This window comes from Camellia sinensis, chromosome 5, assembly GCF_055761805.1.
Source record: "Camellia sinensis isolate YWXY chromosome 5, ASM5576180v1, whole genome shotgun sequence".
NCBI classification, from domain to species: domain Eukaryota; kingdom Viridiplantae; phylum Streptophyta; class Magnoliopsida; order Ericales; family Theaceae; genus Camellia; species Camellia sinensis.
In genome coordinates, this window is record NC_138965.1 from 195,011,308 (window position 1) to 195,083,396 (window position 72,089).

The 72,089-nt window shown below is 37.1% G+C and overlaps 1 protein-coding gene, 1 long non-coding RNA gene and 1 pseudogene across 3 annotated transcripts; all 3 read right to left on the reverse strand.

Annotated features, from left to right (window-relative positions):
* Positions 1-32,333: 32,333 nt before the first annotated feature.
* On the reverse strand, positions 32,334-43,402 carry LOC145790387 (uncharacterized; annotated as a pseudogene).
* On the reverse strand, positions 33,208-36,558 carry LOC145791105 (uncharacterized). Of its 2 annotated transcripts, none has more exons than XR_014330762.1 (3): positions 36,114-36,558; positions 35,241-35,351; positions 33,208-33,644 (listed from the first exon to the last, which is right to left on the reverse strand). It is a non-coding gene; the product is annotated as an uncharacterized LOC145791105 (long non-coding RNA). The 2 variants fall into 2 exon arrangements; XR_014330763.1 differs by lacking the exon at positions 33,208-33,644 and adding an exon at positions 34,249-34,618 and having other exon boundaries at positions 34,780-35,351.
* Positions 36,663-38,887, reverse strand: LOC145791104 (uncharacterized). Its single transcript, XM_082870995.1, has 4 exons — positions 38,450-38,887; positions 38,112-38,246; positions 37,043-37,098; positions 36,663-36,866 (listed from the first exon to the last, which is right to left on the reverse strand). Exons 2-4 carry the CDS (start codon positions 38,196-38,198, stop codon positions 36,668-36,670), a joined length of 342 nt encoding a protein of 113 aa, XP_082727121.1. The 5' UTR covers positions 38,199-38,246; positions 38,450-38,887; the 3' UTR covers positions 36,663-36,667.
* Positions 43,403-72,089: the final 28,687 nt, after the last annotated feature.

The following is a 72,089-nucleotide window of genomic DNA, read 5'->3' on the forward strand; positions in this document are numbered from 1 at the left end:
AGCCTTGCAAGTTCATGCTTCATGCTCACCATGCTAGCTTATTTTGGCTTCCTTCCATGCATGTTTTAGTCTCATTTTGACATGTTTTAGAACTGTTTTGGGTTGTCTTGGCCATATGCTTCGTGTTTTGTATAGCTATAGTGCAAGTACCTATGCTAGCTTCAAGATTTGAGCCTTTTAGTATGCCATGCTTATGTTGTTAGGATGATTTGGCATCACTTAACATGACATTTCAGAGTATATAGGACTGCCATGTTCCCACTTCTTTCACTCTTTGAATGCCTCTAAGGGTTGTGCATTGTTGCCTAGCTTATGGACTAATATGTGTGCATGCATGTCTTGCCTTTTGGTGCCGTAGTTTTGGTGTTATGGCCACTGTTTTGGGCATGGCTGAGGTTTGTCTATATCTGGTTTAAGTCCATCTTTCATGCTTATAGCATTGCATGCTTATTGTTTGCATTGTTGTTTGCATACTTAGGTTGCATTCAATAGAGCTTGCATGCCATTAGCTTTGACAAATTGCTCATGTTGTGTTGCATGTTGCTTGCATTGCATTGTATTTGGCATACTTGCATTGCATCGTATTTGGCATACTTGTGTTGCATTGTGTTTGGATAGGGTGTTAGTCTAAACACGGGAAACGAGGGACGTTTCATACTTGAAGTGATGAAACATGCCTCATTCCTCGGTCGCCGACCCTCTTGATCATGCAAGATAGAGGTCAAGGCATTTTTGTGTTTTTGTGCATTCATTTGCCATTGATTTGTGCAACTTGGCCTCTTTGACCATCATGCATTGAGATGCGTGATTGATGACTCAAGAGTAGAGCACTACACTCCTTTGAGCTTTAAACATGATAAGGAGTGTGGTTGCACACACGTTTTCTTGCAACTACACTGCCATGCCTCTGTTAGTGCTCTGTTGCAACAAAAGAGAGAGTTTGCAGGAAGCAGTGGCCGATCGACCAATTTGTCTGCCGATCGGCTATCAAAGTTGGCCGATGGCCATTAGCCCTGGCCGATGGCCACTCTTCTTGGCCGATGACCTTTCAGCATATCCATGAGGTGGATCAGAAGTTCTTTGGAGGTTGGAACAGTTTTTAGAGGTCTAAAACAGTGCAAACAGAGGCATCATGAGGCACGGTAGTGGATTTTCGGGAGGACGTGACCGAGCATGCATCATTCATCATTTCGAGGCAGAGCTGTGGCAGCCTACTTAATTTCTTACTTAGTTGGTTTTGTAACTTAATTAATTTGTTTACTTAGTTAAGAGTTTTGTAATAATTAATTAGCTATAATAGTTAGTTAATTAGCTGGTTTGTATTATTTATTCGGATCCTCCGTCGAGAGGGCGAATTGTTGTAATAAGCGTGCATGTGTGTGATGCATGTCTTCCAACCCCAATTTCTTTCTCCCTTTTACTTAACCGCTTTCGATGGTTAGTTTAGGGTCATTTTCAATTAGCATCCTTATGCTTGCATGTTTGCATTCATTCATTTGTCGTGCATGCACCGGGCTTGGCGTATCATATACAAGTTGCATTGTATTTCAATACATTTACTTGAATACGTGTTCAACAGCATGTTATCGAGTTGCATTTCATATACCATCTTAGAATAGCCGAGCCTATTTTAGTTGTATTTTTGCATGTGTTGCATTAGCCATCATAACATGAACTAGGATCATGCATGATTTCTAACTAGTTCTCTATTTTGGCTTGGAGTACTCGGTGAGTGTTTACGCTTTAGCATCCTTGCATGCGTGTGAGTGTTTCCATGATAGCATGCTTTCCATGAGGCTAACTACTTAAGTGTTTAACTGTTTGAATGCCTGTGGATGAAGGTTGGATTACTTGAATTGGAACAATTCATCAAAATGCGAGTTTTAAGCCCACTTGGAGTGGAAAAATCATGTTTTCTTAAGCCCACTTGCGGGTGGCAAAACCCACGACTTAGCCTACTTGCGAGTAGCAAACTTCAAACCGTTTTCAAACAAACGAACATGAAATGTTTTATTCCAACTTAGGCGATCTAGTCTATACTTGTATGCTGTGCATATCACATAGTAAAGCTAGCTAATAAACCGGAATAAGAGCACATGTGTTTTCAAAAACAACATATCATGTTAGTAAAGGCCGATCTTTGATCGGGCGAGCGGGGGTGCTCATTGCATGACCTTCCCCTCTCGTACCCAAGTTCCCGAGCCGAGGCAACTTTGGTGATGACGGACACGTGGCCTTAGGCACGAGTCAGGGTTTTCTAAATTTTTCAAAATAAAATATTTAGGTGGCGACTCTGTATCTGGCAAAGCAGTCCATGTTTGGCACTTCTTTATTAAAATCGATTTTCCAAAACGATTTGCCGGATTTAGACTCTTTGGTGATTTATCAGTCTTGCATTGCAATTTGCGAGATTAGATTCAGAACCGTGACACGAGTCTGAACTGTAGTAGCTAAGAACAAAGCGATTCGTACCCTCGTGCACAGAGAACAGAGTTCTCAGGGCGGTCTACAGGTTCATTTCAGCCTCTGTGTCATTTCTCTGCCGCTATATACATATATACGTATATATAATTGTTTTAATATTAGGTTATTTGCTTCAATGGGTATTTCAGCCTCTGTTTCATTTCAATCTCTTGTGTTTGTTTTTGATGAAATGGGTATTGTTGAAATAGGTTTGATGATATGATATATATGATTAGTTGCTGATATGTTCAAAAGTATTACGTTTCAAACTTTCCATATTTACATTTTTTATGGTTATAGTTGCTAATATGCTCAACGGCTATAGTTGTTGATATGGTTTTTCTGTATGTCATTCAAATTTAAAAAGATATTTGTAAATATTCCTAACTATACATATTCCAAGGCCTACATTGTAAATCTTATAACTTAAATGCTTAACATATGTACTGTAAGCTTTATACTTCAAAAAGAAACACTTACTTAAGAGAGATTGTGGGTGGATTGAGAAATATTCCTAACTGTAAGCTTTATTTTTTGTTCTTGCCTATTTTTTATATAATGAAACTCAATGAATTACGATTATAATGATAAAAGTCAAACACAACATTTATACTAATTAATGCAAAGAAACTCTCAAAGAAAAGCTCCAATACATACACACAAGGTGTAAGAGTTTTGATCAATCAAAATAGTCCCATTGGTTGAATTAAGATGGTTAAAGAAGCCTTCTTTTTAGTGTTAACTCAATTATTAAAAAGAATACAATATTTGTCACCGGATAAATTTCATTGAAGTCATACATGAATCCACAGTGAAATTCAAAACATCCCTCTTAATCAAATGTTTTATAAAAATTATATAAATGAGAGAACACATTAAAAGATCCAAGTAATAAATGAGAGAATACATTAAAAGATATTGTTAAATGTTGATAATTTAGATAATTGGATGCATAGAGGTAAATGTTGATAATTGGATGCACAGAGGTACTTTATTAAATTAGAAACACATAGGTAGAAAATTAAACACTGTCATACCTGTCCAAAAAAATCTAAGTAATAAATCCAAGTAATATAAATTGTTTCATTGCACCTATATATTGAATTGCAGGTAATGAAAGAAAATAATGTTGTTGATGAGTTGGCCAATTGTGGTTGGAAGCCGAAATTGGGCATGTCATTTGACTCTAAACAAGCTACGTATGACTTTTACAATACCTACGGCGGAAATGTGGGCTTTAGTATTAGGAAGGCATATGCACATAAGAACAAACAGACTAAGGAAATAACTTCACGGACTTTTTTATGTTACAAAGAGGGAACCCGGGGTATTGACAAATGAGATTCACTAGTAAAATTTCTGAGAAAAGATGTGAGATGTGGTTGTGGTCCCCGATTTAGTATCAAGTTAGATAGAAATTTAGGAAAATATGTTGCATTGATTTTGTTGAACATCATAATCATGAGCTTGTGCCTCAAGAGTGCATTCATATGTTGCCATCCCAAAGAAAAATATCTATCACCCATGCAATTGAAGTAGAATTGGCTTCAGAATCTAAAATTCCTCTTAGGTCTGCTTATGAGCTATTTTGTAGGGAATCTGGTGGAAGAGCATCACTTGGCTTCACCAAATTAGATCAAAAAAATTACTTGAGATCGAAGAGACAAAAAGATTTGGAATATGGAGAAGCGGGTAGTGTGTTGCAGTACTTTCGTAAGAAAACTTTGGAAAATCCATCATTTTATTATGAAATCCAATTAGATTGTGGAGAGCAAATAAGTAATATATTTTGGGCTGATGCTCAAATGATAATGGACTATGCTCAATTTGGTGGTGTAGTGACCTTTAACACTGCTTAAAAATTAAATAATGAGCATAGACCTTTTGGAACCTTTGTTGGATTTAATCAACATCGAGAAACAGTTATATTCGGTGCAGCGTTGATGTATGATAAGACTGCCGAATCATTCACATGGTTGTTTCAGATTTTTTGGAGGCAATGTCAAACAAAGCTTCAAAAACTATTTTCACAAATCAAGATGTTGCGATGGCTAAGGCCATTCCAATTGTTATACCTAATACAAACCACCGACTTTGTAGATGACATTTGATGCAAAATGCTGTGAAGCATGTAAGTTGTTTTTTTGAAGATGTAGGGGTGAAAGGTGTGTTTTCAAAATTTATGCATCAAATTGATGATGAAGAAGAATTCAGAATACAATGGGACCAAATGCTTTATAGGTATGATGCACAGAACAATCATTGGTTGGAGCAAACTTTTGGTGTGAAGGAGAAATGGGGATGGCCATATATTATAAATTCTTGGGCAGCTGGAATGAATACTACTCAACTAAGTGAATTATTTAATGCAATTTTGAAGGATTATCTCAATTGTGATCATAACTTGATCGAATTTTTCATGTATTTTGAGATGGTGCTTTATGACAAGAGGTATAAAGAAGGTATAAAGAATTGGAAGCCGAGTATAATTTGTCACAAAAATTTCCAGGGGTTTCAATTCCAACTTTGATGTTAAAGCAAATGGTAGATATTTACACCAAAACAAATTTTGAGGAATTCCAAAATGAGTACGTGTAATCCATTGAAGTGTCCATTATAGGCACTATTAATGATGGTGAGAGCACCATATTCACAATTCGAACGGTGGTAGATGGAAAAAAAAGATAAGAATGTGACAATAGATAGAGATGGTTCTTTGAGTTGTAGTTGCAAGAAGTTTGAAGTGAAGGGCATAGTGTGTCGACATTGTCTAAAGGTACTTAGAGATATATTCAATGCAACGGGCCTTCCTACACAATACATACTGAAACGATGGACTAAAAAAGCAAGGGCTGAAAGTGTGAAAGATAGCCGTGGGTATGACGTCAAGGTTGATGTGAAACTACATCAAAGGGACTGATATAGGTCATTGATGAATATTTTAGAGCAATAGCAAGTAGAGCCGCTGAAAGTGAAGAAACTTATCATTTGTCACTTGCAAAATGTGGAGAATTGAGTGTAATGGTTAAAGACAAATTAAGTGTGTACACTTGTGGTCAAGTGGAGGTCACTGAATTGAGAAATTCCTCAACTAACACATGCCCACAGAGTGATGAAATAGATTGTCCAATCCAAGTTAAGGGATTTAAGAAAAGACAAGCAACTAGTGAGGGAAGAAGGAGGATCAAGGGTGGGATACAAAAATCTATTGCAAAGAAGAAAAGAATGCAATCTAAGTTGGTAATTACACAAAATTGTTGCATATGATTAGATGATATTTTGTTATGTGTTATGTGATATGTGTTACCAGTTTTGTGTTATGTGTGTTGGAAAAGTAATGAATTAAAGAAATTAGTCGTTTGTAGGGTCATACTTTTTGTACTCTCGAAGGTCAATCTGAGCCTCTTGCCGCCATGGGTAATAATTATATTCAAGTAATATTTACTATTGTGTGCAACCTTGTATTAATCTTGTTGGATTGTGTCACGACCCAAACTCGCCCCTAAGGGTTTAGTATCGTAACCAACCAGTAACCCGTGACTACCAAAGGCCTGCTTAACAATATTTAACAATATTGACAATAATACAGTATAAAGGGGGCTGACGGAAGCTAATCAATAATAAGATGATGTCCAATGAGCTGTGGGGACCTGAATGGAAATAAGCTTTCATACGCACAGCCGTATTCACAACCATTTATACCAAAAATACATATGTAAGCCATTATGCAAGTTAGGGACATAATCCCATCATCAAAAACTATACAAACAGGAATCTTAAACATTCTTTACATTAGCAAAGACAAAAGGGCGAATTTGAGTCACCCAAAAAGCCTTGACTCGTGCAAGTTTGAAACCTCGTTATGAGGTACAACGGCTGGTTTGACAAAACGTGAGCTCGGGTCAACACCTCTAGCTTTGATCCAGTACCTGGCCACCTATATACATATACAATAACTGTGAGCTAAAGCCCAGTGAATAATGAATGTGTAAAGGGGTTAAGAATGAATGTCCTTTCAATATTTAAAACAGTCAATTGCATCTGTAGATCAGTTATTCAATCAATGTCTCATATTTCATGTCACATCATTCATTTAGAAATCATAGCAGTCATATGTGGTACAGCCAATAGCAGAATAGTACAATAGGTCTTAATAAACCAAACAGTCAGTTGATGGCCATCAATACAGTAGCAATAGTTCCAAGAATAGGAACTGATAGAGATCTTTGTAACAGTAACAGTATAATAACAGTAACAGTAGCAGTAGCAGTAACAGTAACAGTAACAGTAACAGCCAGTTGCGATGGATGCCACAAGTACAGTTCATAAAATAGGACAAATATTCATTCGGTAAACAATGTTATTTAAGAAAACAATACAGTCAATCATTCAGAAAATAATTATAATTGAACATAGCTTTACAATATTGTTACTTACAGATAACAAGGCTGCAAGCAGACTATTCAGCTTCCTTGAGGTGCGTAACCTACACAGTTATTGTCACGACCCAAACCCGGCCCTATGGGTTTAGCACCGTAACCGGCCAGTAATCCGAGATTACCGAAGGCCTGCAGAACAGTAGTATAGTAAAACAGAGTACAGGGCCTGGCGGAAGCCAATACAGTAAATGAATAATGTCCATTGAGCTGTGTCAGTCTGTATGCCAAAAAGATTTTTCATGCATTCACATATACAAACAGTACAGTCTATACAAAATTTACAGTCACACAGTACAGGGACCTAATCCCTTGATAACAGTACAGTAAACATTCAGTCTATACAGAACAGTAGACGGTACAGAAGGGGGAATTGTAAAACACCCCTAAGCCTTAACACGATAGGCTCGGAACCTCGCAGTGAGGCACATAGGCTGGCTTGACAAAACTGGAGTCTAACCCACGCTCCTAGCTCCGATCTGGTGGCTGAGCACCTACATATATATATATAAACAGTGAGCTAAAGCCCAGTGAATAACATAATGCGTAAAGGGGTTATGAATGAAATGTCCTTACAGTAATGAAAATAGTCCATTAAATCAGTATTTCAGTTAGAACAGTTATTCAATCATATGTGGTACATCCATTAGCATAGCAGTAAACAGTAGGTCTTAAAGACCGAACAGTATTGATGGCCATCAATCAGTAAACAGTAGTGGTTCCACGAGGGAACCGACAGAGATCTCTGTAACAGTAACAGTCAGTAACAGTAGTTGCTAAGGATACCACAATACAGTTCAGAATAGAGGACATACATTCATTCAATTAACAGTAACAGTTCAGAAAGCAGTACAGTTCAATTGTTCAGAAAATAATCATTTTGAACATATCTTTACACAGTTGTTACTCACAGAGTTTGGGCTACAGTATGCTAGAGCGTGTCTCCCCAGTCGCCAGCCCTACACAGTTCACAGGTTGAACACACACTAAGCTACACAGCTGGGAAAGATCATAATTTAATCCCTAATGCCTCGGTGTGCTCTACATCTATATCCTCAACAAGATGCCTTAAACTAGGTCTAAGAATGCCTAGAATGGGATGAGGATGCCAAGATGTGATCAGAAAATAGTCTCGGAGTTTTCAGAAAAACAGAGTCCTGCTCGAGCGCATGTTTCCCCGCTCGAGCGGACATGCAACAAAGGTACACGCTCGAGCGTAAACTTTCCCGCTCGAGCGTACTGTAAAAGTACTGGATGGGTGGAATCTCCGCTCGACGCCCGCTCGAGCTTGAGACATGACTCCGCTCGAGCGCCCAATCCTCCGCTCGAGCGGACTGTAAAACAGTGCAGAGATACTGGATGCTCGGATTCCACGCTCGAGCGGCGATTCCCCCGCTCGAGCGGAAATGCAAAATCTGGAAATTCCAGATTGCACCTCCAAGCCAAAAACCAAGTTCAAAAGCATCAAAACCGATCCTCTTGGGCCCATTTTCTGGAAAACATTTATAAACACATAGAATAACATGTTTCAAAGCTCAATTTTAAGAAATCAAAGCCCAAGGGTGTTTAATTCAAACTCAATTTAAACCATTTTTCAAGAACAAGATGAACATGCAAACATGCATGAATTCAAACCATTTTGAAGCTCCAATTTGATGCTCTAAGGAGCCAATTGATCCAAGAAAAAGTTGAAAACATGGACCATTACAAAATTATGGACATGCATGCACCATTTTGCCATGAACTCAACTCCAAATTCAACCAAGAACACATGCAAGCATGAATTATGCTCTATATCAACATGTATGAACTAAAACATGACTTAGCTCTACAATTTAACATGGACCATGCAAGAATTAGTTCAAACACAAGAATGAGAAGGTGAAATTCATACCTAAGGTCCTTGAATGCAAGTCTAGGGGTTCAATCTAGCAATCCACCCTTCAATTAGCAAGCAATACACCAAGCAATTCAAGCCAATTCAACAAAATGAACTCAATTCTCTCCTCTAGTCTCTCTCTAGTCGGCAAGGCAAGGAAGAAGGCTGAGGTAAACGTTTTTGGCTCAAGTATAATGAACTCAAAAGTGTATAGGTAGTGGCCCACTCAAGGGCAAGGTTGTAATTAAGGCCAACTCTGTATTTTATCAATATTTAATCTAATTTAATCATACCTAATCAGTTTTCAAATAATTGTACCATAAAATCACATTAATTATGACGATCATAAAACATTAATCAATTCCGGATTCGGCTGCCGATAAGGCCTTCAATTAGCAGTTTAAACACTAAAATACGAACAGATCAAATAAACAATCGACAGATAGAATGCAATTCAAACGTACATACTCAGTCAATTCAGTTCCAGTTTTCAGTCAGTCAGTTCAGTATTTTTAATCAGTTCAATTATCAGTCATAATCAATTCAGTTTAACGGTAATCGATGGTTATCGGTAATCAATCAGTCATTAATCGGTAAACAGTATGAGGGTTGTTATAGTTATAGAACGAACGTATACTAAATTACACACCCGGAATTGATAACTTAGTGCTTTCTACTTGTTTTGGTGTGGTTCTACTTCATTATTCTCATTATGATGTCTTAATCATTGCCTAGGAATGCCTAGGATGGAAAGAGGATGCAAAAATATACTTGGAAATGTTTTTCAAAACTTGCTGAAAATAAAGGTCTCGCTCGAGCGTAGCTTTCTTCACTCGAGTGGACATACCGCATGTGAGTGGTCGCCCGAGCGCACACTCCCTTACTCGAGCGGTCTGCAAAATGTGAAAAAGTTTTGGTTGCGTGCAATTTCCGCTCGACGCTCGCTCGAGCGTGAGGCACAGGATCTCGCTCGAGTGCAAGTATTGTCGCTCGAGCGTGCTTCCAAATATGCAAACTTCTGAGAGCATGCAATTTACGCTCGAGCCAACCTTTTGTCGCTTGAGCGGAAGTGTGAAAATAAAGGTGGTCGCTTGAGCGTGGAATCCTTCGCTCGAGCGTGGAAGCAAAATTCTGGGTTTTCCAGATTTGCTTCCAAAGTTCAAAACATGAATTCAACATTCCGAAACTCATCCTTTTGGGCCAAAATTCTAGAAAACACATGGAAACTCACAACACATCATGATTTAAAGATCATTTCATAAAATCAAAGCCCAAAAGCATGCAAATTGTACACAAATTCAACTTAAACTTTATGAATGTTTAAAGAATATAACATGCATGAATTCTCTTGAACTCCACCACTTCAAAACATGATCAAACTTGGCAAATTGATAGAAAACATGATGATTTCCTACAATTAAGCTCAATCTATGACATGCATGAGAGAATTCTTAGCAAACATGGTCCAAATGTAATGAAATGAACATGCATGCATGGATTAATCTTCCTTCTTCTTTCTTAAGCTTAATTCTTACATCTCATAGCTCATTTCACTTGAATTCATAGATGAATCAACTCAATTCCAAGACTAGAGACTTGGCTTCTTACCTTAGATGTTCAATGGGGCCTTGGGTGCTAAATTCTTGAGCTAGATGATCAAATCTCCAAAGTTTCTTCTTCTCTCCTAGCAATTCCTCTTGTTTGAGTTCAATTCTCAAGCCTAGGACCCAAATCTTCCTACTCTCTCCCTCTCTCACGTTTGAGCATCTTTTAAGGAGAATAGAGGTATAGAGTTGAACTAGTAGGGTCAATAAAATGGCTCACTAGGTGGTAGATAAACAAAGTTAATCAAATGGTATTAAATTAATCTAATTTAATCATTCCGAACCGAATTTTAATTAAACCTACCATAAAATTCTATAAATCCTAATTAACATATAAATCAAGTCAATTTCTGAATCGGTTGCCGATAAGGCTTTCAACTCGCAAATCGAAATCAAAACATGAACAGATCTTTCTACAATAAACAGATAAAAAAAATGCATTAAAAGAAACACACTCATGTAATTAATTTAGGATTTCGTCTTAATCATTTACTTAGCATGTTTAATCGTGAATTAGCGTTAATCATGAGTTGGGGTTGTCACAGATTGGTTATTCTTGTAATCTAGTACGGTGATATTTATTATTTTGGTTTTTTTTTTTTTATGCATGTAGGATGGTTCTTTTTGTGCTTCACAAGGTCAATCTCAACCTTCGGGAAATTGAACCTCATATGGAACCATTGTTTTACTTTATTAATGTTGTTGGATAACTAAGATTCCTACATATCTTCATTGGTTGTTCTTGCAATGTAGTCATGTGAATTTTTTTTTCCTGCATTGGTTGTATAGGGTGTTGCTATTTATACTCCCCAAGGTCAATCTCAACCTCTTTTCGTCATGGGTAGTAATTATGTTGAGGTAATAATTCATATTGTGTGTTTTTTTTTAAAAATGAAAATGCATTATTATTATTTTTTCATTTCATATATTATTTGCTTTATGTTGGTTTACTGTAGGGTCATGGTCATGGTGTCTATATTTTTCAATCTCAACCTGTATCTCAATCTCAACCTCCCTTTGCCATGGGTCGTACAAGTGTTCATCATATCATGTATCCCACATATGATGTAAGTTATAATTGCTTACATACTTTACATTCAAATGGTAGTATACATGGTATCAATGTTTTAATAAATTTAGCACTATTGCAAGGAAGTGACACGCCTCAGTCAATGCCTTTAGTTTATCCCACTCAGACATCATTTTAGGAGTTGCTTCGAGGTAATAGTGTTCAACACTTTGCAGTCCAAATGTTCCAAGCCTCACATAGTCTTGCTGACAATCATATAGATGGACATCCCTAAAACGATGATGTTATTATATTTTCAAATTTGGGTGTATTTTTTTATATTGTTCGGATTTGGGTCAATTTTTATGTTATTTTTTGCAATGGGAACAATGTTTGGAAAGGATTTACAGTTTACTTGAAATCAGAGTCAGGTTCTTTAGGTAAAGATTTAATTGGTTGTGAGAATCCGTGACATTTTTCTTTTTGCCTATTTTTTTCAATGTTTTGTTTCATGCTATGTAGACCTACAAGTGAGATTGTTCACTGCCAGATTTTTGAATGAGCAATGAGGCTTAATAGCATCTATTTCTAAGAAGTTAATTTGTGAAGCATTTTCATTTTCCCCCTGACTTTCTGTATGTTAGAAATTCTCTCAATTTGCACGCTTGTTCTACTAAGAACATTCTTTACTGATTGATAATGCAACGACTGTAATTTGGTTTTATCTAGTCTGGTTTCTGTTAAATAATGCCAAAAAAATGTTTTCAGCTTTTTGCTATCTGGGAGCTTAAGGTGATGTTCCTCTTGTTTTCTTGAGTGCATTTAGGAAGATGAGAATAGGTGAATTTTGTAGAGGATAAATGCTAACAATTTTTAAATTCAAATAAATGGGGGAATAACTAATAGGTACATTTATACTTTGTCAAATGATAACAATGAACACATTTTTTTGTGTTTTCACTATAAGAGGGGAACACTGCAAGAAAAGGGGGTAAAAAACACGGAAGCATTAGCGACGACAATTTTCCCGTCGCAAAAAATGGTTTTTTGCGACGGCAGCTTAAACCGTCGCAAATGCGGGCTTTAGCGACGGCGTTGTCCCCGTCGGTAATAAAAAATGCACGGATAGGAAGTAAATGCATCAGTATTAGCGACGGATGTTTTTACTGTCGCCAAAAGCAATGTTTTGAGACGGCGTACGATTGCTGTCGCAAATATTTTACATATTGCGACGGCAATTGTCCGTCGCAAATAAGTCTAAGTTAAACGGCGTCATTTTATGAATAAAGTACTTGACATTTGCGACGGTGTAAAACCTACCGTCGCAAAAAGTGAAATTTTTTTTGCCCCCGCTCTTCATCTTGCCGCTCGATCAAAAAGTGTAAAACCTATATCCAAATCCCTAAATCTGTGAAACCAATTTCTTTCCCCTAAATCCCTGCGAAGCCGAACGGCGAACGGTGGTGCGGTGGTGCGGCGGTGCTGCGGCGAGGACGAACGGTGGTGCGGTATGCTCTCTCTCTCTCTCTCTCTCTTTCTCTCTCTGTATAGATATATACAGATCTGTATCATCTATATATATATGTATATAAATCTGTATCATCTATATATATATATTGATAATATATACATTATTAAATCTGTATATATATATATATATAAATCTGTATCAATATGTATATATAAATCTGTCTCATCTTTATATATATATACATTATTAAATCTGTATATATACATTATTAAATCTGTATATATATATATATATATATATATATATATATATACATTATAATTCTAATTACATTGATATTATAAAATCTGTATATTTAAATAAATAATAATAACATTTATGGAAATCTGTTTTCATTATTATATATAAATATATATATACATTATAAAACTAAAATCTGTTTTCATTGTTTTCCAATCATTTTATTTTTTTGAAAATAAATAATAACACTTAATTTGTATATTTAAATAAATAATAATAACATTTATGGAAACACTCATTATTTCCAATCATTTTATTTTTTTGAAAAATAATAAACTTTTAAAAATTCACAACCTATTTTTATATATGTAAAAGAAAAAAATTAGGAAAAAAAATTGAACACGAAATGCAACCAAATTAGTCCAAGAATAGTTTGGTCAGGAGGAAGTGACTCTACTTGATTTCATTTATGAAAATTAGGAAGGTAACATGGAAAGTAGTTCTGCAGTTGTAATATTTTCTCCCTATATGTTTATTTTCATATATTTGACTTTCTATATGAAGAAGGGTGTGCATTTTCATGTTGAAAGGCCAAAGTGTAATCGGAATTGTAAATTGCAAAAATGGGCTATGAAGAGTCTATTCTTTTTATTTGTTGTATTCTATAATAACACTGCTTGCATTTTCGAATGTAAATGGTACTCCTATTTCGTTTTGTGATCCGTCTATATTGGTTTTGAACTACCTGGTTGTTTCCTTTGAATATTGCAATTTCAACTTTTTGATAATTGACAAAATCTTTCTATGGAATAGAAATCCTAAGGTGCAACTTTTGTTATCCCCTTGCTGATCAAAAGGAAACCTTCCTGAGCTGAAACTTTAAGTTCCAGTCACCACTCTATCGACAGGTAATGGTTCTGTGCTTAATTTGGTTATACTGTACATCTATCTAGTCTGTGAACTTCATAACCATAGCTAATGCAGTTCTGCTATCATTTCATTATATGTAGTTTTTGCATTTTCTTTCAAGGAGAGCATATCTTACAATGTTCCCAACATGTAGCGTGCGAGGCATTTAAGTATTTACGTTACCTGGTTGATCTTTGCTGGTGTGTTTGTGGAAGTAATTTGTAGTATGGAAAGTAATTGGGCCTCCATATATATACATAGAAAAGAAACTTGGACTGAGCTTTCTTATTCTACTTTGTTACATAAGATTATGTATGTGATGTTCAAAATTATAATATACAGAATAATGATCCATTTTTATTAAATAATTTTTGAGACAATATACTTGATTAGTGTGTTTTTGTATAACTCATCTATCAAGTTCATAAATAATGCCGCATAGTATTATGGAATACTAATAATTTGGAGAATTCTACCATACACATCCATTTATCATATGCATCATTAGTTATGTCATTTTTTTTTCTTTAGTTATGATGAATTATCTTCGTTAACTATGATATTGTTTTAGTTAAGACTTATAAGATCTTTGGTTGTGCCTCATGTGGTGTTTGGTTATGATTTATTTATTTTTTAAGTTATGACTCAGAAAGTATGCAATTATATCATTTTTTATGTTCTCCTATTAAATCGGTAAATAACTAACTAGGATAAGACTACCTACCTATTTCAGAGAAATTGGATGGATAGGTATCATGGTACATGAATACGTAGGTATTATATTTAGAGTTACTTTGATGAGATATTTTTGTGGATGTGTACAGATGATGGATAAGAGTTGGATCGATTTTCCAAATAGGATGTCGAGCGAATACATTAATGGGATTGATGAATTCCTTGTGTTTGCCTACACCAATAGGGTTGAAGGTTCGATGATCAGTTGTCCATGTAGGAAGTGTGAGAATCGATACTATTTTGTACGAGAGGGTGTACGGGAGCATCTGATTTTGAATGGTTTTTTTAAAAAATACAAACATTGGATTAATCATGGGGAATCTTACGTATCTCTGCATGGTAATCGAGAGAATGAAACATTAGCTAATTCAGACATTGGGGATGATATGATTGGAATGATACAAGGGGCTATGGGAAATCCACATGCCGATACAAGTGTTGAGGGTGATGAACCACAGGGGCCTGATCCCCATGCATTTGAACCCTAGCTCGGTCCAAATGCAGAGACTGCAAAGTATTTCAAACTTCTTCAAGATGCACAAAGTGAATTGTATCCGGGTTGTCAGAAGTTCACATCTTTGTCATTCATTGTTCGAATTTTACATTTGAAGGTGCTTAATCAGTGGACAGACAAGTCTGTTGACATGCTGCTTGAGTTATTGAATGAGGCGTTCCCGTTGGGTGTGAAACTCCCGGACTTATATTATAAAGCTCAAAAGGTCACAACAGATTTGGGCTTCACGTATGAGACGTGGGATGCATGTCCCAACAGTTGCATGTTGTTTCGAAACGAGGACGCCAATCTTGATAAATGTGTCATATGCAACAGTTGTAGATGGAAATCAAATGGTGATGGTGGTTCAAATGGTCCTAACAAAGGTGGCAAACGAATAGCTGCAAAACAGATGAGGTATTTTCCTTTAAAGCCAAGGTTGCAGAGGTTGTTTATGTCATCCAAGACGGCCAAGTTAATGAGATGGCATGCAGAGGAACGAACTGATGATGGTGTCTTCAGGCATCCTGCTGACTCCTTTGAATGGAAAGATTTTGACCGTCGGAATATTGAGTTTAGTAATGATTGCCGAAGTGTAAGGCTTGGCTTAGCATCTGATGGTTTTAACCCATTCAGAACGATGAACATAGTTCATAGCACTTGGCCTGTTGTGCTCGTTCCATACAACTTGCCGCCATGGATGTGCATGAAGCAACCATTTCTAATTTTAGCCGTGCTTATTGACGGCCCAAAAGGACCTGGTGACAAGATTGATGTGTACATGCAACCGTTGATTGAGGAGTTGAAAGAACTATGGAATGAGGGTGTGTCAACATTTGATGCATCAACAAATCAAATGTTTCAAATGCATGCAGCTTTACTGTGGACAATTAGTGATTTTCCTGCATACGCAAACTTGTCAGGATGGAGCACTAAAGGCGAATATGCATGTCCTTGTTGCAATAAGGAAACTACATCGTGTTGGTTGAAGCATAGTAGGAAACAATCATACTTGGGTCATCGCAGATTTTTACCTACTGGCCATAAATTCCGGAAGGATAAAGTATCATTTGATGGTACTCGGGAAGTCCGACTCAAACCCAAATTGTTGTCTGGAACTGAGATGTTGCTACAATTAGAATCTGAGGGTATTTTAACCCAATACAAGAGGGATGACCTTAAGGAGAGGCATAGGAGACAGGTAGAGAAGGAGAAAGCTGGACATCGCACCCACAGTTGGAAGAAAAAGAGTATCTTTTATGAATTGCCATATTGGGAGCACAATCTAATAAGACACAACCTCGATGTGATGCATATAGAGAAGAATGTTTGTGACAATGTGTTGTGGACAATATTAAAGGTTGCAGGAAAATCGAAGGATGGCGTTAATGCTCGGCGTGATTTACAAGATATGAATATTAGAAAACCCCTACATTTGCAGTTAAGAGGGTCGAATAAAGCCTACTTACCAGCAGCACAATTCACGATGACCAAGGATGAGAAAGATTTGTTCTTGAAAGTGTTGAAGGAAGTAAGAGTTCCCGACGGCTATTCATCCAATATATCACGTCGTGTGCGCTCACATGATAGAAGTATTGGGGGTCTTAAGAGCCACGATAGTCATATTCTGATGCAACAACTTATTCCATTGGCTATTCGAAGATCGTTACCGAAGAATGTAATTGAACCCTTGATTGAATTGAGCAATTTCTTTAGACAATTGTGTTCAAAAGTGAATCGTGCGACGGATTTGCAATATATTCAAGATCGTATCGCTATAACACTTTGTCATCTAGAGAAAATATTTCCTCCGAGTTTTTTTGATATAATGGAGCACTTGCCTATACATCTAGCTGATGAAGCCTTATTGGGTGGAGCGATTCAGTTTCGATGGATGTATCCAATTGAGAGGTATCTTCTTACTTTGAAGCAATACGTGCGTAATAGAGCTCATCCTGAAGGATCAATTGCTAAAGGATATCGTATGGAAGAATGCCTGAATTTTTGTGCACAATATCTCAATGATGTGGAAACCAAATCTAGTCGACCCGTGAGGAACTATAGTGGTGCTGATAATTTGGGTTATGCTATTGGTGAAAACACAAGCTTTTATCTTGATAATACTTCTTGGGTACAAGCTCATCGGTATATCTTATTCAATACAAGCGCGGTTCAACCATTCATAAAGTAGGTTAAGTCACGCACTCAATATTTTATTATGTTTTATTGAATTTTCTACAAAATTTTTTGTATTGCTAAAATTTCAATCTACACAGCGAACACCTTGAAGTACTTAAGCTCAAAATGCCTCGTGTTGACGATCATCAGCTTCGGCGTGAACATTTTGAAACTTTTCACATTTGGTTCAAGGAACATGTATGTATTTAACTCTATAGATTCTAGTTACTTAAGTCGAACTACATTTTAAATTTTACATTTTCGTGTAAAATAGGTCCAAACTTTGCGAAGGACTACTGATGTCATATTTTCTGAAGAGATTATTCTATTGGCAAATGGTCCTCATAACTTGGCAAGGAGGTTCAACGGGTATATACTGAATGGGTTTCGGTATCGAGTAAAGGCCATGGATGATCGTCGAGCCACACAAAATTGTGGTGTAGCTTTGAAGGCAGATACCATAAGTTATGCTAGTCGAAAAGACAAGAATCCTCGTGTGGGGTCTGTGTACTATTATGGACAATTGACAGATATTGTTGAGATTCGATATTCCAATGAGAAGAAACATGTGTTGTTTAAGTGTGATTGGATTGACAACATTCACGGAAAGAAAGAAGATGTCTTCAATTTCACGTTGGTGAACTTCAATCATTTGTTGTACCGATATGATCGAATTACCAATGAACCTTTCATCTTGGCGTCCCAAGCAGAGCAAGTTTGGTATGTTGCAGACCCGTTACAACCAGACTGGCAAGTCGTGGTGAAGATGTCTCAAAGAGGTTTATTTGATATGAGTTCGACTGATCCACAAATCGAGCCATACATGAGCCAACAATTGGAAGAAAATATAACGCTTCGTGATGAAGAAGTTGGTTGGGTGAGGGAAGCTGCAGAAGGGGAAACAGTTGATGTTCAAATAGGCTGATAGTGGTGGAAACATTAGTAATTCAATTAAGGCCAAGGTTATAGTTAATCATCAATTTCTTAATTTACTTTGTCTTTGTAATTGTATTAGTTCAATTAATGTCATATTATAGTTGACGACAAACCATTGTCTATGTTTCTAATGTCAATTAATGTTGCATTGCTTGCAGATTATTATGGGAAGGAAGAGGAAGCCTGATTATCCCCGGCGCATGATGTTTGATGTGCTACATAACAGGACATCAGTAGCACCACCATCAGAGGAGGCATCACACCGGCCACTATCGGAGGGGCCTTTAGTGACACCACAACAGCTACCATGTACTCAGCCTCCACGCCTACCATCGGTGCGTCCACCATCAGTGCCACCACAGCAGCTATCATCATCAGCTTATGAACCATCCGCAGGTATATAAATTTGCTTTGATTTGTATGAAAATTATTTAAACATACATTTATTTATGCTCATTATATATAATTTGTTTATTCTCATTGTATTTTGCAGACCCTTCGACTTCTTCACAGCCCACCTCAGGTTTATGTGATATGATTTGTATTCACATTATTTAAATTTGCATTTGTTTATTACCATTGCATATTGTTTATTGTTATTGTATCTCACAGGTCATGTTAGTTCTTCATCAACCTCGACTAGGCGTGGTAGAGGATGTGCCAAGGGCATTAAAGAGTGGGGTACTGGTAAAAAGCTAGACATACAATTCGATGGAAATTACTGCCCAATAGGGGATAACGTGGCTAAGTTAACTACTCAACTTGGCATTATTGTGCGGAATGGTAACATTATTCCTCTTACTTTTCTTGACTGGAACAATGTGCCTGATGATATTATTGATGCTATCTGGAAGGATGTGAAGGTAAAAGTATATTTTTGTCCACAAATTCGAATTCCAAAATTGTTTTATTATTATTTAAACTTTGAAATTGTGTTTTATAGGACAATTTGAATATATGTCCAGAGGAGTACAAGCCAATCTGCATGAAAAACTGCAACAGCATATGGAAGGATCACAAGAACAAGCTTAAGGCTAAGTATTTCAAGCCTAGAAGTTCTGATCCTAATCTGATGGATGATGTTCCTATGCACATTGTGCCAAGCCAGTGGGAAGAACTTGTGGAGTATTGGCGTACTTCCGATGCTGAGGTATACAAATAAGTTATATTTATGATATGTAAACATACAAATCATATTTACATACTCACATTTGTCGAACCTGTTATAGAAAATCGCAAGTAGGAACGCTAAAAATCGGCGAGCTCACGACATAGCTCATACCACAGGGCGTACTACTTTCTCTCAGATATGGCATGATGTTTACATTTTATTGTTATATTTTTGTATATAAATAAACATTGTATATTTACAAATTATTTACATTCTAATTTTCATATTTCTAAAAAAATGCAGATGACCAGTAAGGGGGAGTCTACTGATAAGATGAATGTTTGGCTTATGACACGTAGAGTAGATGACCCAGAGGTTATTCAGACCTTGGTAGTTTCCAAACACCTTTGATTGTATTTAAAGTTTATTTTTTGTGTGTCAACCATCTTAATTTGGCATATACTTATATGTCTTATTCAATACAGGATGAGTTTAATCGTCAACTCTCTATGCTACCTGAGGATGGTCGGACTTTGGAGGCTAGGAATGCCATTTTCCATGAGTTGATAGGTCATGACGGACATGGATATTGTCGCACATATGGGAGAATTGTGCCTCGGAGAGCGGTGTATAAAGATGGTGCTAGGCCATCACAATCAACACCCCAGCCATCGACTATTGATCAGATCACACAGAAGGTTCGTGCAGAGCTAAGGGAGGAGCTGCGAGCAGAGTTCTCTACACATTTACAGCAGATGAGAGCTGAGATGATGGCCTTAGTGTCACAGGGGGCAAGTGTGGATCCCAACAGACAGGTTTGATATAAATTAAATTGTTTGATAGTTCAATTTTCACACAAGATTATGTATAAAATTCGAATATGATTACCACATTATGTATTGACTATCATAGGTTCCTGATGCATCGAGTGGCCACCGGGCATTTAGGGAATCTGCAGAAGACGAGAATCCATATACACCACCACTAGAAGATCAGGTATAAAATGTATCTTTGCATTCTAACCTAAAATGTATCTTTGCATAATTTAGACATTCTAAGTTAAAGAGAGACTTGTGGGAGAAAACGGGGCTCGAATCGGGTTCCCGGTTTGGGAGTTAGAGCCGGATTTCACTTTTGGCAAACTAGTTCTTTAAGAAACTTGAATTCGAGGTGTTAACGCCCCAAAATCACCAAATGGCGTCGGTTGAGCACGAAACTTGGCACACGCGACCGCCTAGGCACAAGAGACTTGTGGGAGAAGACGGGGCTCGAATCGGGTTCCCGGTTTGGGAGTTAGAGCCGGATTTCACTTTAGGCAAACTAGTTCCTTAAGAAACTTGAATTCGAGGCGTTAACGCCCCAAAATCACGAAACGGCGTCGGTTTAGCACGAAACCTGGCACACACGACCACCTAGGCACGAGAGACTTATGAGAGAAGACGGGGCTCGAATCGGGTTTCCGGTTTGGGAGTTAGAGCCGGATTTCACTTTAGGCAAACTAGTTCCTTAAGAAACTTGAATTCGAGGCGTTAATGCTCCAAAATCACCAAACGGCGCCGGTTTAGCATGAAAGTTGGCACACGCGACCGCCTAGGCACGAGAGACTTGTGGGAGAAGACGGGGCTCGAATCGGGTTCCCGGTTTGGGAGTTAGAGCCGGATTTCACTTTAGGTAAACTACTTCCTTAAGAAACTTGAATTCGAGGTGTTAACGCCCCAAAATCACCAAACGGCGTCGGTTGAGCACGAAACTTGGCACACGCGACCGTCTAGGCACGAGAGACTTGTGGGAGAAGACGGGGCTCGAATCGGGTTCCCGGTTTGGGAGTTAGAGCCGGATTTCACTTTAGGCAAACTAGTTCCTTAAGAAACTTGAATTCGAGGCGTTAATGCTCCAAAATCACCAAACGGCGTCGGTTTAGCACGAAAGTTGGCACACGCGACCGCCTAGGTACGAGAGATTTGTGGGAGAAGACGGGGCTCGAATCGGGCTCCCGGTTTGGGAGTTAGAGCCGGATTTCACTTTAGGGAAACTAGTTCCTTAAGAAACTTGAATTCGAGGCGTTAATGCTCCAAAATCACCAAACGGCGTCGGTTTAGCACGAAACTTGGCACACGCGACCACCTAGGCACGAGAGACTTGTGGGAGAAGACGGGGCTCGAATCGGGTCCCCGGTTTGGGAGTTAGAGCCGGATTTCACTTTAGGTAAACTACTTCCTTAAGAAACTTGAATTCGAGGTGTTAACGCCCCAAAATCACCAAACGGCGTCGGTTGAGCACGAAACTTGGCACACGCGACCGCCTAGGCACGAGAGACTTGTGGGAGAAAACGGAGCTCGAATCGGGTTCCCGGTTTGGGAGTTAGAGCCGGATTTCACTTTAGGCAAACTAGTTCCTTAAGAAACTTGAATTCGAGGCGTTAATGCTCCAAAATCACCAAACGGCGTCAGTTTAGCTCGAAAGTTGGCACACGCGACCGCCTAGGCACGAGAGACTTGTGGGAGAAGACGGGGCTCGAATCGGGTTCCCGGTTTGGGAGTTAGAGCCGGATTTCACTTTAGGCAAACTAGTTCCTTAAGAAACTTGAATTTGAGGCGTTAACGCCCCAAAATCATGAAACGGCGTCGGTTTAGCACGAAACTTGGCACACGCGACCGCCTAGGCACGAGAGACTTGTGGGAGAAGACGGGGCTCGAATCGGGCTCCCGGTTTGGGAGTTAGAGCCGGATTTCACTTTAGGCAAACTAGTTCCTTAAGAAACTTGAATTCGAGGTGTTAACGCCCCAAAATCACCAAACGGCGTCGGTTGAGCACGAAACTTGGCACACGCGACCGCCTAGGCACGAGAGACTTGTGGGAGAAAACGGAGCTCGAATCGGGTTCCCGGTTTGGGAGTTAGAGCCGGATTTCACTTTAGGCAAACTAGTTCCTTAAGAAACTTGAATTCGAGGCGTTAATGCTCCAAAATCACCAAACGGCGTCAGTTTAGCTCAAAAGTTGGCACACGCGACCGCCTAGGCACGAGAGACTTGTGGGAGAAGACGGGGCTCGAATCGGGTTCCCGGTTTGGGAGTTAGAGCCGGATTTCACTTTAGGCAAACTAGTTCCTTAAGAAACTTGAATTTGAGGCGTTAACGCCCCAAAATCATGAAACGGCGTCGGTTTAGCACGAAACTTGGCACACGCGACCGCCTAGGCACGAGAGACTTGTGGGAGAAGACGGGGCTCGAATCGGGTTCCCGGTTTGGGAGTTAGAGCCGGATTTCACTTTAGGGAAACTAGTTCCTTAAGAAACTTGAATTCAAGGCGTTAATGCTCCAAAATCACCAAACGGCGTCGCTTTAGCACGAAAGTTGGCACACGCGACCGCCTAGGCACGAGAGACTTGTGGGAGAAGACGGGGTTCGAATCGGGTTCCCGGTTTGGGAGTTAGAGCCGGATTTCGGTGTAGCCAAAATTATTTGCTAAACTATCTTTCTAATTATATAGTAGTCAATTTTTTTTTTATATTTTTCTGTAATTAAAATATTAACACCATTATATGGTTATTAATTATTTTTATCTTGTTTTTTTCAGCTATTTCCTGAGTAGCAGTTTGCTTCTTGTGGAATGCGGGCGTACAAAGATTATTACCAACTTTTTTTTTTGTAACCCGCCGCAAACTTGTGAATAACATCAAGACGAAAACTTTTGGTTTTGATTTTGATTTATGTTATTTAAATTTGTGAATAACATTATGTATGTAGTATGCGACATTATGTAGTGGCATAATTTTTGTTTTTATGAATTTTTATTTCTGTATTGTTATGAATGGAACAACATTATGAATTTTTATTATTTGTCAACTTTTGTTTATGTATGTATTTATATTATTATGTAATTTTTGGATTTTTTTATAGTTATTTTTTCATTTAATACAGGTTATTTTAATTTTTTTAATAATTTCCCAACAGGTTTTTTTTATTTTTTTATTATTTTTTGAGACGGCATAATAACCCGTCGCAAAAACATTTTTGGAGGCTTTTGCGATGGCAGACATACTGTCGCAAAAGCTACGAAATTTAATTTAAAATAAAACCTTTAGCGACGGCTCAGGCTGCCGTCGGCAATAGTATAAGCTACGACACTTTTAGCGACGGCCTTCTTGCCGTCTCAAAAACCTTTTTTAGCGACGGAAATACTTCCATTATTGGCGACAGAACATTGCCGTCGCAAAAAAGGCAGCCTCCCGTCGCAAAAAACAATGGCGACGACACTTACCGTCGCTAAATCTCTTTTGCAACCCCCTTTGTCGCGACCCCCCTTTGCCGTCGCAAAAAGCCAACTTACCGTCGCAAAAGGTATTAGCGACGGCTCACGGACCATTTGCGACGGCGTTTTGCCGTCGCAAAAAACACTTTTTCCTGTAGTGGAATAAAGTATAAAAATGCTAACATATTAACAATGTTCTATCACCAAGTGCAACAAACATCAGGAAAAAATGGCACCAACCAACCCGCAATATATTACTGATACCAACATTCTTACAATATATACATTACATGCATAAACAAAGAGAAATACATTACTTCTACTTCTAACTTGTATATATATTGTTACATCTTCATAACTGATACAATACCAATTACAAGCAATATAAACAACCCATACATACGACACCAACTTCGATTTATGTTTGTTTCCAATTTAATCATCTTCGCGCTTTGAAATTGAAATTGTTCGCTTTGAAAACAAAGTTGTTTGCTCATAAATCGAAGGTGTTTGGCGATAGTTGGCATATTTTCCATTTGCACTTCTCCTTCACCTCTACATTGTGCATTTGTAGGCAAGCATCATCCAATAAAACCATTGCAATCTTGACAACAATAAAATAAATTTTTTTTTTGTTTCGCTCTATCTCAGAAATTTGAATAGTTGCTTTTTAACGACATTTAGGACAATTTTTGTTGCAAAATGTCAATTGATTTGACGTACTACCATTAACAATTGAAGTTAACATCTGTAAAAATATAAAGCCAAAGTAAACGAGGATGTTCAATTAGAATATGAATAAAAAAACTAATATTGTAAATGAAAACAAAATGATAAGGATTTTGCATACACTACGATATTGCTGTTAGGGTATACTATATATCAGACTACAAGTGCTTAGGAAACAGATAGATTGAAGGGCTTTCGAGTTAAATTGGAGCTCATGAGGGTCATTTTAATGATTTATAGGCTGCTTCTCACTGGAAATTGAAAACAAAATATTGCAAAGCAACTAATAAAAACTAAAAGAAACTACGAGAACGAAAAAGATGAATAAGTCAATCACAAATCTAGGCAAAGCATCAAGCAACAAAGAGTTGACTAGAAGATCATTAAACACTAACTGCATCAAGCAGCAAAGAGTTTGAGCAACAAATCTAGGCAAAGCATCAAGCAGTAAAGAGTTGACTAGAAGATCATTAAACACAAATCTGATAACAAAGATTTCATAGACTATAAAACCATAAAAACACTAATTGCACAAAACAACTCTTTGCAAGCACCCAAAAAGACGAAAGTAACCATAAGTTCATTGCTAAAACATGAATAGTAGCCACTATAGTTAGTTGTACATGGAAACAATACAACAACTAAAAGTTTCTATGGTACATTTAAAAATTAACAAATAAAAAATTTAGGAAATGCAGAGACCCAAGGGGCTCTCAATTTTGCATGGTCTCCATTTTACAAATTAAGGAGGTTCAGAGAACTCAATAAGCAATTCTTACAAATGCTTTGCACTAAAGAGCTCAACAAAAATGCCATGGAAACTAAACAGAGCTTGCATCTCTCACTCTGTTACTTCAGAAACTCTTATAAACATGCTTAATATAAAGACTACTCAATGTGCTCATAGTGATGAGGCTTGTGGATGCCTTAGAGAGAGGTGTGTTTAGATTTATAGATTTGTAATCAACCAATTTGGAATTATTCAGATTTATAGATATGTGTTGTGGAATTAAGGATCACATTCTATCAAATCCAAAATGCTAACAAAATAGTGAAAAAAATAGAGGTAAGGTTCACAAAATTTTATAAGTACATTCATGGGTGTTCAATAATCTTTTTTAATGATAATAAAGAATAATCACTATATAATTACATATATATATATATATATATATTTGCACAATAATGAAAATGATTTTTTTGTGGTCTATTTTTGAAAACATGTGAACCAAAAACCGAAAAACTAAAAATGATACAAAACTAAAAACAAATGTAGGGATCAGATTCTATCATTTTTGTACACAAATTCAGAATATGGCTGGTCTTTACACAAATTCACCACGTAGGGATCACATTCACAAAGCAGATGTAAGGATCTTAATCTATAATGAAGACCAAAGGGAGAGAAACGGACCTCGTCATCCTCTTTCTTCGTCTTTCACCGACTCTCTCTATTAGTCTCTTGTCGCTCTAGTCGCCTCACCGCCGCCTGTCTTCGCCTTGCCTCTGTCGCCTCTCCGTTCGTCGCCTCTCCTCGCCTTGCCTTGCCTCCGTCGCCTCTCTGTTCGTCGGCTCAGACTCTCGTCAAGATCGTCGCCTCTGTCAGTCTGTCTAGTCTAGGGTTCAAAAACGAAAAGGGGAAAGAAAAATAAGAAAGAAAGGAAAAAAAAAAAAATATATAGAACGACGTTGTTTTGCGGATCCTCGGCCTCCCTTTCCTGTGGCCCTCCCTGATGCTCTTGCCAAAACGACGTCGTTTTATACAAAACGACGTCGTTTTATTTAGTTTTTTTTTTCCTTCGTTTTGTTTAATTTTTTTTTTGTCCCTCCAAAATTTGAGTTTCTCGCTAGTTTATTTCACTTTCATCTTCGTCTCTCTCTGTTTAGCCCTAACCACGCAGTTGGACAAAGAGAGAGAAGTGAGGCGCAGTTGAACAAAATGAACAAAGAGACGATCGACGAACGAAGAGACAAAAAAAAAAAAAAAATACAAAACGACGTCGTTTTGTAGCACAGCAAGAATGTGCGGGCGAGGATCCGGACTCATCATTTTTAGTTTTATACAAAAACAAGTGTTGAAAATTGAAAAACAATTTAATTTTTATTCCTAAAAAGTGAGTTTAACTAAACAAGTTTATATTTCAACTTGCAGAATAAATATATAGGACTATTCAATAATTTTCCCTATTCAAAACACAGGTAAAAATCACCGTTCACCTTCATGAATCACAAAGTTTCATTTTTGCACATTATTATTCTTGTTGTGTACCTTCTTGGCCACTAAAACTTATTTTGTATTTCTAATGTTCATTTTTAATTTTGTTTACTAAAAAAGTAATATATTACAGATGAAATATCAATAATTATTGTGAGAGAATAGTTATTTCATAAGAAATGATCATTTCAATCCAAATTTTTGTCTACCAAACACTAAATTAGGATTTAATTCTAAACATGCAAGTTGGAATTGCTTGACCCTGAAGATGTTAGACATTCAATAAAAACTTATCTGTTTTCAGACTCCTATTACCAAATGTTACATTATAGGAAAGAAGACAGAGCAAGACAGAACTAAACATAGCAAATGATTACTATAATATTCTTCCAAGAAATATCACTATTTTGATAAGAAGATAAAGACAAAACAAACATTGTCAAATTAAAATAAATAAATAAATAAATAAATAAAACCAAGCCAGTATAAATTTTCTTATTCCCAATCCAAATACAAGTATAGAATCAAACTGTAGAAATACACACAAAATTAGGATAATTGAAGTTTCTTAGAGTTCCAAACACTTTTCCTTCCCATTTGCTCCTAATCACATGAGTGTGCTTGAAATCATAGGTTAGTGCCACACTTCCATCCATTCTTTTCAACACAAATCTCTCAACCAACACATAGCAACCAAACCTACTCCACCCACCAACACCAATCCCTGCATACTCCTCTGTTTTATTCACCCTCGCTTGCCTTTTTTGGCTGCTAATTCACCCTCCTCTCTCTTGCTCCCATTTCATTCTATCAACAATTAGCGAGCTCAACCCAATATTCACTTCTTCTCCTACACCAACAAGGCTCGTAAACCAAATCACCCCATTCGTCACACTATTCTCATCCCACACTGCGTTTCTGCCCGCCATGATGACCATTTCTGTTTGTACTGCAACATCCAGAGACACAACATTCCCTTTACTGTAATCATTCTCACAACAGAATATTTGCTCCCATCTTTGCTCAAGTATCATCTCATAAAACATTGATCTTTTCATCCGATCTCTCAGTGTTCCGTTTTTGATAAACATGAAAGGACAATACCACTTCCCTACAATAATGGCTTCCGAGCTCTTGCAAGATGGTGGAAAATAAAAAGCTGGAAGGTGAGCTCGGAGGGTAGTGTTGATGCCTAGTGCTTCACCTAGTTCATAGTTTTGGGGGTTTCAGTCAAAATGTGCCACCCTTCTCTTCTCAAAAGGTGTGGAGGAAAACCATCTGGTGCAATTGATGTTGCAGAAAATGCACCACCATTGTTGAGGCTTCTTTCGTAAGGAATGATATGAAATTGCTGATATATGTCATTGGGATCTAATGGTCTCGGTTCAACATCTTGGATGCTGTTACCCCAACAACAACTACTACTCATGTCTTCTTCCTTTGAACAAGCATATGATTCCCTATGAAAGGCAATCCAATACTAGCAAGACAAACTTATCAATAAGTTCTCCATTCAAACAAATCATAGTGGCCTTTAGAAATTGATGTCTACATCTCAAGGTTTTAAAGTATCACAAAAACAAATATTGGTCGATTTGGTGAATTAGGTGACCATTATCATAAAATTTTTAAATCACTAGTCACAATAAGGTTTTATAATAGCCCATTCAATAGTATCGGTTGTGAATCGGGCTGTGAATTAGACAAAATACCGATAAGTATTGCAAACTGACTTATACATATACAATTTTTATCTATGAGTGTTGGGAGTCCAAAAAATTGTTAAAATATCGGTCTATATTTAAAATTTTGGTACAAATTAATGCACTGAAAAAAAACATTTCTCCTATTTTGGGCAAGTTAGATTTTATATTGTTTATGAAATACCTTAAAATTGTTTTTAGATCTTTGAATTTAGAGAAAAATTTGTGAAGCAAAATGAAAACAAGAGGAAAAAATGAACAAAATTTATTTTCTATATTATTCACTTTTTCATTTCATTTTCTTTCTCTCTGCAAATTCCAGTCCAAACACACCCTCTACAAACGCCCTAATTTTTTTTTATAATCAATATTGGTCTTAATTATGGTCTGCAATGTATGATTGTACACTTCTACTTGGATAGCTCTTGGACTCTGCTTGACCATGGTAACACCTTAATTTCTCACTGCTATAAAATTAGGGAATGAGTTTTATCCGGTTGACACAACAAATTGGAGGGTCATGCTTAGATCTGTGAAGTTTATCATGGGTTTTACTTTAACAATACAAATCGTTCATTTTGTAACTTTTTGTGAGTTGATCATTTTAAAAAAACAGATTGATTCAATAATTATAATCACGTAATATTATCACATTTATTTTTTTTAAATGTTATACTTTTTAAATTATATTTGTCGTTCATTTTTATGAGTATATATAGGATAAATTACAAGTATACCCTTGAAATTTACTTAAAATACAAATTGCCCACTTTGAAAATTATAAAGACTCTATTGTCAGAATTTTTTATTTAATAGAATTAACTAAAAAAATATAATTTTGAACTACTTGCTTATACAACAATAAACTTACTAAAATTGTTAATTAAAATATATTTGTGACATAATTGAAAACTGGTAATTAATTTAATAATTTATTAGTAAAAGAAATTATTTTTCATGCAATTACAAATTTAAAAGGATACAATGTAATTTTTAAAATCATAAAAAATAATTCATATTTTAAATAAATCTGCTAACATTCATGTTATAAATATCATAACAATCTGAATTTTACTTTTTTATTTTATGGTGGAGTCCAAGTATGGATTTGGCATGCAAGAAAATGAAACACAAAAGTCAAGAAGTTTGATTTAGGATACACACCCTTTGCAAGACCCATGAGGCTTTAATGCGTAATAGAGATTGGAAGACAAGGGCTTATTAACAACTGGAACAAAGGTTGTTTCTTCATCATCAGATAAGTAGTTAACATGCAACTTCTTGTTCTGAGGCAAAGGCAGGTCCTGCACATTCAAAAATCCGAAAATGGGAGTAGTCTTTGATTCTTTGTCTTGGATCACCAAGTAACCTGAATTTGGGCCATCTGGTGGCAATGAAAGAGATTCCGGAGATCTCTGGATGTGGGAAAGCAACCTTGTTACATACATCTCTGTGTCCAAAAGAAAAAAAACTTCTCTCTTTTATGTTTGTTATGTCTATATATCAAGAATTTTAACCAAATCCAAAATTAAAATATGTTAAAAGTTGTCAAGTTGACGCATACGTTCAAAATCAATTAACTTGCTAATCGACTCACTTTAGAAATTTTATTGATAAGGGTTGAGCAATTTTTGAAATTCAAATCTTAATTTAAAAAAATTGAGCTTTTTGTAAGACTTGTAACGAGTTTCGTTTCAATGATTTAAATTAGGTCGACTTACTTTCAAGTTCAAATCTTAATTTGAGAGAACTTGAGGATTCTGTGGGACTCAGTACGAGTTCCGTTTGATAATCCGAACTATTTATTTTATAAGATTCTCTATGTATATTATACATAAAAAAAAATTAGATCGATTTGAATAATCGTAACCTTTTCATTTTACCTTATGTATTTCTAAAAAAATGAATGATTTATTTTTAAAAACATACTTATCATTCCTTATTTTGGAGACAAATACATTAAAATAAAAAAAGTTACAATTATTGGGTTATCCTAATTTTTTCATAGATAATATACGCTGAGAGCCTTACAAAATAAATAATTCGAATCATTAAAATAAGACTCGTGATGAACCCCACCAAACCCTCTCAAATTTTCTCAAATTAAGATTTCAATTTGAGAAAAGTTCAACCCTATATAGTGACAAATATCAATGTGTAGTCTAAATTTAATTTTTACATGTACCCACAAAACACTCATATGGTGAAAAAATTATTTAATATTCTTGGAGCAGCATATGTTCATATTCCTTCACTAATCATTCCTTCACTAATCATCATACACTATACTTTCTCATATTTCACAATCACCTAATACAAAATCATAAATCGTACTTTCTCCACCAATCACAACACTTTAGAACAAGCCTCCAATAACCACTCTCTTATTTTGATCACATTTTTCAATTATGAACAAGTTTTCTAGCAATATTTCTCGGACTGGAAGTTTTACTGATAGTTTAAGAGATGAGATTTTCTCTAATTTAAAATTTGAATTAGAGAGTGTTTTTCAGTTTGTAGAATTTATAAATAAAAAAAATTAAATGAATTTAATAATTATAACATATTTAATTTTCGTATTTGTCTATAAAAAAATAAACTATAAATGTGGATTTAAAAATAAATTATCTATTTTTTTATAATAAAGGTAATAAATTAAATTTATTTTAATTATTAAATTAAATTAATTTTTTTTATAAATAATATAGACTCTAATCTAATCTTTATTGCGTGGTGGATCCATAACAGTTCGCCGTCTATGTGTGCCACGTGTGTGGCTTTGTTTGAAAAATGCTTGGGAGCACTAATTAGTGCTCCCACTAATTAGGTGGCAGTGGGTCCCGTCATTAATGATGTGATGTTTTGGTCTTGGAGTTGTAATTTTTTTTTTTTTACTTTTTTAATTCATTAGTGCTATTAATAGTGATGTTTTTAGTGGGATGAATCATTGTTGGCTTTGTTTTTACTGTCGGCCGGACATACATATATCGACATTTTCCATATATGTTACTATCCATCCCATCTCTCCAATGCACGGTATCACTTAAATATTTAAAAAATAATATTAATATTAAATAAAAGTTTAAAAAATATTTTAAATTATGAAAAAAGAAATTTATAATCAAATAATTTTTAATTATTTTCATAATAATTATAATTATAATTATTTTAATTTTGTCATCAATAAGGTGTCCTATATATTAAAAGCAAAAATACGTGTTTTAATATAATTAATAAAGAAAAAATATCATTTTATCCACTAAACTATTATTCAAAAATTAATTCAATTCCTGCTCCTTTGATAATATTCATAATTTTATACCTAAATTATTTGCGGGGGTTTGGCAATAAATTTTTTTGGCTAAAATAGCCGAAAAGACCAAAAATAAATAAAAATCAATAAGATAATATATCATATTTTATACATCATTCAATTACTTTTTCTCTCACAACTATTTATTCAATTACAAAAAAATTCATAAATCAACCAAAACAATACTATTTTTCATCCGATAAAATAACAAAAAAGTTAATTGAAATCGTCAAGTTCCCAAATGAGGCCTTGATTTTGCATCAATTTTACCCCATCGTCAATTACTGTCTATGATTAAACAGAAGTTGCTAGTGTAACGCCGAAACTTGACTTGAAATTTTATTTACTACAAAACTATTCCCAAAATATCAATTACACTCCTAAATAAAATGAAATTTGAGAGTTTAATTGATATTTTAGTCATAATTGGATAGGTAAAATAAAATTTCAAATGAAATTTCGGTGTTACGTCAGCAATTTTTGTTTGATATAAATGGCAGCTAATGACAGAAGTAAAATTGATTTAAAATCAAATAGTTTAGGTGCAAAATTGATATTATTAAAAGAATAATGGTTAAATTGATTTTTGAGTGATAGTTTAGGAAGACAAAATGATATTTCCTCATTAGTAAAACATAAAGGCAAAAAATATAATAAATTTAGTAATGTGCCAATAGTTATTTTTTATTTTTAATTTATTTTATTTTATTTTTTTGGACCAGTAATGTGCCAATAGTATACATTTTCTAATTCCCAATCCAAATACAAGTATAGAATCAAACTATAGGACCTACACACAATATCAGGATAATTAAAGTTTTTTAGAGTTCCAAACACTTTTCATTCCCATTTGCTCCTAATCACATGAGTGTGCTTGAAATCATAGGTTAATACCACACTTTTATCCATTCTTTTCAACACAAACCTCTCAACCAGCACATAGCAACCAAACCTACTCCACCCACACTGCTGGGAAAATGACTTTTAGCGGCGTTTTAAAAACGCCGCTATATGTATGAAAAACGCCGCTAATTCCTTTAGTGACGCTTATCACCAAACGTCGAGGACGCGGCCGTCGCTATAAGTTTATGACGCTTTAAAAACGTCGTAAATTTAATATAGGCGGCGTTTTAAAAAACGCCGCTAAATGCGATAAATAATGATAAATGACATCATCCAATATTTAGCGACGTTTTTAAAACGCCGTGATAGATTTTTTTATTTTAAAAAAATGTCCGTTGGCACTGTAGTGGCGTTTTGAAAAAACGCCGTTATAACTCTTTTTTTTTTAAAAAAAAATTTCTGAATCTGTTATATTTAACTAAAAAACATACCTGTAATAAAGCTGAAAAATAACAATAATATGAATAAAATTTTACAGCTACTTCAATATATTGACTAAATAAACATTACATGATTGTGTCTGAACCAAAATCAAACAAAAAAATAAAAAGAAAAAATAGATTAAGTCATTTGCTTGCACATGCAGATGCAATGGAATAGTCAAGCATATTACACATCATTACACTGCAGAATAGGAAAATCAACAGATGGGCTATATCATAGCAAACTGATCTGTAACTTACATTCTATTATACTTGCAAGCTAAACAACAGATGGGCTACCTTTTGCTTAACAATTAATAGACATAGACGTGAGTATTCTACTGAATAACATATATCCTACAGGTCATACTCTTGAGGCAGTCCACCATCAGTGGCACAATTACTAGAGCAAAATTCACCCCATTCTTTACTATGTGAAATTGTCAATAAAATCTTGTCATGATAACTATCGGGTGTTTACAACAATTTTTGGTCTGAACAAAATCCAAAATACTAGGGGAGTTGCTATTTGCACAAGCAATTCTTCCAAATACAACCACCTTAATGGAAGTTCCCTTCTGAAACATAGATCCACTGTAGAACCCATACCCTTCCATATTGAAGCAAATTCAACAGCAATGTACCTAAAAACAAGAGAAAAATATGTCATTTAAAATTCATAAGCATGCCAAGAAAAATCAACACAGCAGATAGATAATATTAGTTTATACTTCATTCATATTTTTTAAATGTCAAAATTGTTCCATTAAGACCAGGGAAATTTTTTTTGGTCTGGAGATTTTTTATACTAGTACAACACAGCAGATAGATAATATTAGTTTATACTTCATTCATATATTTCCGAAATTGATTTTTTGGTCTGGAGATTTTTTTTTTTTTTTAAATGTCAAAATTGTTCCATTAAGACCAGGGAAATAAAGTAAAATTTTAGTTTATACTTCATTCATATTTCCTTCACCTTTTTTTTTCCCACCACAAATCCCTACCCTAATCCTAAATCCAAACACAGCCCTAGTATATGTTAGACATGAACATACCTGGGCATATCATATGGAACAGATAAAACACAAGCTGCCAAAGCAAGTACAACACCGTGTATGGAAGCTATGGACAGACCAGAACTTGAATTTCTGCATCAGTAAATTTCCAAGCTTTGGATCAGTATATAAAGGGAATATATCAAGTAGCAGGAGATATTTAATAAGTTACCAAGGAATGTAAGGAAAACAAAAGTGAGGTCAATCTACCCCATAAAGGAGGAGGTACTAAGCTCAGGACAAGGAATGCAAGCACAAAAAACGGGAGTAAGATTAATCTGATGACTTCACATTCATGCTGATCTTGAGCTGGCCAAGTCCTCCAGATCTTGGTGACAGGCCTTCATATAATATTTGTTTGCAATAATTTATATATGCTTCTGCTGAATTATACCAAAACTTGTCCTTAATTCATCACGAAGATATGCTTTTTCAATGCTCCTTTTCTTCAATTTTGGCCCAAATCCAGCAGATAAAGCAAATTGTCGCAATATCTCAGGCCAGGTCAATGGATTTAAGTGGCGCTGCCAGCTGCGTATATCAAAGCCCCAAGCATACGCCTGAAAGTAAAACAAAGGAATAAAAAGTATTTCAGAATGAATAAATACAAAATCAAGCCACAATTGACAACAAGATAGAAGCCGCATCAGCAAAATTTATTAAAAATCTCCAGACCTAAAAATCAATTCACAGGTACTAAACATTAGAATGATCACAATACCTCCATAAGCATCACCATTAGATCTAGTCCATATGTTGCTTGAAAAATTATAGTTCAATCAACATTTAGTCAGTCTTAATTTTTTGTCTTCCTTACATTTTCAACTAGATGATGCAGCTCAAGTCTGTTCCTGCCTCCCCAAAGCTGACTGTGTGAAGTCTAAATCTAAACCAACAGGGCCCAAAAAGCATAATCAATAGGATCAAAGGAACAGTATGACAAATTTTTAGAATTCAAGGTTTCCTCTAATCTTATCATCTCAAAAACTAACCTACCCTGGAAACTACAGACTGATTTGTTACTATTAGCTAAATATGATGCGACTCAAAGGGTGAATCCTTCGCTGTATCAGGTCTTGTCACAGGGTTCCTCTGTTAGTTTCTGTTTATGGCCTTGGTCCTCCATGTAACAAAATAACTTACAAAAAAAATTAATAATAAAAAGAAAAGATAATGGAATACCTTGTATAAGTAATGCCGATGTATTGAGACTTGGACAAGTTTCTTATAGACTTCCATTCTGATGATTGCTAAGATACGCTTCTACCTGCCCTGTTGCTGCCAATATAAGTCCTACAATGCAAAATCACAACTGTTAAGATAGAAGATAGATAGATCATTAGGAAAAAGCTTATACTGGAATAAAAATACAGTTAATCAACTTTTCTTTATGGAATTGTATACAAGGCATCAAATTAAAGCAATCTGCTGGCTTTTACATGTGGCAATTCGTCGATTGGGAAGCAAATAGCACGACATGAATCTACAAGCAAGTGCTTTAGAAAAATGTACTAGAAATTTCAGTTGGTCATCATTGTTGATTTTTGTACAGAAAATGGTAGTTTTCCGGTCATCGCCCGACCTTTAGTTTATTTATCGAGGATCAAGTAGTGTGAATGCAAATCCCATACAAAAAAATGAACTGTTCAATTCTCGGACGACGTAAAACTCCCCTTTTCCCATGTTGAAAGGAGGAGCATTAGAAGTTTTTTTCTATCTTCTCTCAGATCAGAAGCGCAAGTCATTACTACTGCCTCATGTGAACAACAGCAAATGAAGCCAAAGTGAAAATATTGGCTTGAAAAACACAAACATGAGTGAGAAGCTAATGTTGTGAAAACCTAACACTTCCTCTGCAAGGTTCATTCAATTAGAGTGAATGATCTTTTCTGAATGTATATATAATAAAATGAACATTTCATAAACTGCATACAAACATTTGAATACCTCCCACCTTGGTATGTTTAAGATGGAATTGTTTAGATCTGGGTTAAAATAGTCAGTCAATGAGATGCATAAATTCATAAGGAGAGCATTCAGGATTTGTAGCATTACAAAGATCGGCTTGTATACCAGGAGTAGAGCAATTGAACTGTCCTTTTCCTAGTATCAGAAGTGACTGCAAATTCAAAAAAGTGATAAAAAAAAAAAAGAAAAAAAAAAAAGAAGTAACAAACCAACCATTAAACATATGTAACTAATTGGGATTGTAAATACCAAATAGTATCAAGTGTGGATAAACCTGAAGCTCCCCAACCCAAATATAGAGGGGAAATTACTTAACAGTTAGATAGATAAAAAGAAAATACACAAATATAGAGGGGTGCAAGTTCGCACCTCCACAGTTTTTCGCTTGCACCCTACCACAGAGTCACCTTTCATATTTTTGCAATTTTTTTTTCTCTACCCCACTGTCAAGTAATTCCCCCTTATTTTAATCTAGTAAAACAAATTAGGATACCATATATATTTGTCCCAAGAGCACTATATAATTTTTCTTCTCAAGTCTTAGCTAAAAAGTAAAAAACAGTCGGCTTTTTTGGCAATCGCAATCTGAATAATTTATCCATTTACAATATATGTCTAGATAGTAACATACATTTCTGGGTTTAAATATGATCTATTTGACCAGTGTCGAGTTTGCTACAACTTGGGTAGAGCCCAGTTTCAAAGCTGAACCCAGCCATCACACTGACCATTGTGCTCAAAGCTAGACCTTCGAGATTAAGACTAAGGATAGACCAGCATGAGGTTGAACAATCCAATGTCAAGTTGACCACAGCACAGCCATCCAAGCCAACATTTTTACTTATATGTTTAAAAAAAATCAGTTCCAAAACATAAGACAATAAATTGAAGATTTTGCTTAAAAAGAATGTCAATCAATGTGAAGAAGAAAATGAGAAATGATGTTACAAAACCATAATATGATTAAAGGCTGAGTATTATAGGATAACAGGAATAATCTTATAGAGAAAACATACTTGTGAAAAGCTTTTTGAATTTCGCGTTGACTTGCATTCCGTTCAACCCCAAGAACCTGAAACAACATAGTCAATAGAAATTAATGAAGAAGCCAACAAAATTAGCCCCCCCAAAAAAACCACTGAGGGAAAGAACCTAAATTTATCAACCATTTTAACGAAACACTCAATATTAAATCCCTACTTAGACAATGTAGATTATTCATTATAAAACAAAGATTTCACTTCAACTTTTGAGCAATCAATTCAAGTATGAGATAGAGATGATTTCATCCACCACACTGACATTCCCAGCACCACAGTAAAGATTACTAAACAAAATCTAAGATAACCATTCTGGGACAACTTGGCTGAATACAATCCAAAGGTTTACTTCAGGTTTTTGCATTTTAGGCTGTCTGAAAACCTCAAGAATCATGACACTCATGTAAAGCTAAAAGTCATCTTCTTCTTCTTTTTTGGTAACAGGGGTATCTAGGGTTTTTCCCCAACCAATCTCCGGGTACATGCAGTTCCCGTCCCACACATACATACTAATTACCAGAAACAGATGCTGGAGTGGCCCAAATTCAGTTTCATGGGATTCGAAATCATTGTGATTTATGCTTTCTCGGGATCTTATCCTGGCTCAATTTGCCAATTGGCTAATCCCCTGGGGTTTAAAGTCATCCTTCTATTTATCCATTTACCCACAACATGTGAACAATCTGATAATTCTTTTCTCATTAATTGATATCCATTTCAAATTGTCTTCACTACAACCTTTTTGTTTCACAAGAACTAGCCAAAATTTGTGAATTATGAGCAACTTTCTCGATCAATTCTACAAAAAGCTTATCATCCATCACCAAGATAAAAAAAATTAAACCATTCTTTGGAAACAAAATACTGAATTATAAAACAATTGTCATATATCGCTGGACCAGTCACAACAATTTCTTACATCACAAAATCATTCGTCAATTCAATTAAAACAATAGAATAGATGAAGCGAAACACACACACATTGAACTTGCACACACACATACACGTAAATATACAAAAAAACGAAATATATATATAGGCGTACCTTGTAGGGATCGAGGGTTTTTGCTTGTAGGGTTAAAATCAAGAGCGAAGCGAAGAAGATGATAGAGAAAGTTGAAGGAATCTTCATTTTGAGAGCTGAATCGTGAGAATAGAGAGGTTTCGATGAGTGATTCGTCTGTGTAATAATAATATGTGAGAGTGTGATCGTTTGAGAAGCAGCGAAGAGGTAAGAGGATTGAAAGGGGTTGTTGAGGTTAATAGATTTCAAAATCAAACTTCGAAATCGCAATCTGAGATGAATCACTGAACTGAAGAATAATCACCGAACTGAAGAAGAATCGAGAGAGATTTGAGTGAGAGAAAGGGAGAGCAACTAACCTCTGATTGAAGAAGACGAAGAGTTCCAAATCCACGGAGATGAATCACTGATCTATGCTCAAAATCGAACTTCGAAATCGCAATCCCGAGATGGATCGCCGAACTGAAGAAGAATCGAAGAAGAATGACTGAACCGAAGAAGAATCGAGAGAGAGAGAGAGACGAGTGAGTGAGAGATTTGAGTGAGTAAGAAGGAGACGGCGGTGCTCAAAATAGGTTTTCAAAATAAAAGTTTAGGGAGATGGAAGAGGGTGTGAAGAGAGACAGGGAAGAGGGTGTGAAGAGAGACAGGGTTTTGGAGGCGCTTTTTAAACGTCTTCTATTTACAAAACGGTACCGTTTTACCTAACAACAAAGGCGACGTTTAAAAAACGCCGTTAATTATCAAAAAAGTGACATTTAATAAAACGTCGTTAATTAAACGCCGTTAAATCGTCATTTTCCTGTAGTGCCACCAACACCAATCCGTACATTCTCTGTTTTGTTCACACTAACTTGCCTTTTTTGGCCGCCAAGCCACCCTCCTCTCTCTTGCTCCCATTTCATTCTGTCAACAATTAGCGAGCTCAACCCAATATTCACTTTTCTCCTACACCAACAAAGCTCGTAAACCAAATCACCCCATCGGCCACTCTATTCTCATCCCACACTGCTTCTCTGCCCCCTACAGTGACTATTTTTGTTTGGACTGCAACATCCACAAACACAACATTCCATGATTATAACCATTTTCACAAGGAATATTTGCTCCTATCTTTGCTCAAGTGTCATCTCATAAAACATTGACTTTTTCATCTGATCTCTCGATGTTCCATCTTTGATAAACATGAAAGGACAATACCACTTCCCTACAACAATGGCTTCTGAACTCTAGTAGGATAATGGGAGATCGAATGATGGAAGGCGATCACGGAGGGCAGTGTTGATGCCTAGTGCTTCACTAAGTTGGTAGTTTTGGGGGGTTTGAGTACGAATGCAGCACCCTTTTCTTCTCAAGAAGTTTGGAGGAATCCCATCTGGCGCAATTGAGTTGGCATAAAATTGACCACCTCTATGGTAAGGAACGATATGAAATTGTTGATATATGTCATTGGGATCTAACGGTCTCGGTTGGACATCTTGGATGCAGTTACAGCAACAACTCGTATCCGTGCCTTCTTCCTTTAAACAAGCATATGCTTCCCTGTAGAAGGAAATCAATACTACTAAGATGAACTTAGCAATAAATTTCATCAATGCAAACAAATCATATACATTCTAGTAGCCTTTAGAAATTGATGTCTACATCTCAAGGTTTTAAAGTATCACAAATTGAATATTGGTCGCAGTGTAGCAATATGATAAATTAGGCCATGTTGTCATGAAATATTTAAATCACTAATCGCAAAAAGTTTTTATAATAGCCCATTTGATAGTATCGATTGTGAATCAGGCTATGAATTAGACAAAATACCCATACTGTGTGGACATATTTTTTGGATAGCAACACGTGGCCAAGGTGGCACCGAAATACCAGCTGAGGTGCCACGTGTCCTTGACTTGACGCCGAGGTAATCTCGGCTAGGCTGAGGTTATCTGCGGAGATACCAGAATCTGAAATGAGCGGATAAGTTTCAAGAGTCCTAGAATGAGGAAGGACTTCAGCCTGGATAAGGATAAAGCTCTTAGGGAGTTTATTTTTATCTATTTGAGAGTCTTGGATAGACATTGAGCCAGAGTCCATTGAATTTAGGCTTCTATAGGGATCAGGTCAGTGTTGGTTATAAAAGTAAGGCACCCTCGTGGATCTAATGTATGTTTTTTATATTCTGAATAGTGAGTTAAAAACTTTGGCTATCTTTGAGAGATAACTGACTTGATCGTCGGAGTGCCCCCGGGTAGACAAACCACCGCCGGAATCTTATCTTTTTGTGACAGGTCGTTCGAGCTTAATCTATTCCACCGGTGTTCTTCAGCTGAGTACCTGTTTGATAGTGTGGTCGGAAATTGACACACATAATTTGGCGCCGTTTGTGGGAAAGAAATGAGAATAGATGGCCAATGATGGACAAAAAGAGAAGGTTGGGGACAACATCCCTACTGGAAGTGGCAAACATGTTGACCTTGACGTCGAGGAAGATAATTGCAACAAGGAAACTCGGGATCAGAATCCCAGAGAGAAAGACATCGGCCAAGAAGGCGACGTACCAAAGAAATCAGACGGAAGCGAATATTATAACGAGGACGACCTCTAGGTATGGAAAGATAGATGCCTGCGGAGGGACGGTGTAATAACCCGACCCTCGTACATGTTTTCTGATTTCTGATATATGTTCAGTCCTTGTTTTGTGCTTTTGGAATGCTTATTGTGAAATCCTATGAGAAATTAAGGTTAAGTAAGTGAACCCCATGTGTAAGGATGCCTATCTGTTTAATAAGAAAAGTATCTGTTGCAACTATAAAGTTTGAATCAGAAATTAGAGGCCGTAGGGGCTTAAGTATCTGAAATTGAGTTCATATATGTGATCAACATAATTTTTGGGTAATATTAAGCGTTTCTGTGAAATTTCAATTTTGGATGATTAAACGATTGAGTTTTGTCTTATTCATGTCTTATAGATATGTATAGATATGTATATGGGTTCTTGAACCATTTGACTCATGAATGTTTAGTTCAAAATATTCCCTAAGAGTGAAGGGGGGAAGAGGATAGGATCAAGGAGGAATTGAAAAATATTGAAGCTTAAGGTAAGTTTAAATTCCCTAGTTCAACCCTCTTCTTTCATTTGAGGTAGAAATGCCTTGATGTTGTTGTATGATCTAGAGTTGTAATGGAGATTTTGAGTGTAGATGTTGAATGATGGATAAGATAATCTCACCACTTGAGTGTGTTAATCTAATTTGAACCATCTAGTAAGAAAATACATCTTGTCTCCTGAATTATCAAGTTTGTATACATGCTTAAGATCATGACCTTGTGTAGCTATGTTATACGTGTGTGTAGTAAAGAACCTCAAGGAATGGAATTATGTTTTTGAATTTCAAGTTGTCTTAAATCACCTTGAGTTGAATTTCATAGTTGTATCTCTTACTTACATGCTTTTTGAACCATGAATTAGCAAATGAATGATCTATTTTAGACCTCTTTAATATGCACCAAGAGTTGAACCATGTAAGAAATTCGGACTGAAAAATGCAGAATTGCCACACGTGCGGGAGCTATGGTCGCACATGCGGGGCCAATCACCGCACGTACGGGGGTTCTGGCCACACGTGCGGAAGAATGAGGAATTTTGGGGTTGGGTTCTGCTTAAAAGGCACGTGCAGAGGAATTTGCCGTACGTGCGGGGGAGTTTGCCGCACGTGCAAGGCTCACAGCTGCACGTGCGGCCCATGCTGAAAAACATGGGTTGCTCCGTTTTTTGTGTAGGACCCTCTAATATTGTCCGGATATATATTTGATGCCTTTTCAATATTTATAAATTCCTTCGAAGTAAAGCGAAACAGAAAGTAATTTGATATAAAAGATGAACTAAATTGTAAGTTTTGAATGTGTGCAGGGCACACTCCGGGAGGAACAAGCACGTCATCACAACACTGTGAGTAGTAGTGCGCTTCACATATAGCTAATGATTGTCATTAACATTCTATTAATGCATGACTATTATGTATGTAACTATGTGAATGAAGCCAAGCATGAAAAGAAATAAAGGAAAGAATGAAATACTTTCACATGACTCTAAGTGTTTGTAAGACTCGGGGCCTATGGCCATTCCGTATAAGTTGTTATGATATGAAACAAAGTACTACACGGGACTAAGTGCTACGATGTGAGTCACCTCTAGAATCCGTGTGAGGCACCTCTTGAGTTCATATGAGTATGTCCAAGGGCTTAGTGCCAAATTATCCAAGGGCGTAATGCCAATCTATTTAAGGGCTTCATGCCACTATGTTTAAGGGCTTCCTGCCGCAATGTTCAAGGGCTTTATGCCACTCTATTCAAGGGCTTACAGCCATTATGTTTCAAGACATTATGTTTCAAGCCGTTATGTTTCAAGACTGGGCTTAAGGCCGTTATGAAATTAGTACAGAATCAGACTAACTATGTGTGCGCTTTCATATGCATTGATCTATTATGTTTCAAGTTAAGCATTGTTTTATTTAAGTATTATTATTCACTGAGCCTGGTTTACTCTGTGTTATGTCTGTTTCTGTAGGTAACCAACCAGGTGGTCAGTTCTAGCCATGACACCCGTTTTCTTTTGTCAACCTTCGTGTGCCGAGGCACTTTACGAGGCCACTTATTTGTGATGTTGTTAAGATGATTGGCCTACTTTTTGATTGCCCATCTAAGGTTGAATGTATATAACTTCAATGGTTTTGTATACGCCCAATTTTAGGGCTGGGCTGGGATTGTATATGTGTATGTGTATAACTACAGCTAAAGGATATTTTTGGACTTTATCTGCTTATTCTGCTGTATGTGATCTTGGCATGGTGTTAGTAGCTCAATGGAGTTGTTTGTCTCATTGTTGTTTTTATAGTTAGTGCTTCCGACAAGGCCCCGTATGTTATGTATACCAGATTAAATGTCCGTTTCTGAATAAGTCATGCCCAAACTTTTAGGGGCAAGTTTAGGGAGTGACAAGTGGTATCAGAGCACGAGTTGCTATCTCACACACGGATCCATTGAGTTTTAGGGTGTCTAGAAAAGATTTAGGCATCATGCATGACACCCTGAAAGTATAGAAGCGATCGATGGAAACGTTATATGAACTTTGATAATGCTAACAATTTTAAATTATGTCTATTGTATATAATTAATTGTTGTGTAGGCTATGGTGAGGACAAGGATAGAAGATGCGGAAGATACTACTTTTGCACGGTTGGATAGGATGGAGAGAATGATTATGGAAATGGTGAAAACCCTACGGCAACAACAGCAATAGCCTTAACAATAACCGCCACCGCCATAGGTACCTCCACCGGTAGTACAAGATTTCCATGCTGAAGACCGGACCATTACCCTTACTAAGGAGTTTAAAAAGATGAAACCGCCATCCTTCAAAGGAGGAATAGAGCCAATGAAAGCAGAAGCATGGGTATTGGGAATAGAGAAATTATTTGAAGTGTTCCCTTGCACCGAAGCTCAAAAGGTATAACTGGCCACCTTTACCCTTGAGAACGAGGCACGGAGATGGTGGATGCTTACGAGAACTATACATCAAGGATTGACATGGGACAGGTTCTTGAAATTGTTTTATGATAAATATTTCCCTCAAAGTATGCGAGATAAGAAGGTGAATGAATTTGAAACTCTCAGACAAGGGAACAAGATTGTTGTTGAATATGAAGCCCAATTTGTAGAGCTAGCCCGGTTCGCGCCTCATATGGTAGACACGGATTATAGGAAGGCACGAAAATTTGAAGGGGGATTACGGGGTGCTATTATGGACCGAGTCAATATGTTAAAGTTGCCTACCTATGTAGATGTGTTGGAGAGGGCCGTCATAATGGAAGGAAATATTGCTGCACAATATCGAATTTCTGAATGGAAGGGGAAAAGACAAAACAACCAATGGTCAAAGGGGTCAATTACTCCACCAAACAAGAAGCAAAATTCAGGGACTTCAAATGCTTCTACCCCTAGTCAGGATCCAATTCCTGTATGTGTGGAGTGTGGAAAGAAGCATCGGGGAATATGCTATCGGAAGTCTAGAGCCTGCTTTCAGTGTGAAAAAATGGGTCATGTGATAAGGGATTGCCCTCAGAGGAAGCAGCAACAAAATGGCAACAAGACTACTACCAGTTCAGCGGGGTCTGCACCAACTACCAACACCAAGGCACCAGCCAAACTGACTAACAATAAAGATACCGTGATATAAGGCAGGGTGTTTGCATTAGTTCCGGGTGATGTGCAGAATACGGCAACGGTGGTGTCAGGTATATTTATGGTTCACGGTCATTCTGCTTGTGTATTATTTGATTCTGGCTCTACCCATTCTTTTGTGTCAAAACTATTTGCTCCTAATTTAGAGAAATCTGAGGAGGTATTATCCTATATGCTATGTGTATCCTCACCTTTGGGGGATTCTATGATCTGTACCTCTGTATATGTCGCTTGTGAACTCCACCTTGGAGATATTCGGGTATATGCTAACCTGTTACCTCTCGACATGATGTATTTTGATATTGTTTTGGGAATGGACTGGTTGAGTGAATATGGTGCAACTATAGACTGTCTGACTAAGCAAATTAGTTTTCACCCTCCGGGTCAATCAGAGTCTAAGGTTCAGGGGCAGGAAGTGACTTCTCCACCTTATTTGATCTCTACAGCAAGGGCTTGTAAATTAATTCAGAAAGGGTGTTGGGGGTATTTATGTAGTGTTTTGGAGGGGCAAGTGGTGAATGGGAATACCAACATGATCCCAGTTGTTTGTGAATTTCCGGATGTCTTTCCAGAATAGTTACCAAGGCAGTTAATAGATCGTGAAATTGAGTTTACAATTGACGTAGCACCGGGAACTCAACCCATTTCTAAGACTCCGTATAGAATGTCACCAGTCGAGATGAAGGAATTGAAAATTCAATTGCAAGATTTGGTGGACAAAGGATTCATCCGTCCAAGTGTGTCTCCGTGGGGAGCACCAGTTTTGTTAGTGAAAAAGAAGGATGGAACACTCCGGCTTTGTATCGATTATGGAGAACTTAATGAGGTAACAATCAAGAATAAGTATCCATTGCCAAGGATCGATGATTTATTTGACCAGCTTCATGGGGCACAAGTCTTTTCCAAAATCGATCTACGGTCCGGATACCATCAATTAAAGGTCAAAGCTGATGATGTCGAGAAGACAGCTTTTCGAACCCGATATGGTCATTATGAATTTCTGGTTATGCCCTTTGAAGTGACTAACGCCCTAGCAGCCTTTATGGATTTGATGAACTGCGTCTTTAAGCCCTATTTGGATGAATTTGTGGTGGCCTTTATTGATGATATTCTAATTTATTCAGACAATGCAGAAGCTCACGAGAATCATCTTCTCTTGATCCTTCAAACCCTCTGGGAAAATAAATTGTATGCAAAGCTAAAGAAATGTGAATTCTAGCTACTAGAGGTGGCATTTTTTGGGGCATGTTATCACAAAGGAAGGAGTTTCTGTTGATCCACACAAGATTGAGGCGATCGTGAATTGGCCAACTCCCACGAATGTGATTGAAGTGCGTAGTTTTATGGGGTTAGCCGGCTATTACAGGTGGTTTGTTCAAGATTTTTCCAAAATTGTTGTGCCGTTTACACAACTGACTCGAAAGGGAGTTGCATTTGAACGGTCAGAAGAGCGGGAATTTGCTTTCCAAGAATTGAAGATAAGATTGACTACAGCACCACTGCTAGCCTTACCATCCGGTACTGAAGGGTTTGTAATCTACAGTGATGCTTCCCATAAAGGACTTGGTTGTGTACTTATGCAAAATGGCAGAGTTATCGCTTATGCTTCTTGTCAATTGAAACCCCATGAGAAGAATTATCCTACGCATGATCTTGAGTTAACAGCAGTAGTCTTTGCTTTAAAGATATGAAGACACTATCTGTATGGCATTACTTGCGAAGTGTACACTGACCATAAAAGTCTCAAATACCTTTTTACTCAAAAAGAGTTGAATATGCGGCAGCGACGGTGGTTGGAACTTATTAAAGATTATGATTTGCAAATCCATTACCATTCTGGCAAAGCCAACACAGTTGCGGATGCGCTTAGTCGAAAAAGTATGGGGACTTTAACAAATTTGGTTACAGGGCAAAAAGAATTAGCAGATGAATTGGCTAAAATGGAAGTGGACCTCGTATTACATGGACAGGGAGCTTTAATGGCAGCAGTAATGGCCCAACCAACCTTATTTGAGGAAATTAAATTGCATTAGATGGAAGATGAAACTCTAAGGAAGATATGTGATGAGTTAGGAACCAAGTCGAAACCGAGATTTAGTTTGGTAGATACGGTGCTCAAATTTCAAAACTGAGTATGTGTCCCCAATATGTTGAACCTTAAGCAAAAACTGATGGAAGAAGCACATACCTCAAGATTTTCAATGCATCCAGGGAGTACCAAAATGTACTGAGATTTGAAACAAAATTTTTGATGGCCAAGTATGAAGAAGGAGATCACGGAGTTCGTCTCGAAATGTTTGCAATGCCAGCAAGTAAAAGCAGAGCATCAGAGGCCAGCAGGGTTGCTACAGCCCCTTCCAATCCCAGAATGGAAGTGGGAACATTTGATCATGGATTTCGTTGTGGGGTTACCACGGACTCCTCGAGGTATGAATTCAATATGGGTCATTGTAGACCGATTAACTAAGTCCGCTCACTTCCTACCAGTAAAGACTCAGTATAATGCAGATAAACTGGCGGTAATTTATGTGAATGAAATTGTGAGGCTTCATGGTGTTCCGGTCTCAATTGTGTCAGATAGGGATCCGAAGTTTGTTTCCAGATTCTGGCAAAGTTTACAAGAAGCCATGGGTACAAAATTAAAGTTCAGCACAACTTTCCATCCTCAGACTGACGGTCAATTTGAGAGAACGATACAAACGTTGGAAGATATGCTCCGAATGTGTGTTTTAGATTTTCAAGAAAGTTGGGAAACACATCTACCGTTGGTAGAGTTCGCATACAACAATAGTTACCACTCAAGTATTGAAATGGCACCTTATGAAGCTCTGTATGGAAGACCGTGTCGTTCTCCCGTGTGTTGGGCTGAAGTTGGGGAGAAATCCTTACTCGGACCTGAAATTGTTCAGTTGACCACTGAAAAGGTTAAACTTATTCGGGAAAGATTGAAAACTGCACAAAGTAGATAGAAAAGTTATGCGGATAACCGACGAAGGTATTTGGAATTTGAAGTGGATGGTCATGTCTTTGTGAAGGTAACTCCGATGAAAGGACATCCAAGATTCGGAAAAAGGGGTAAGTTAACACCCCGTTATGTTGGTCCCTTCCAAATTTTGGAAAGAGTGGGTCCGGTGGCTTACCGGGTTGCCCTTCTACCAAATATGAGTCAAGTACATAACATGTTTCATGTCTCTATGCTTCGCGGGTATCTTGCAGATCTATCTCATGTTATTGTTTATCACCAAATTGAGCTAGATGACAAGTTAAATTACAAGGAAAAACCAATTCGAATTCTGGACTAGCAAGTGAAACAGTTACGAAACCGAGAAATTCTAATGGTAAAAATTGAGTAGCAAGAACACTATGGAACCGACGCAACTTGGGAAAGAGAAGAGGAAATGCAACACCAGTATCCGCATCTGTTTCTACCCTAAGGTAAAATAAGTTTGAGGGACCAAACTTATTTAAGGGGGGAAGAGTGTAATAACCCGACCCTCGTACATGTTTTCTGATTTTTGATATATGTTCAGTCCCTGTTTTGTGCTTTTGGAATGCTTATTGTGAAATCCTATGAGAAATTAAGGTTAAGTAAGTGAACCCCATGTGTAAGGATGCCTATCTGTTTAATAAGAAAAGTATCTGTTGCAACTATAAAGTTTGAATCAGAAATTAGAAGCCTTGGGGGCTTAAGTATTTGAAATTGAGTTCATATATGTGATCAGCATAATTTTTGGGTAATATTAAGCGTTTCTGTGAAATTTCAATTTCGGATGATTAAACGATTGAGTTTTGTCTTATTCATGTCTTATAGATATGTATAGATATGTATATGGGTTCTTGAACCATTTGACTCATGAATGTTTAGTTCAAAATATTCCCTGAGAGAGAAGGGGGGAAGAGGATAGGATCAAGGAGGAATTGAAAAAGATTGAAGCTCAAGGTAAGTTTAAATTCCCTAGTTCAACCCTCTTCTTTCATTTGAGGTAGAAATGCCTTGATGTTGTTGTATGATCTAGAGTTGTAATGGAGATTTTGAGTGTAGATGTTGAATGATGGATAAGATAATCTCACCACTTGAGTGTGTTAATCTAACTTGAACCATCTAGTAAGAAAATACATCTTGTCTCCTTAATTATCAAGTTTGTATACATGCTTAAGATCATGACCTTGTGTAGCTATGTTATACGTGTGTGTAGTAAAGAACCTCAAGGAATGGAATTATGTTTTTGAATTTCAAGTTGTCTTAAATCACCTTGAGTTGAATTTCATAGTTGTATCTCTTACTTACATGCTTTTTGAACCATGAATTAGCAAATGAATGATCTATTTTAGACCTCTTTAATATGTACCAAGAGTTGAACCATGTAAGAAATTCGGACTGAAAAATGCAGAATTGCCGCACGTGCGGGGGTTGTGGCCGCACGTGCGGAAGAATGAGGAATTTTGGGGTTGGGTCCTGCCTAAAAGGCACGTGCGGAGGAATTTGCCGCACGTGCGGGGGAGCTTGCCGCACGTGCGGGGCTCACAGCCGCACGTGCGGCCCATGCTAAAAAACATGGGTTGCTCCGTTTTTCGTGTAGGACCCTCTAATATTGTCTGAATATATATTTGATGCCTTTTCGATATTTATAAATTCCTTCGAAGTAAAGCGAAACAGAAAGTAATTTCATATGAAAGATGAACTAAATTGTAAGTTTTGAATGTGTGCAGGGCACACTCCGGGAGGAACAAGCACGTCATCACGACACTGTGAGTAGTAGTGCGCGTCACATATAGTTAATGATTGTCATTAGCATTCTATTAACGCATGACTATTATGTATGTAACTATGTGAATGAAGCCAAGCATGAAAAGAAATAAAGGAAAGAATGAAATACTTTCACATGACTCTAAGTGTTTGTAAGACTCGGGGCCTATGGCCATTTCATATAAGTTGTTATGATATGAAACAAAGTGCTACACGGGACTAAGTGCTACGATGTGAGTCACCTCTAGAATCCGTGTGAGGCACCTCTTGAGTTCATATGAGTATGTCCAAGGGCTTAGTGCCAAATTATCCAAGGGCGTAATGCCAATCTATTTAAGGGCTTCGTGCCACTATGTTTAAGGGCTTCGCGCCGCAATGTTCAAGGGCTTTATGCCACTCTATTCAAGGGCTTACAGCCATTATGTTTCAAGACATTATGTTTCAAGCTGTTATGTTTCAAGACTGGGCTTAAGGCCGTTATGAAATTAGTACAGAATCAGACTAACTATGTGTGCGCTTTCATATGCATTGATCTATTATGTTTCAAGTTAAGCATTGTTTTATTTATGTATTACTATTCACTAAGCCTGGCTTACTCTGTGTTATGTCTGTTTCTGTAGGTAACCAACCAGGTGGTCAGTCCTAGCCATGACACCCGTTTTCTTTTGTCAACCTTCGTGTGTCGAGGCACTTTACGAGGCCACTTATTTGTGAAGTTATTAAGATGATTGGCCTACTTTTTGATTGCCCATCTAAGGTTGAATGTATATAACTTCAATGGTTTTGTATACGCCCGATTTTAGGGCTGGGCTAGGACTGTGTATGTGTATGTGTATAACTACAGCTAAGGGATATTTTTTGACTTTATCCACTTATTCTGCTGTATGTGATCCTGGCATGGTGTTAGTAGCTCAATGGAGTTGTTTGCCTCATTGTTGTTTTTATAGTTAGTGCTTCTGACAAGGCCCCGTATGTTATGTATACCAGGTTAAATATCCGTTTCTGAATAAGTCATGCCCAAACTTTTAGAGGCAAGTTTAGGGAGTGACAGACAGCGAGATGAAGGGAATGGCGAACAAATTGGCAGAACTGCAAATGGTCGTCAATTTCGTAGTGTAGAACAACGTCATACAGCCACCATTCCCGTTACAAGATACGCCAATTCTAGCGGCCAAGAAAGATGCCCGAAAAGGGGGACAGAAAACAGTTCCTGCAGTCCCTCAGCACGACATGATTAAGGGACATTTTCACCGGCCTTCGCGGGAGGTCGGGCATGAAGAATCAATGAGGAGAGAATCCCAGAAGACATGTCGAACCAAAGAAGCCTGCACCAAAGAACATCGGGATGTTCAGGCAAAGGAACTCTATTTCGACACCAAAAGGACTCACAATGACACTGGAAGTAGCGCACCAAAGAGGCTAAAATCCGGTGATAGCCGAGCTCCTGGATGGACCAAGGAGGATCTGAGGGATTACCTCCAGAGGAAGCGAGAAGATGCCGAGGTAATCTCTCCGGTCAAGCCGAGAACACCATTCTCAGTAGAGTTGGACAAATTTGAGGCCCCGAAAAGGTTCCATATGTCGATATTCCAAATATATGACGATATGTTGGACCCCAACTTTCACGTCGACTTGTACCTGAACTCAATGGCACTAATACCGGGAACGAGTCGTTGTTTTGCAAGGTGTTGCCCTCGTCCTTCGAGAAAATTGCATCGGACTAGTTTCACAAGTTGCTGAAAGGAACTATGAAAAGCTGGGAAGGCCTGGCCAAGATGTTTGTGGCTAGGTTTGTGATAAACAAACTACAGCCATTAAGGGTGGACTCCTTGATGGCTCTGAGAATCAGTGAGGATGAAAGCCTTAGGGCCTATGCCAAGAGGTACTATGAGGTGTTCAACCGAATACTAGGGTGCAACCAAGAGGTGGCGGTCGTGTCTTTTAAGAACAGCATGAACGATGATTGTCTACTTCGAAAATCATTGGCAAAGACACTGCCAAAAAGTATGGAGGAACTCATGGCCAGAATTGAAAAGTATGTGAGGGTCGAGGAAGACATATCGGGGACAAAGGCGTTGAAACAAGAGAAAAGAAACGGCTCGCCGAAGCAAGGCCTAGCTAACACTGGGTACAACAAGCAAGAGATAGGATTAAGGGCTGCGCAGGCAATCACAACCGTATTTCGAATCCCGGTTTACAAAGTCTTGGAGAAAATTCGAAATCAATCCTATTACAGAGCACCAATAAGGGTTCCGGACGAATTTATGGGAAGAAGCCTTGGCAAACACTGTGCTTACTATAATGAAGATGGACATCTGACTCAGGGGTGCAGAGCCCTGAAGGCACATCTGGAAGACCTGGTAAGACAAGGTCATTTAAGGGACCTTGTAGACAAGGCCAGGACAAGGAAAGAGCAAGCAAGACTACCTCAGGCACCGGCAACACCGCCTCCTCCAGCGCCACAACCGTAGGCAAACAGACCTCGAGTGATCAATGTGATTCACTCGAAGGTCAATGAGAATGAAATACGTGAGGAGACTCAGAAGGTAAAACACTTGAAGAATGTGTACCAGGTCCAGCAGAAAAAACCTAGGGCAGACGAGTGCTAGGGACCAGTGGTGTCCTTTACTGAAGATGACCTAGAGATGGTGCAACATCTTGTCATGACCTAAACCCGTCCCTGTAGGTTTAGCACCGTAACCGGCCAGTAATCCGTGGATTACCAAAGGCCTCTGAATAGATTAGCAAGTAATGAGGGGCTACGGAAGCAATAATACAAAATAGTCAAGGTCCAATAAGCTGTGATAACGTACATGGGACAGAACATTTCAAAACTTATATATATATATACATAAACATGCCAGTCCAGATACACAATATTTACAAGGTATTCACGGATTGTACTTCCCAAGACCTGACTTTACAGAACATACACAAGACTAGCATGAATACAAAAAAAAAAAAAAATAGCCATGGCTTTAGGCTTCGTTCGGAACCTCCTCGGGAGGCATAACAGTTGGCTAACAAAAATAGAACAGAAGCCATCAACTCGGGCCCTGGTCATGTCCTGGCTCACCTATATACATAATATAAACTGTGAGCGAAAGCCCAGTGAATAATAACAGAGTAAAGGGTTTCAATGAATGAGTTCGCATAGATTCAGAAATCATAATTCAGTTTCATATCAAAATCATAGTTTATCCAGATCATATACAGTCAGAAATCATAAGTCATGATTAAGTTTACGTGATACATCCATTAGCATTAACAGAATAGAATAGAACATAACGTATACATGTGGGTTACGAATAACCAGTTCCATAAAGGAACCTCTGGATCCGGGTAACAGAACAGAACAGAAGCTGAGCCTCCGTGACAGGGCCTTCGGTACGGGTAACAGAATGCAGACGAAAATAAGTTCCATAAAGGAATCTCCGATACCGGGTAACAGCTAACAGATATCACATGATGCTAAGGATGTCACGAATATATATAAGAAATTAAACAATCATTTATTGTACAGAATATATCATTTCGAAAAACAGATCTTGTTTTATCACATAGAAAATAGATACAGTTGAACATAACTTTACTAGATTATTACTCACAGTTGGCCTCGAGACAAACAGACGGAGCAGGTTAGTCAGACAGGACGCGACACGTGACCTACATAACACATAACAGATACAAACTTGAAACACACGTTCTAATTGTACAAAACTTATTTCGTTGACTCTAAGTGTGTTTCTAATCTCTTATCCTTATTATGGGGTCTTAAACATGGCCTAGGAATGCCTAGGATGGAATGAGGATGCAAAAATGCCTTAAAAACCATTTCACAAATTTTGCTGAAGATAAGGTCCACACTCGAGCGTGGCTTTCCCCGCTCGAGTGGACATGCAGAAAATGGATCTCCGTTCGAGAGTGTACTTCAACTCTTGAGCGGACTGCAAACTAATGAAAAAGTGCTGGATGCATGAAATTCACACTCGACGGGCGCTCGACCCCCGCTTGAGCGTGTGACACAGACCCTCGCTCGAGCATGTTTTCCCCCGCTCGAGCGGACTGTGAAACACACAAACTTCTGGGTATACGCATTTCACGCTCGAGTGTCACTCTCGCCGCTCGAGCGGAAGTGCATGTACTCAGGCTTCACGCTCGAGCGTGAAAGTCCCCGCTCGAGCGTGGGTCAAATTTCTTGAAAATCCAAATTGACCTCCAAACATGAAATTCGACCTTCAACCATCCAAAACTCATTTTTCTGGGCCAAATCTTTGGAAAATACTTAATAACTCATAGAACAACATGTTTGAAGAATTATTTCAAGAAATCATGCCCCAAGAGTAAACCAATTTGTGCAAAATCAACATGGACTTTATGAATATGCTATTAATTCAACATGCAAGAACCTCTTTGAATTCAAACATTCCAAAACATAACCAAACTTAATAATTTGATGGAAAATAAGTTGAATGGCTATAATATGAGTGAAATTGACACATGCATGGAAGAAATCTTAGAATTCCAACTCAAAACATGGAAATTTGTGCATGCATGCATGGATTCCTTAGAAGGACAACTCAAGTGCTATGAATTACACATGCATGTATGTATTGAGCTTCAATTCACCAATCTTAGCTTAAACCTAACATGAGTCCATTTAATTCACTAGAATTCTTACATTAACAAATCACAATTTTGTTATATACTTGTTTCGTTTTATATATTTATATATGAACTGTTTTTTTCTTCTTCTTTTTTTAAGAAGAAAAAATGTAACTTGGAAAGTGCAACTATTTGAAGAAACTACAATGACAAAACGAAGAACCAACATGGGTTAATATATATATATATATATATATATAAAATTTAAATAAATAAACTAAAGTAAATGAACTAAAATAAAATAAAATAGATAGAATATTTTAAATAAGAACATATAAGCTGAAATAAAACTTACAATTGTTTAAATTAACTTACAATCGTTTACTGGAAGTAATCAGAAAATACAGAATTGTTTACTAGAAGTAACTGAAAAATACAGCTTCTACTTGCATCCATTAAAACTGAATTTTAAAACAGCAAACTAAAAATTTTACAGAAACTGAGAGAATTTGCGAAAGAAAATTGTGAACTCTTTCCCACTCTGAATTGGCCTTGATTGAGGAGCTTCTTTTATAGGCAAAGTGGATAACTGTTAAGCTTGTGAACTTGGAACTATGAGGCCTATGACTGGAGCTGTGAGGCTTGTGACTTCAAAACTTAGAAAATTCTGTGAAACTTGTGACTTCTGAAAAGCTTGAAAATAAGAGGTACATGGGTGCTGAGAGCATCTTTCTGTGACCGAGAACTTTTTTACTCTTTTTTTTTTTTACTTATAGTGAGGGAATGTGACTGCACAGTTATATATATATATATATATATCAGCATTTTTTCTCAAAGTAAGATCAGTGACTGAAGTTGATGTACATATATGGAATCCAATGACCTTTTTAGGCATATGGTTCTTGAGCATCTTGGAATTGTGGACCATATGGATCATGACTGGTTGAGGCTTCAGAGGAGGCTAAATCATCCGAGGCTTCATCTTCAATTTGTGACTTTGCTTGGGCCATCAATAATTTGGCCATTTGGATGAATTCATCACTAGAGGTTGACTTGGGCTTTGCTTTGGGCTTGGCCTTGGATGACTTGGATTTGGAAGGTTCAATGCTGGTTGATGGGCTTCCAAGCCTGACTGTAGTGAGAGGAAATGGGCTTCCTTGTGTGACTGAAGGATTTGGGTTTTGCTGAGACTTAACCATTGCAGGAGTTGGGACATGAATGTTAACTAGAAATTCCTGCTGGACTTGTTCAATAATACGATGGGCTTTGAATGCATCCCACCATTTAACAAAATGTTGTCGACTGACTATGCTATTGGATAGATTGTATTGCCATTTAAAAATCTAAGGGACTTTATATTTGGCCATGAAATGGAGTAACCAAGGAAAATGACTTTTATGCTGGCTGAGCTTGTAAATGGAAGAGAAGTAATTGACTTGTTCTATTAACTCAGAAGGGATGATTTCTGGCATGGCAACATGCTGTGACCACCATCTCAGGAACTAAGAAGGAAAATCTGATTTGAATTTGTGGTCAAATGAGAAAAACCAAGAATGACTATATGACTCATTTTGATCTAGGAGAATTTTGAACTAAGCATCAATGTGATCATAATAACTATATTGCATATCATGGTTGGGAAGGTCATGTAGCTGAAAAGGGACACCCCAATCTTCTATGGAAACAATATTATGAATGTACAAGGAATGATATATGATTTTACTAGTCTGGACTCGATCATAGATAGGTTTAATGATGATTGACTTATGATAGAAAAGAATATCCTTATAAAAGGTTATTCACTTATTGGGATAAGAAGGAATGAAATGCCATCCATTAGGGAAATACGATTTGACTAATTCAAGGACATTGTGGATATTTTTGTGGATTGGTTCTTTGTAAAAAAGATTGAATGACTGTTTAAGAACATAATCTGTTGTTGGGGTAGAGTTGTTAGGAGGCATTGGCGTAATTGACTGGCAGACAAAAGGGTCTGAAGCCAGAGCCGAAGTGTAACTAGGTTTAGGAATATTACCAAGAATTTGGTATCGGTTGACTATATCAATTGGAGATGCAACAATGGGTTGACTGGATGACACAATGGCAAGAGGTTTTGTAGTAGGTTTGTGGCTTGACATCTATAAGAAAAATGATAGAAGTAGATTAGTATCCACTGAGGACATCTAATCTATCCATATGAAAGTTAACTAGATTAGTGTAATGTGCAATGAAATTACGATAACTTCTAATCTGATTGAACTGAAGGTAAGGGTCTTAATGAAAGTAAGGGTCATTTTGTAGTGACTTTAAATATGATATTTTAATCTTATAATATCGAATAGTTTTGCGATATCTTGTGACTTGTAATCTGTGTGTAGAACAATAAGGAGTAGGCATGATGAACTATCCCCCCTGTAAAAATTCTTGGGTAAGGAAATCAGGGATAGAATTTTGATTATCAGGAATATATTCAATATCAAAATAAAAAATACTTCAAATGGATTTTCATCGAGCAAAAATATGTTTACTAGCAATATTTTGAACATCTTTTTTCAAAACATATTTAGTACTTTTGCAATCAACAAGTAATAAGAAATTTTGATTTAAAATGTCATCTTGAAATTTACTAATACATAAAACAATAGATAAAATTTATTTTTTAATAGTACTATAATTTTTCTGTGCTTTGTTCCAAACACCAGAATGAAAACAAAAAATTTGTTCAGATGATTGGGGAGTGACTTTCTGAAGGAGAATGCCACCATAACCAACATCAGAAGCATCAATCTGAATAATTTTGAATGAATTTTCAGTAGGAATGCCAAGACAAGGCAAGATCTTGACATATTTTTTGACTTGTTGAACAATAGCAGTATGAGTAGAAGACCAAGGAGAAGGATTATTTTTCAACCTATCAAAAAGGGATTGACAAGTTTTCCTAAGGTCTTTGTAAAATTCAGCAATGTAATTTAAGGAACCTAAAAATCATTGTAACTGGGCTTTGTCTAAGATTTCATCAGGGAACTTAGAAGCAAACTCAATAGATCGACTGATAGAAAGAATAGTACTTTAGTGGATATCATAACCTAAGAATCTAACTTTAGTTTGATACAGCTTAATCTTAGGAACAGAAATGACTAGACCATTATATTTGATAATATGGAGAACGGAATTAAGATGTTTCCAATGTTCATTGAGTGACTTAGAGAAAATGAGGATATCATCTATGTAGACAATAGAAAAATTACGAAAGGGATTAAAAATTTCATTCATAATATTTTGGAATTCACTAGGAGCATTTTTTAATCCAAAGGGCATGACATTCCATTTGTAATGGCCAAAATGTGTAGTAAAGACAGTTTTATAGCGATCATCAGGATGAATTTGTATTTGCCAAAATCCACTTCTAAGATCTAATTTACTAAAGATGACAGTTTGACTAAGTCTTTTAATGAGATCTTTTTTTTTATTAGGGATTGGATAGCGTATCCATTCTAAAACTTTATTTAATGGTTTATAATTAATGACTAATCGTGGAACACCATACTCAAGTTCATCATTTTTATTAACATAAAAAGCAGGGCAAGACCAAGGGGATTTGCTTTTACTAATGATATTATTGGCAAGTAAATGATTAATTTCTTTTTTACACATTTCAACTAATTCATTATTCATTTGAATTGGGCGAGACTTAGTAGGGATTTGTTGTTCATTAATTTTTTTAATACAACGTAAAGTGACCACATGTTTTTTTTTTATGCCAGAAAGCACTAGGTAAAGTAGAGCAAACTGTGGTTTCTAACTCTGTTTTAAATTTGTCAATTTTTGATATGAGAATTGGATTAGTTAATTGAGTTTCAATTCGTTTATACTTGACTTCTTCTTTAAGGAATTTAAGTTGTTTGGTTAATCAATTAATAGATTGAGAAATGGAACATTCTTTTAATTGATTTAATTCTTTGATCTCAAGAGGAGACATAAATTTAAAAGTTATAGTGTGACCAAAAGTTTGCGTTGTTATTACATCATTAGTAGTACTGAATGGATATAATAAAAAGATAAATGGAGTGCCTAAAATGACTTTATCTGTTAAATTTCGAACTAAAACAAATGATGTTTTAAAACAAACATTATTTTGACAAATATGTGTAGACACCCCATTTTTGACCGACCTTACGACTCAGACGTCATTGTTTGTGCACGCAATGATTATGCATGTTTGTGCTCGTTTTGAGTACCCGAAGATCTCGGCTGTGCGCCTTGTCTTTGAGCCTCTAAACCCTCTGTGTTTTGGCCTGGTTTTTGGACCATGCCTTGGTGCCTTTGCCTAGAGGAAGAGAGAGGCCTGTAGGCCACTTTTTGTAGCTGTAGGCTACTTTTCCCTCTTGTAGGCCACTTGCGGTGGCCGGTAGGCTAGTTTCGGGAGCTTCCGGCTGAGTGCCTTGTCTTGGGGTCTCTTAGATCCCTTCCTTTTGGTTTGTTTTTGGATCATACCTTGTTAACCCTTGCCTAGAGGGAGAGGAGGGCTTGTTGGCCACTTTTGGTGGTTGTAGGCCACTTAAAGTGGCCGGTAGGCCAGTGGAAGTGTCCTACAGCCTTTTTTCTATTTTTGCAGATATTTTTAGATATTTTGAGCCAGCTGTGGCTCATTGTTCCATCCTCCATACACGTGTATGGAGGGATAAAGGCAAGTTTCAAGCTTGTCAAGCAAGCTTTTGCTTGCATTACTTATATAAGGGAAGATCCCTCTCCCTTTCTAGAGATTCAGATTTTTTAGAAGCAAAATTCACTCTCTCTCTAGAATTCTCTCTCTTTCTCTCTCTCTCTCTCTCTCTCTCTATATATATATATATATATATTTGTGCTTGAAAGTGCTTGAAAGTGGGAATTCTTGGTGCATTTGCAAAGGGACTCTTGATCAAACACCTCTACCTTGAGACTAAGGTGCTTGGAAGTCTTATTTGAGCTCTTAAGGGCTGATTTTGCCTCAAAAGTTGCTGGTTTTGTAGTTGTGCTTCAAGGGTGAGTAATTTCCTCTTTTAAGCTTATTTTTGTACACAAGCTTAGCCACCTTTGCATGCTATTTTAGGCCTTACTTTCAACTACAAAAACCTTTGTTTCTAAGTGCTTAAAATGGTTGTTTGAGGCCTCTTTGGTGGGGGTGTTTTACCCTCTTGTGTGCCTTATTTGCTTAAGCTTGGTGCCATCTTTTAAAGCTTTAGAGGCACCTTTTTTTGGCCTTTCTACCACTGAAACTCAGAGGAATTTCAGTGGTAGAAACCATGTTTTAAGGTCTAGAGTAGGAGGGGGTGGCCTCCCCTCCTTGCTTCTTGGTTCCATGTCTTGTTGGCCTCATACTTGAGCATATTTTTTTAGCATGTGTTGGCTTGATCTCAGCATATTTTTGGTCTTATTTTAGTATGTTGTAGCTCTGTTTTGGCTTGGTTGAGTCACCTTATGCATACTTCATACACTTGTAGTGTAATCCTATTCACTAGCCTAACATGCTTCATGTCTTAGCCTATTGTTCTAGCTTGTTTTGGCTCCACTCCAGCATTTTTTTGGCCATTATTTAACATCCTTCAACTTTGATTTGGTTGGTTGGATCACCTCTTGCTTGGTTCTTGCACTTGTAGTGTAATCATGCTCCTTAACCTAGGGTACTTGGTGTTTTGGCCTTTCATTCTAGCTTGTCTTGGCTCTACTCCATGCATGTTTTGGTATTATTTTGACATACTTTAGGACTGTTTTGAGTGTTCTTGGCCTTTTGGAGCTTGCTTTGTATAGCTATGGCATAGATGGCTTCACTAGTCTTGAGTTTTGAGACCACTAGCATGCTATATTTGTGATGTGTGCATGATATGGTTTCATTTGATATGTAATTTCAAAGCATAAACTTCTTCCATACTCTCATGTTTATCACTCTTTCATTGTGTTTAAGAGTTGTGCCCTTATGCCTTGTTTGTGAGCTAATACGAGAGCATATCTTTCTTGCCATCCATGTTGCAAGTCTAGCATGTTTTTGCTACCATTTTGACCTGCCATAGGTCTGTTTTGAGCGCTTAAGGTCATTTGAGCATTGCTTAGCATGGTTGTAGTGTAAAGCCCTTGACTAGCTTTGTATTTCAAGTCTCTTGGCATGCTTTATTTGAGCTATTTGCATAATATGGCATCATTTATCATGGTATTTCAGAGCATATACTTCCATCATGCACTCATATATATCACTCTTTAAGTGCTTTTAAGAGTTGAGCCTTATGCCTCATTTATGAGCCAACGCATGAGCACGCATTTCTTGCCTTTCATGCTATCATCTCAGCACATTTTGGCCACTGTTTTGGCATGTTTAACCTCTGTCCAGGGTTGGTTTGGTCATTTAGGCTTAGTATTGTATGCCTATAGTGTTATGCTCTTTGTCAGTTTCGATGCCTTCGATTCCAAGCATATCTTGCATGCATCGTTTTCATGTTTCGATGTCATTTAGCATACTATTTCAGTGCTGGAATGTATAGCATTGCATGCCATCTTTCATTTGTTGTATCACTTTGAAAGAGGTCTTAAGCCCTTTGTTGGTTTGAGCACGAAATTGAGGCGTTCATGCTCAACAGCGTGATGCTTCTTTCATGCTCAAGAAGCTTGTGGCTTGGTCAGTCTTTCCAAATTAGAGGACTTCTCACTTTTGGATTTAACCAGTTAAAGGACATAGCGGTAATCTAAAACGAGTAAACAAAATGAATCAAAGTAAAACATGCCAAGATAACATGTTTGTATTGCATTGCATGTGTTTGGATCGGACGTTAATCCAAACACGAGAAATGAGAGACATTTCATACTTGAAGTGATGAAACGTGCCTCATTTCTTGGTCGCCAACACCCTTGATCGTGCATGATAGGGTGGAGGTTCATTGAGTCTTACTTATGTATTCATTAACATGCACACACTTGGCTTCTCAGTCATCATGCATTGCGATGCTTGGTAGATGGCCTGAGAGTCGAGTATCACACTCTTTTGAGCTTGAGAAATGATAAGGAGGGTGGTTGTACACACATACCCTGCAAATGCCTTGCTTTGCCCCTGTCGTACTCTGTTTGTAGCAAAATTGCAGTGTGCAAAAACAACTGGCCGATCGGCCAGAGGAAGTGGCCGACCGGCCACTTTAAGTGGCCTACAACCTCCTTAAGTGGCCGACAAGTGGCCTACAGCCTCCCCTAGTGGCCGACAGTTCACCAGCTTGAAGGTGGTTCAAAATGTTTCTTGTTCTAGAGTAGAAGCAGCTTGGGAATTGGTTTAGTGTTCAGGAATCAAAGCGAATGCAAACACAGGCAACCGGTGGCAAAGCGACGGATTTTCACGAGGAAGCAACCGAGCATGCATGCATTCCTCGCCCCATGGCTCTTTTTAACTACTTTGTTTAGCTAGTTAATTTGTCGATTTTGTAATTAATTAGTTAATGTACTTAACTAATTTGATTCATCTCTGTAATATTCTAATTAGCTTAGCATAGCTAGTTTCAATTCAACTGTGTTGTAATGATTAGCTTAATTAGCGTAGCTAGTTAGCTTATTATTTGGACCCTCCGTCAAGAGGGCAAATGTTGTAATAAGTGTGCATGTGTGTGTGCATGTCTTCTAACCCCATTTCTTTCTCCCTTTTACTTATCACCTTTTGATGGTTAGTTTAGGGCATATTTCAATTAGCATACCTTATGTTTTGCATGTGTGCATCATTCATTTGTCATGTATGCACCGGGCTCGGCGCATCATTCAAACTGCATTGTATTTCAATACCTATTTGAATACATGTATCAAAGTGTTCCATTCATATGCCATCTTAACTAGCCGAGCCTATTTTAGTTGCATTTTGCATGTGTTGCATTAGGCATCTTGTATAATTAGGATCATGCATTGATTTCTAATTGGTTTATGTTTTGGCTCGGAGTACACTGTAAGTGTTTATGCTGTAGCATCCTTGCATGCGTATAAGTGTTGCCATGTTTAGCATGCTTGCCATGAGGCTACTTGCTTAAATGATTAACTGCATGAATGCCTGTGAATGAAGGCTTCATTGCTGGAATTGGGATAATTCATTGATTGTGAGTTTTTAAGCCTACTTTGCGGAGTGGCAAATCATGTTTTTTTAAGCCCACTTGAGGGTAGCAAATCTGCGTTTTAACCTACTTGTGAGTAGCATCTTCAAACCATTTTTGAAAACAAACATGAGTTGTTTTGTTCCAAATCGAGCAATTTAGTCTATACTTGTATGCTGTGCGCATCACATAGTAATTCTAGATTAATAAACCGGAATAAAAATACATGTGTTTTCAAAAACAACATATCATTGTAGTAGAGGCCGATCTTTGATCGGGCGAGCGGGGGTGCTCATTTTAGGACCTTCCTCTCTTGTACCCAAGTTCCCGAACTGAGGCAACTTTGGTGATGACAGACACGTGGCCTTAGGCACGAGTCAGGGTTTCCTAAATTTTCCAAAATAAAATATTTAGGTGGCAACTTTGAAATCTCGCAAAGCAGTCCATGTTTGGCGCTTTTTGATTAAAATCGATTTTCCAAAACGATTTCCTGGATTTGGACTCTTTGGTGATTTATCAGTCTTATATTGCATTTTGTGATATTAGATTCAAAACCGTGATAGGAGTCCAAACTGTAGTAGCTATGAACCCAATCCGCACCCTCTCCGAAAGGGGGGCGCGCGGAGAGAGTTTTGGGCGGTCTATAATATGTACCTTTGATAATTTATATTTAATATGCATTTAACTTCCATTAGCAGAACTTAATTGTTCAGTAGATTTATAATAGTATTTGGTAGGGATTAAACCTTCTTGGATATAGTTTAAATTAGCACCAATATTAATTAATGCAATGACTTCTATTTCAAAATCATTAATAACTAATTTGACTTTTGAATGCCATTTTTGATTGTTAATTCGATTGATCATATTGAGGCGATTACTATCTTGATTATCATTGTCACTATTAGAGTGATTATCGAAGATGACACGATTGGGATCCTGACTAGAATTAGATTCATCATTAGAACTAGATTCATTAAATTTGTGGAAATCATTAAGACTTTTATTGATCTTTAATATGGAAATTTCTTCCTCTAAAGATTTGTCTTTAGTTTTTAATTCTTGAATAGTTAATTTAATTTGGTTAATCTCATTTTGTAAATCTTGTAAGGTTACTTCTTTATGTTTTTCCTTTTTAAATCGTTCAAAAGTTTTATTTAAACTAATAATTGGTTTTTCAGGACGAGGTTTTTTTTTATCTTTATTTATGAGTAAGGAATTTAACTTATTAGTATATTGTCTTTTTAATTCAGGATTTTCTAATTTACTAATTAATTTGATTAATGAATCTTCTTCTTATTGTGATTTACTAAGAACATTGACTTATTTACACCAATTATCATTACATCCTAATTCAATTTCATTGTCAATATTATCAGTAGGAGAATAATAGGTAGAAGTATCACTAGAAGGAATATCATCATTAGATGAATGACTTAATTGAACAGGAGATTAATTTGGAGTAGTGGTTAATTTAAATATGTCGAGTATTTGACTTTGGTATTCATCAGTAATTTGTAGTTGATTAAGCTTAGCTTTAAGTTTTTCTTTTACTTAACATTTATTAGAATAATGATCCTTTTTACCACAATTGTAATAAGTAACATCTTGAGTAGATTTTGACTTATTAGATCTTTTATGATATTTCTTATTGGGTTTAGTATAAAACTTATTAGGTGATTTGGTAGAGGAATATTTCTTTTTAGTATAGTATTTACGTGAAGATTTATTCTTATTATTTTTTGCATCGTGAATGAGCAACAGGAGGTAAACCATGTTGTTCACAAAAATTTCCTAATTCATATTTAGCTTTATGTTTGTCTTTAGCAGGTTTTTGACTAAGTTTTAAATCGATACACATTCTTAATCTTTCTTTTTGAATTGTGCTAATTATATCACCATAAGTTAAATTATCATATTCGATTATACCAATAGGTTGACTAAGGACGTCTCAAATTTTATGGGCAAAAAGACTAGGTAATCCATTAATAAATTTTTCTTTCCAAAATGACTTAGTGCTATCATCTCTAAGCATGACTCTAGAAGTAAAAATATCTTTATACCATCTAAAATCACTAAGAGTAGGACAGGTTAAATTACTAAGTTGATCATGGATATGAGAATGAATATTAGTCGGTGTACCAATAAAATGTTTTATGATAGTATAGATTAAAGTATTAATACCATCAGGTTTACTAGATCCTATATCTTCATCAAAAATGGGGAAATCATTTTCATCTAATTGAACAACAAGTTGAATAGATTCTCATTGGTCAGAGGTGAGATATTTATCCCACCAAGATTTGAGCATACTAGTAAATCCAGAAGTAATTAAAGTAACAATTTCTGATTGAGTGTGATAAGGATAATTAGTATGGTAACTATTTGCAACCATGGATAAATGATTTAGTTTTTGGAGAATTTGATGTTCACTAAGACCATTGATATTCCATTCATATAAATTTTTAGCAGAAACAGAAAATTGATTATTAATATTGGTTTCTTCAAATTGAAGATCTGGGGGTGTAGGTTTAGGATACCAATTCTTTGTAAGAGTAGTGGGATTAACTTTAGGTTATGTGATTCTATTAAGATTGGTGGTCAAGAATTGTTGGGTTAAGTGACTAATTTCATCATTTGATGTGTGGAGTCACTAGTAGGTTGAATAGGTGGTTGTTGTGTTAACACAGTAATTCTTTTGTCTGTAGAAGAGGCAGACATTTTATTAAATAATTTTTCAATGGCTTCAACAATAATATTATCTTGAGTAACTAGGCTTAACATTTTTCGAGTACTACGAAGATTAATAAAAGGTTTGTCTAAAGGTCTACTTGTAGAAGTATGACTCGTTGAATATTCTTCAAAAGAAGTTTCAATTTTATCTAATTGTTTCCCAATAGTTTTTAAACATTAATTAGTATAATTATTTTGTTCAATAACTTTTTTAACTTCAGAATCGTCACTAGGAAGCTTAAAAGGAGAAGCATGAACTATGGTACCCTTATGTTCAATTAGTATGGATTCTAAATGAGGGTGACTAGATGAAACAAAAGTATTAGGGGAAGTTTTCCATCTAGTTTTCATAACAATATTTACTTTTTGATAATACTTTTCTAAATAATTAAAGAAATTGATTTTAGTGTTGATTTCAGTCATAAATTTATACCTTTTCCTCGTAATTTTTGATTGTTGTGTTTCCATCATAATTATGTCTACAGGTGTGTCTTTTTGAATTATTTGCTTTAGATTTAAACTCGGCATAAAGTTTATTAAGATCATGAGTAAATGATTTATTTAGAGTTAATAGTTGTGGGTTGATAGGAGGAACAACTTCAAAATCAGTTTGAGTAGGTGAATCTTGTGATGTAGTATCTTTGTCATGAAGATGTGTTAGGGCTGAATAAACTGGTTTACTAATTTACGAAGTAGAGGAATTATCTGCTCCTTTTAATTTACTATGTGTAGTGTGCAAGTTTTGTGAGGAAGGTTCACAAAGGTGAAGTTTCCTGTCTTTTCGAGTAAATAAAGGGGTGGTAAAGATTTCATCATCTTCAGTATCAGTAGGGATACTAGAAGTACTATGGCGAGAAGATTGACTATGAGGTTTATTAAATTTAATATGCACAAAACCATTGGTGAATTGTTGAATGTGTTGAATATCCTCACTAGTGGAAGATTGTTGATTTTGGGAATAATTTTCATTAACTGTAACTCAATCATCAGGAAGAGTAATATCTTTCCAACAAATCATTTTTGGGACTGAAAAATTAGTTTCAGTAGTACTACCTTCGATGAGTAATGCTTGATCCTTTGGACTTTTGGTTAAACCTTGAACATTCAAATTAGTTTTAATACATTTGTAATAAATTCGATAAATTAAAGCAATGTTATGAACATTTTCTAACATATTAGTAAATGCACTAGACAATTGAATATTTAACGTTAAAACTTTTAACATATGAGGATCTCTAAGACTTAAAGTAAAATCAGGGAAATAATTGAAATGAACAGGTCCTTTATGAAGGCCTGATTCCATCATACCCATTAAACTATCATAATAATTAATAAAGGACTAAATGAACTAAAATAAAATAGATAGAATATTTTAAATAAGAACAAATAAGCAGAAATAAAGCTTACAATCGTTTAAATTAACTTACAATCGTTTACTGGAAGTAATAGGAAAATACATAATTTTTTATTGGAAGTAATTGAAAAATACAGCTTCTACTTGACCTGTTATCTATTGTATTCCAGACTCGGGTTGGTATGGTTTAGAATGGTTATTCATATCTTGTTTCCCTTGTCTCCCATTTATTTTGGTTATTGGGTTGTGGTTGTGTATTTGAAACAGGTTGGTTGTGTGTTTTTCCAAACCTGTGATGCCCAGATTTTGGCTTCTTCGCTCGAGCGAGCATTCTTGCGCTCAAGCGGGCTTCACAAATTTTGCTCCTCCACTGGAGCGGCTATTCTTGTGCTCGAGTGGGATTTGTTAACTTTCAGTAGTTTTGAAGTTCTGCAAATACTGAGAGAATGCATTGAACGCTCGTGCATCCAGTCTCACGCTCGAGCGGGGTCCCTTGTCTGCAAAAACTTCTGGAAAAGTGTATTCCACGCTCGAGCATCATTTCTTGCACTCGAACAGAACTTTGTGTCAGAAGCTCAAGCGTTACTTTCCACACTCGAGCGGACTGCATGTATAACAGTCCGAGAAGATGATGTTTTGTATCGCTTTTTCACTCCTCTCTCTCTAAAACCTTCCAGATCTACACTTTCTCCTCTAAAACTCACATTCTCTCTTTCATCTAGATCCATTGATCTTTTCACCCTAGTGCCTTTGAGAAAAAAGATAGAGTGCATCAAGATCTACATTTTGATCTGAATAGAAGTGTGTTTCGATGTTTTTGGAGCTTTTCTCTTGTGTGGTTCATCTTCTTCCTTTGAGGTAGGGATCTTTTTTGTAGCTTCATATGATATTTAGCTTAGTTATTTGTTTCTTGTGTAACAATGATGTGATTTGAGGGTGTTTCAAGCAAACCTAGGATTTGGGTATAATATGGAAAGAGGGTTTGTTTTGAATATGAAATAAATGATTGTGGGGTTTGAAAATGATGTTGTATTGTGTTTAATTTGATGATTTTGGCACTTGGTTAATATTTGGGAAAAATGGAAAATTTGCCCTAATAGGGTCAAATTATTATTTTGTATAAATAATTGAAATTGATATTGAAAATGTGAGATTGGAAGGGTATCGATATGAATGGTGGTATTGGTTATGTATTATTTCATTTTTTGGAAGTTTTGAATAAACTATCTGTCATGAGATCGTATATCTGTCTAGAAATATCTGTATTGTGCTATCGGTGGAGGATAGCTATGATTGTTGTAGAAATTGCATGTGGATTAGGTGAATTGAAACTAATCCCTTTTGTTTGTCATTGAATATGACTTTGTTTATATACATTATATATGTATGGTTATTTGGGAGTCGAAAAAAGATGTGCTCCACGTATGATCATTTATTTAAATACATTGCATATGTATGAATGATTATTTGGGAGAAGAAAGGGGATGGACTCCATTATAATTAAGTTGGCAGAAGTGTCCTGAGTGAAAGTCCCGAAACTATACATGGGTGTCGATCTCGTAGACAAAATATCCGAAAATGGCAACTGTAGTGCTTGTATAGCCTACGTTTACATGGGTCCTGTTTGACAGTTTCCCATGGACGAAATATCCGTGAAAGGAGAGTTTGAAGTGTTTATGTGTTGATGATGTGAATGTAGAACTAATGAGTTGTAGTCTCATTAGGATTGTTAAAGAGATGATGAAATTAGCTCATGTAATGAAACGAATCAAATGGAAATGGATTAAGAATTGAATTTGGTATCTTATAACTCTATAAAGTGTGGATGTTCTATCACTGACGTTGTGTATGCATAGTGTACTTATACCTTTGCTAAGTTTCATATACTGTGTTAGATGATTCCTACTAGGCTGTGGCTTACCCTATTTTAGGGATAACATTTTCAGGTATTGAAGGCATGCCTCTGCCAGGACAATAACTGGGAGGGACTTTTGGAAGCAAAAGCTTCTTTACTTTTGATTATTTCTTTTGTAAAGCCAAGGGCTTAATATGTATTGAGTGAAACTTATTTTTGTTGTAACCAAGTCAAGGCTTGGAAAGATGTAAGCCCAAGGGGGCATTTATTTATGTTAAACTCTTTTGCACTATAAATGTTATGAAATGGAAGGACCTTGAACTCTAACTTATGCAATTATTATATATGCTTTGAATTATATTTATTATATTATTTTGGGGGCGTTACTACTTGGTATCAGAACGTACTGGTTTTGAATACTTTGGGTACATGGGAAGTGGTTAATACCACATTGGGTTTGTTTCGCTTGCTAGAGACTTAAGTGTGAACGAAATGTGCTTATGTGACAACATGCTTATGTGATTATTTGGGTATGAGATTAAATTTCTAGGATGTTGATTAGGTCTATGGGTTTGTAGGAGTCCTGCTAGAAAGGCACTTGATGACTGCTATTTCTAATTGGAACTCTAGCAATGCCGATGGATGGTCATTATCCGGAGATGAAATTCGTATGTGTTTATGTGACTATGTGCTTATATGGAGTGAATTACTATTGTCTAATCTATTAGGACGTGAGTGAATTAGCATCGATACATTTGTGAATGTGCTAATCTCTTTGTTACCGTCATTAGGATGTCAGGATGTAGAAGAGGTGGTAGGCGTGGTAGGCCTAGGAGGCATGAGATGCTTATATCGGATGATATTCCAACACAGAAGGAAGGTATTGGTCAGGCCAACGTGGCTGAGCTAGTAGGTCAATAGGCTATGGACGCCTTAGCCCGCAAGATGTTCGGAGCTTTGCAAGAGTCGATGGACATTCTTAGAGCTGAGAATCAAGTCTAGACCCAAGTAGCTAAAACAGGGTCGTCTTTTCTGAAGAGGGAGTTCTTCTGGTCAAATTCAGATGAGTTTTTTGTTGACCCAAAGGAGCCACTGAAGGCACATGAGTGGTTTGAACAGATGGTGAAGACATTTGAGATGCTTGGCATCGAAGATGGAGGTTTGAGAGTGACTTTGGTGTCTTTCTAGTTGAAAGGAGACGCAGGTCAGTAGTGGAAGTATGAGCGGGGGCGCATTGGTAAGACTTGGGAGGCCTTCGTCGACGCCTTCCTGATGAAGTTTTTGCCTCCCACAGTTAAGAAGAAGTTGAGGGATCAGTTTTCTCAGCTCAAGGAGCTGAACACGCTTGTGGTTGAGTTCGAAGCCACCTTTACTAGCTTGTCTAGGTTTGCGGCTGAGCTTGTGGCAACTGAAGAGCGCCGTTGTCTGGAGTTCAAGAAGAAATTGAGGACCGAGATTATGTTTAGAGTGGCCAGATCCATGATTACAAATTATGGGCGTCTCATAGAGGTGGCGGCCCATCTTAAGACTATTATGCATGCTAAGGAGGAGAGGATGAGGGGCTCTAGGAGGAGTCAGGACAGTTAGGGGAACGGTAAGAGGCAGATAGGTTCTATCCCCCAGTCATCCCAAGGAGTACAGTCAAGGTCCACTTTTCCAGTGCCGAGTTCGGGTTCTGGGAGAGGTGGTCAGGGGGAGGTGACTTGTTTCAAATATGGTCAGTTAGGCCACAAGTCCCTAGCTTGCCCGCAGAGTGGAGGAGGGCAGCGAATAGCATCGTTTTCGGCTCGTTCTCAGGGCCAGAGTCAGGGTAGAGGATAACCAGCCACTTGTTATCAGCGTGGTCAGGCGGGGCACCTGAACAGGTTTTGTCCACAGCTGGGTGGCATATCTGGTGCGTCTAGTTTGAGACAAACATAGAATCACCAGCCAACATAAGCAGCACAGGCCTCGAGGACTAATCGAAGAGCTTCTTCGGCTCAGTTAGTGCAGCAAGCTTATGCTCTGAGGGGTGAACAAGTAGATTAGAGGCCGACAGGGCGTGTGTATGCTGTTACCATGCCAGATCTTGTATCGGCTCCATCTCTAATGAGAGGAATCTTCTTGTTTTGCAATTCAGTTGCCAATGTGTTAATTGATATGGGTGCATCCTATTCTTTTATTTCATCTGCATTTGCATTGATTTTAGGGTTGGAGTTGGCACAGTTAGTAGCTCCTATTTGTGTAAAGTCACCTATTGGTGGTGAGGTTATCTTGAAACATGGGTGTTGGGGCTGTGATATAGACGTTGCTGGTCATCGACTTCTATTTGTATTTGTACTGCTTGGGATGTCTAGTTTTGATGTTATCTTGGGTATGGATTGGTTATCGTCATACCGGGCTGTTATAGACTGTTACCATCAGAGGGTTACTATATGTACCTTAAGTGGTGACTGTTTTTATTTCTTGGGAGACCGAGTGGCTAGAGTCTTATCACTGGTATACGATCCACATGGGCGGAGTGAACTTAGTTGTCTCCTTGCTAGCTTTTTCAGCAGTGAGTGTGACGAAATCTGGGTTGAGTTGTCAAGAGTGGTTTGTGAATACCCCGATGTCTTTCCTGAGGATCTTACTAGTTTACCACTTCACCGAGAGATTGAGTTCTCTATTGACTTAGTGCCTGGTACGACACTGATTTCTATAGCACCATATCGGTTTGCATCTGCTGAGTTGAGTGAGTTAAAGATTCAACTCCAGGAATTGTGATATAAGGGTTTCATCCACCCTAGTACCTCACCTTAGGGAGCACCAACTTTCTTTGCTAAAAAGAATGATGGAGCCTTGCGACTTTGTATTGATTACCAAAAGTTGAACTGAGTTACTGTTAAGAATAAGTACCCAATGCCTCGTATAGATGATCTGTTCGATCAGTTGAAAGGGTCTTGTTGTTTTTCTAAGACAAACTTGAGATCGAGTTACCATCAGTTTGAGGGTAAGAGAAGAGGATATCTCGAAGATGGCATTCCATACGCGGTATGACCATTACGAGTTTCTTGTGATGCCTTTTGGGTTGACCAATGCTCTAGTTGTGTTTATGGATTTGATGAACCGAATTTTTCACGAGTTCCTAGATCGTTTCGTGGTCATCTTTGTAGATGACATTTTGATTTATTCAGCCTCCGAGAAGGAACATGAGGAACACTTGCGAGTAGCGCTTCAATTGCTTAGAGCCTATAAGCTGTATGCTAAATTTGGAAAATGTGAGTTTTGGCTGAAAGAAGTTAAATTCCTAGGTCATGTGGTGTCTGGGGAAGGGGTGACTGCAGATTCTTCTAAGATAAAGACAGTGTAAGATTGGGCACAGCCTAAGAATGCCTTTGAGATCCATAGTTTTTTGGGATTGGCCGGGTATTATCGGAGATTTGTGAAGGATTTCTCTAAACTAGCTTTACCTTTAACTAGGCTAACAAGGAAGGGAGTCAAATTTGTGTGGGATGAGATTTATGAGAAGTCGTTCTAAGAACTTAAAGATAGACTGACTGCTACTCCTGTTTTGATTATTTCGGAGAGGGGTTTGGGTTACTCAGTTTATTGTGATGCTTCACGAGAAGGTTTGGGTTGTGTCTTGATGCAATATGGGAAGGTAGTAGCTTATGGCTCGCAGCAGTTGAAAACACACGAGAGAAACTACCATACTCATGATCTAGAACTAGCAGTGGTGATATTCGCCTTGAAAATTTGGAGGCATTATCTGTACGGTGAGAAATTCGAGGTATTTTCTGATCACAAGAGTTTGAAGTATCTGTTTACACAGAAAGACTTGAATTTGAGGCAGATGAGATGGATGGAGTTCATAGAGGACTATCATTTTGAGTTGCATTATCATCCGGGGAAAGCCAACATTGTGGCAGACGCCCTGAGTAGGAAATCTATTAGCAGTGTGGCTTGTATCGCCATTCGGGAATGGGAGATGTTGGGTACTCTTGGGGAGTTTGACTTGCACCTTGGTGAGTCTATTGAATTTGCGACTTTGTTTACGGTAGTTGCCCGACCTACACTTGTGAACCAAGTGTTAGAAGTGCAGAAGAGTGACCTTGAAGTAGAAACCCTCCGGGAGAAGATCTCCAATGGGAGAAGAGTGTGTATCTTGACTCGAGTGTTAGATATCGGGATCGTTTGTTTGTACTGGAGTCTTGCCAAGAGGAAGTACTTTGAGAGTTTCACCATTCGTGCCTTGCGGTGCATCCGGGAGGCACAAAGATGTATCACGACCTTAGTTGCCAGTTTTGGTAGAGAGGTATGAAGAAGGAGGTAGCGGTGGTTGTATCGAAATGCCTTACTTGTCAACAAGTGAAGGCCGAACATCAGAGGCCAGCGGGTTTGTTGCAACCCTTACCTATAGCTGAGTGGA

What these genes read in the sequence shown, in the direction of transcription:
- LOC145791104 (XM_082870995.1), bottom strand. Translation starts at nt 38,198, where the DNA reads ATGAAGATTCCTTCAACTTTCTCTATCATCTTCTTCGCTTCGCTCTTG. An exon ending in AAACCCTCGATCCCTACAAG is followed by an intron (nt 37,099 to 38,111) that starts GTACGCCTATAT and finishes ATGTTGTTTCAG; the next exon opens with GTTCTTGGGGTTGAACGGAA. An exon ending in ATTCAAAAAGCTTTTCACAA is followed by an intron (nt 36,867 to 37,042) that starts GTATGTTTTCTC and finishes TAAACATATAAG; the next exon opens with TAAAAATGTTGGCTTGGATG.